Source organism: Amphibalanus amphitrite, unplaced genomic scaffold (genome assembly GCF_019059575.1).
Source record: "Amphibalanus amphitrite isolate SeventyFive unplaced genomic scaffold, NRLGWU_Aamphi_draft 000201F_arrow, whole genome shotgun sequence".
NCBI classification, from domain to species: domain Eukaryota; kingdom Metazoa; phylum Arthropoda; class Thecostraca; order Balanomorpha; family Balanidae; genus Amphibalanus; species Amphibalanus amphitrite.
This window is the reverse complement of record NW_024881696.1, coordinates 619,381-691,469: the sequence shown is the minus strand read 5'-3', so window position 1 is coordinate 691,469 and position 72,089 is coordinate 619,381. Positions and strand designations below refer to the sequence as shown.

General features: G+C 48.8%; 1 protein-coding gene and 1 long non-coding RNA gene across 10 annotated transcripts in view; both read right to left on the bottom strand.

Moving 5' to 3' along the window:
- Positions 1–5,514, bottom strand: part of LOC122384894 — a 12,649-nt gene extending 7,135 nt beyond the window's left edge. The window contains exons 1-2 of one of the 2 annotated variants that reach the window (XR_006257114.1): positions 5,483–5,514; positions 5,159–5,240 (exon numbers count right to left, since the gene is read on the bottom strand). This is a non-coding gene — a long non-coding RNA (uncharacterized LOC122384894). The remainder of the gene's footprint in view (positions 1–5,158; positions 5,241–5,482) is intronic. The other variant, XR_006257113.1, reaches the window with a different exon arrangement.
- Positions 5,515–38,099: 32,585 nt separating this feature from the next.
- LOC122384892 (calcium-transporting ATPase sarcoplasmic/endoplasmic reticulum type-like) lies at positions 38,100–70,573 on the bottom strand. 8 transcript variants are annotated; one of them, XM_043372702.1, is made up of 18 exons: positions 69,825–69,847; positions 67,497–67,728; positions 67,153–67,170; positions 66,733–66,815; positions 64,485–64,598; positions 50,818–50,956; positions 49,380–49,522; positions 48,415–48,480; positions 47,345–47,524; positions 46,566–46,959; positions 45,808–46,058; positions 44,835–45,155; positions 43,964–44,520; positions 43,386–43,689; positions 42,780–43,016; positions 42,241–42,358; positions 39,868–39,886; positions 38,100–39,485 (listed from the first exon to the last, which is right to left on the bottom strand). In XM_043372702.1, exons 2-17 carry the CDS (start codon positions 67,612–67,614, stop codon positions 39,873–39,875), a joined length of 3,057 nt encoding a protein of 1,018 aa, XP_043228637.1. In that variant the 5' UTR covers positions 67,615–67,728; positions 69,825–69,847; the 3' UTR covers positions 38,100–39,485; positions 39,868–39,872. The 8 variants fall into 8 exon arrangements, with proteins under 8 accessions (XP_043228637.1, XP_043228639.1, XP_043228635.1 ...); XM_043372704.1 differs by lacking the exons at positions 48,415–48,480; positions 69,825–69,847 and adding an exon at positions 70,515–70,571; XM_043372700.1 differs by lacking the exon at positions 39,868–39,886.
- Positions 70,574–72,089: the final 1,516 nt, after the last annotated feature.

Here is a 72,089-nt window from a genome sequence, read left to right as displayed (position 1 = left end):
AGGAGCCAATCGCGAGGAGGGGTCGCATCGACCTCCCCCCCCCCCTGCCAGGCCGTGTTATGAAAAATGCCCCGCCAGGGCGAGGGCTAACAAGCGTCATCGAAATCCCTGTATATCGTAATAGTCGATTTCAAGCGCATCTTCTTAGCATTGAGATGGGTACGTTCCATTGTTCGTGCGTACAATTGCACGTTCACAAACAGAACTCACCTTAACTCAATCCGTAAGCCGATGTCCAAAGCACTCTTACAACATGAGAGGTGAAGGGACTTTGATCTAAAATCTCGAGATTGTTCACGTTAAAGGCCACTAAAATGTGGATCAGGCACTATAGCAACCACACGTGATAGCAAAAAGTAAACCATTCTGCACGGTTTGTCTAATCCCAACCGCTCGAATCACTGAAACAATACATGTGACTGGTATCCATCTTAGAAGCTATCCCAGCAGTGTGGCAGGATTTGCATGTGAGAAACATGAGCAAATCTTTTTTAAGCTTCGCTTTTTTAATGAACATGGCCATAACATCGATCTGTTACATCACCCATACTGTAATGTCAGATGCCAACCCCTATAGGCATATTTGACTCACATGAAATATATGTTCACTTGTTATATTGATTGGTTTATATTTTAACAGCGCATTCGTTGCTTTGCTACTAGTTCAGTACGCTACTGTGTCTAGTACAATGTGTCTGGCTCAGTGTATCCCGTGTCTGTGTGTATGTTTTTGTCGTCAGTTGTGCTGAGAGTGACCTTAGCGAGACGTGCCAAATGTCATCGCAGTTGGCTGAGGCCCAGAGGTCCTTGTACACACATACCGAGCTGGTATCTTGTCAACATTCTTATCGTCCTCTGGCCCCCCTCTCTCTCAATGTCACACGCACTCGCCTAGCCGTCTCCTCGCTTACAGTATCTATCTGGGACAGGGAATTCCTAGGGACGATCGAGTGCCAAATGTTTCACAAAAACCTATTGGAAGTGTCAGCGGAAGATATGAATGTAAACATGTTCCGGAATACCTTTGCGACATTCCGACATACCATACGAGATGTGAGTGGATCACGACTCTGACACCTGCTATTTGAAGGATGATGACACAGGAAAAACGGCCGTGCTTAACGCCGGGAGCGGCCATTGTCGTAGAAATAACGGAAACAGATGACATCGACGCTGAATATTATATATTTTACGCAAATCCTCATCGTCGAAGCTTACAGGTGCAGGAAGTTCGTCATTTTTTCGGCTCGTTTTTTTACACTGAACATGAGGAGCGGCACCAGATGTGCTGGATCATCGCTGAGGATCATCCCACCTGCTTTCTTGTCCCGTTACTTATTGCAGTTGATAAAACGGATGAGGACGAACTCATGGAATAGCTTGAAAAAAAAACCAAACATAAACGGAACAAATTTTCGCATTTATCCATTTCCGAGTAGCTAATCCGAGATATGTGTGGGGGCTTCATGACCACGGAATTTGCATGACTTGCTGCTCAGAATGACTATACCGTGTTTCGAGCGACCGCATGGAGTTCACAACTTTTTGATGATACGGTTATAGTCCCGAAACTCTTATATTTTATGTCTGACATGCTTTGCCATTTTGACAATTGTGATGAAAATCACGGCACCGGTGCTTCTGAACTATGATCTCGAACTCAAGTTGATCTGATATTTGGTGCCTGTACGCGTGCAGAAATGTGCAGTGCAGTGCACAGTTAAGGCCTGGCTATACACTATGCGTTTTCTGCGTGCGTTTTTTGCGGGTTTGCGGGTTTTGCATAATATCGTTCAAGAGAAATAAGCGATATTACGTTTTTGTGTTGCTTTTTACATTGAGTTTTAGTTAATATAAGAGAAATATTAACTTTTATAGCTAACTAATGTAAAAATGATATTATTTATAACATTTTTCTATAACGATATTACGCAAAAAACGCAAATCTGAAAAAAACGCACGCAGAAAACGCATAGTGTAGCCAGCCAGGCCGTCACACGCTTCAGCTGTGGACGAAACGTAACAGCTGCTATGAAGTTCCTTAACCTTTGATGACGTTGAGGCAGTTGAAGTGTGGATGCAGCTTAAGCCCTGTTGACATGTCATTACTTAGCGCTCTGCTTATGAGTGATTATTTTACCTCTGTGAAGATTGACTTTTTTCTGTGGGAAAGTTCATGCTGTTTTCTATTGAAGACAGAAGGACAAAAATGCATCCTTTATGTTACCTATATTTTATTTAAAGTGTATTACGTCTATCCATCTTTCGGGTTATTGTCTAAATGAAGATATCATAACTTATTTCAAAGCCTCCCTCTCCTGTGAGTCAGTGGCGCATTTCTAAAAGTTCTGTGCAAGGTTCCGGGTAAAGTGTGCGCCAGACTGTTTACAGCTGACGCTCCAGAAAACCCAACATCCTTTACGTCAATGGCAATTACATTCAATGCCGTTGAGCAAATCGTAATGCATTGATTCTTTTAGCCTCTCACATTTTCCCATTAATGTCAATTTAGTTATACACTAGAGATGGTGAGTAAACCCAAAATTTCCTACCAAATATCGGTGTCCGTGGGGTGCAAACATGTCAAGGCCTCTGTTTTGAAGCCCAGGGTGTATTGTTCTGTATCAGAGGGATGTCTACGATTGGAAGGTAAGTACCAAAATTAAGCGTTCGACAACGCATTCTACACAATCGGGACATCCTTGATCAGTCATTGTCTAATTACATCTATACGCGGCGAGGCAAGCAGCAACTAGGCTGTGGGACGTGTGTGCCTTGAGCTTATTACGGCGACTAAAAACGCAATAATGTGACGAGGGATATAAGTGATATAACCTATGGTGTCTTTTGCTACTCGTTTTCCTCCGCAGTATTTGTTGAATAGAGAGATGAGCGGCTAAAACATCTTGCTGGGAGCAAATGCATATGTATATTCAATATAACATATTATCACTCAGTCATAATTTTGAGGAGTTTGAAAAGCTGGTTGAAATTTCACACAAGTCTCAAAAGGTAGGATTTAGATTGGCATGCGCGTATTTTCTCCAGAATTTCTGCAGTGATCTCTTAGTAACAGAAAGGAACAGCACAATACTGCTGGAAAATCCTATGTTTTTATAACGAAGTTCCACGGACGCATAAATAAAAAGAAATAATTTATATCTCGGGTTGGATGTTTCCCAAACAATAAGAAGCCCCCATATAACGATATATCACAATGATGCCAATTCGGGTCAAGACCACTTGGGGCGTAACATTTGTTAGCCTCGCTCCATAAAACCCATATTTTCTCAGAAAATACAGACCTCACTGCTCTCTCCCCCAGTCTCGTACATCCTAATGGTGGGCGCCGCGGCAGCGGCCGACTATCGCTCGATAGTCTACCCTTTGCTCTGCAGACCACCCTCTATGTCGGGCAGCAATTTACTGCCGTCTTTTATACGGCCGATGGCGGGCGCAACTCGGTCACGGCAGGGCAGACGATGAGAGCGGTGGGGCCAAAGAGCTCGCTGTTGTATCCCTGCCGGTCTGCAGAAAGGCGAGCGTGGGAGAGAGCCCAGCTGACTCCGAGGGAGGAGAGAGATGGAGATGGAGCGTGCAGATGGGGTGGGAGAGGGAGAGAGAGAGAGAGAGAGAGAGAGAGAGAGAGAGAGAGAGAGAGAGAGAGAGAGAGAGAGAAGAGAGAGAGAGAGAAGAGAGAGAGAGAGAGAGAGAGAGAAGAGAGAGAGAGAGAGAGAGAGAGAGAGAGAGAAAGAGAAAGAGAAAGAGAAAGAGAGAGAGAGAGAGAGAGAGAGAGAGAAGAGAGAGAGAGAAGAGAGAGAGAGAGAGAGAGAAGAGAGAGAGAGAGAGAGAGAGAGAGAGAGAGAGAGAGAGAAAGAGAAAGAGAAAGAGAGAGAGAGAGAGAGAGAGAGAGAGAGAGAGAGAGAGAGAGAGAGAGAGAGAGAGAGAGAGAGAGAGAGAGAGAGAGAGAGAAAGAGAGAGAGAGAGAGAGGCGAATGGAACATTGCGTTGCTAATGAGAGGAGAGGATAGAATTCAATGAATATTCTGGAATACGGACAGAGCGGATGTTTGTTACAAATGGATTAATTTTGATAACTAGTTTGATAAATAGCTGGAATACGTCTGCCACAAGTAAACACTATATGTAGACCTAGTGATGAGCTTAGTGTTACCACGTTTGCGCCTAGCAACAGATCTAGTCTGCCATAACTTGCTGCACTTGTGTGCCCTGTTTGATGATATTCATGCTTTTCTGGGTCACGTTTTGGTTTTATCAACTTATCCCTGTCAGCGCATATTAAGCCTTCCGATTGCTGAGCTTGTAATTCAAGCTAAGATACTCGCGTACTGAATCTGCTTTGAGATCTTCAAACCGCTACGTTTTTATATAGCATTTCACATCAACTCTTGCATAAACATTCTCGACTACCGAAACAATACGACGCCAATTTTCATTGTTTGCGGTTACCCGGACCGTTTTGCAGGTGTTCTTTTCAGGCTCAATCCACGCTAAGTACTTAATTTAGCACGTGAAACGGATGTGGCCAGCAGCTTGTGAACAGTGTGTCATGCAGGCTCGAAGCCGCTGAGCCGCGGCCCAGGCCGAGGGCCTTAGCGGCGCAGGCGGCCAACGGGGAGCTGGCAATGGGCGAGGTTTGTGGCCGGTCGAGCCGGTAACAGATGTTGATGGCGGTTATTAAACACTGCGGTGATGATAGCAGTAATCGAGCGAAAGAATGCTTTCTAGCCCCAGTCTCAATAAATCATGGAGTGGTGTTTACATAAACTGTATGCTGATTTGTTATGCCCAATGTTTCTGGTGCAGACATTGGTTTTGAGGTCACCTAGGATTTGACAAAAGGTCATAAGATTAGTGAACTGAGTAATGTTGAACAGTAGGTATAGCCGCGCCGATCAAACCCAGTTCGTGAAGTGAGGCTGTTACGGTCGTGTTTTGTGACTATTGGCAAATCGGCGTATAGTCATCATGGCCCTTTGGCACCGAAAAACACCAACATAGTTGTATAAATGGCATAATTTTGAAGGCTGCAGTGTCACAATATGCAAGAAACTGGGACGGATAACCGTGCTTACAGTGATTCGCAAATACGGCAGGTGGATATACAACCACGGGACAGGTTAGATATGCAACTTACCGGTAAGTTATTGCTCCTTGGTCCTTGTCACGCCATGGGCAGACACACAAAGCCAGCCTCACTTGAATCCATCCAGATCGCCCTGAGAACGACGGTCATATCACATACATAGCAGAAGGAAAAGTCGGGAACAGTTCAGACATCCGTCTAAATGCATAACATGAATGACACAAACAATGTGGAACTACGGTAGCAAACACACTACGGCACACTGCACAATGCACAATGCGGACTTCTGTTTGGAAAGATGCCACACAGTAGAGCTTATGCAAGATTAAAATGATTTCAATAGCCAGCTATCTAATTTCAGTCCCAACGACTCACACCACTATCGGACGGCAGAACACGAAACCACCACACTCCAGCCGGGGCGGGGAATAGCTACGCACTGCGCAGGGCACGGGGCAGCCGCTGACCCGACCTTTGGCCGCTGACATGACGCACAGTGTCCTTCTCCACAGTGTCCTCTGAGATCGCATCGAAACGCGGCAATCGTATGTTATAGTTTTATTCCATTGTTTTAGCTTCACTCATGTACAATTTTTACGACATTTCAGCACCATTTCACCATTAAATTGGCGTTTTACGCTCATACTATTTTCACGCCAGGCTGGATCAGGTCATAGAGCGGTCGCGACCCCACTGGCATCGAGCCAACTCGGTGGTGCACGGTGGAGCAGAAGGAATATTGAAGTAGATAAAATATTTAATTCATCTGAGATGACATCAGAGGAAACGCCTTGAACAAGGGTAATGGGTTTAGCGCTTACACTGCTGAAATTCGATATAAATAGTTCATATCGTTCTGCATGATGCCAGTATAAAAGATCGTCTGAATTTGCTCTTGAAGTTGAATGGAAAATTGTAACGAATCAAAAATGTATGCTGCATATATTTGCCATTTTAATGCGCACTTTAGGTACTAGCACTTGTGTGCGTGCATAGCCGATCTTTTAATGTGCATTCTGACCGAAGAAATCTGACAGGACGGGCGGTACGTAGTGTGTACCAGATCTTCACCAGACGAGTCATCCTTACTAGAACTTCCCTAAGCTCTCAATTGTGCGTGGTGCTTCTAAGAAATCAAGCTGATAAATCAGCTAGCGGTACTACACGCTCCTTTCCTGGAACCATTACCATAAGCTGAACACCAAGCCTTCTCATCCCATCCCGGCCAGATAAACGATAGACGGTGAGGAAACAATATATCCTGGGCAAATCTCACTCGCCCATCGCAGAAGCAGCATCCTGTTTGAAATGAGTCGGCGCTCACTGTGACTGTCCTACCAGACGGCGTAGTGAGCGGCGTGAGGGGACTCTCACTAAGGCGCCGCACGGTCGTAGTGACGCAGGCCCAGCGGGGAGCGGCATCCATCTGTGTTTGTTCGAGTCACTCGGCTGTAGCGGCTCTCGCAGATTCAAATCCATTCAGCTTAGCGGTGCGCAGCTACCGCGATTTACCGTCGCACCGCTTGCCAAATGACGTGATTGACCTGAGCATCCGGTCCCTTCGACCGCCGGTTTGGAGTGGCTGCTGAGTTTACTTAGTGAGCCGCGCCTCACTCGGGCTAGCCGGCAAACACAGCCATATGTAATGTGTGGTGTCAAATATTTGGAGTGGCTCACAACAGCCTGGGGTCTCCCCTCACCGGAAAGTTGCTCAAATTACGTCAATGGGTTCCAAAGTGAGAGATGTCCGTCGCTGTTTAACTGGCTGATTGTCCCAAACTGAGAATGATTCACATGCTACACACGCTGACTATGATGTATAGGTAGGTGGTTACTCCTTGATGCTGCCGTCTAGCCCAATGCATACAATTTGGCTGTGGTAAGAGTGATTGGTATGCCATAAAGCAGCCGCTGTATGCAAAGAGCTGTGAGATCACCGGCACTTGACGTCAAAACCTGTGGGTATGGTCACAGCAGCGGTCTGCTGTCTTCTCGCCATCCATCTATTTCTTTGCAGAAAAGGAGTGGAAGAGTTTTATGTACGAGTTTTATGTACGAGTTTTATGTACGAGTTTGTACGAGTTTTATGTACGAGTTTTATGTACGAGTTTCTCGTATTTGCGCATGACCTGAAATCAAAGTTGAATGGTCACAGATACTGTAAGTGAACAATCTTACTTATATAAGTGATGCATTACCATATGGAAACGCTGAACTTAAGAAAGGAGAGAAAACTCCGGAACTCTCTTTAAACAGAGGAGAAAACTCCGGAGAAAAGGGGTGACAATCAGAACTCATGGTTTTAAAACTGCCATTTCATACGACTCCACGCGGTAAATGTCACCAGACTATGCTTATGCACACATATCCTGGAGCAATTAATATGCAGATTAGCATGTAATTTTATTTGCCAATAGGCATACTGCTAAACTATTATTTTTTTAATTGACTCTTACGATTGTTTCAGGGGATGGTGGCGTCTCATGCAGTGACATTTATACCGACGCCACAATTGCGTCATCATCACAGGCTATTTGACAACAGATGTTGCGATATGCACATACTGGTGTAAGTTAAATGCTACGGTCTAAAAGGGGTGAGATGCCCTTTTGTTTAGCCGTGCTTTTAGGTGACATCGCAAGGATTAGTCGCTCGTAAGAAGGAAATACATTTTTATTTTCACCCTTTCCTGAATGGTTTCTAGCTACTGTTTGTTTAAGGATTTGGTGGGCACTCCACCCAACACATACCTACTTTCAAATCTGCTGCACGCTAGATGCACAAAAACAAAATGTCAAAGAGGCTTGCCGCCGTGCAACGTCATCCAACGACGTCACTGTATGACGTCAATGTTTGTTGGTTGCGTGTGACGGCATCACATGACGTCATAATGTGACGTCAGAGGAAAATATCGTTTTCACGGCGTGTGATATAGGGTGAAAGGTCTGCGGAGGGAACCGCCGCCCTCAATCCACCAGGGGATTCCGCTTAACACGTTCACCGACGCCTTTTTTACTAGATAATCAGCGTTTATCCATAAAAATATGACCAATCTTCATAGCAAATTTGGGAACTTTCGTTAGATACTATAGATTCTAAGCCAGGTCTCTACTCATCATTTCTTTTAACTGGGTTGTTTTCTATGCTTCCAAACTGGAATATTGTATTCATGGCGGCAAATGGTTCGGTAAAACCCACGTTTATTAGAACTGTCCATGACATGTGCTAAATCTGACAAAAATGTATTATGTTTTTTTTTTAATCCACATAATCCAGCTTGATCGACAGATGTCATCCACGTATGCTTACAGTTACTCACCGAGCCAACATCTATATGCGCTTATTGCAAGTTGTCGGCGACCATATTTCTGATTTCTGTGACCCCCCCCCCCCCCCTATTGGCAGGGCAATTCCAGGGCGTGGCAGTCATAGGAAGGGTGGTAACGGTGCTACTGTTCGTCAGGAACTGTTTTCGCGGACACAATAATGCCAAAAAAATGTAATTTTAGTTTTGAAGGGCTCATCGCTCACGAAGTGCGACAATCACCAGGAAAATCGGAAGGAGCCAGTGTCATGCAAACCCGAAGGATGCCATGGGAATTAGCGCGGACAAACCGAAGGCCGGCTAAATCCTTTGTATTGAAGGTAAACATTTTAATGAATTTATTGGTTTTGTCCATTTTATCACTTACATCATAATTCATATTACCTGAATGACGTTCCGATAAGCAGTATAGGTACTTGATGAGATGGAGACGATTGTGTTCTGCATCTTAACCCTCGCCCTGGCAGGACATTTTTCATAACACGGCCTGGCGGGGGGGGGGTCGATGCGACCTCCCCCCCTCGCCATTGGCTCCTATGGAACACCAAATTTGGTAGGTAGGTGGACCCCCTGGAGTTCTCACCCCTGTGCAAATTTGGTTGCTCTAGGTCAATATTTAGGGGGGTTTTGGGGGGTATAAATGTAAAAATTTCGCTAAAAACAGGTCAAAAGTTTTTCGCTTATACCTTTTGATCTAATTAAGATAGAGCAAAAGGAAAAGCACCAGTGAACTCAGCACGTCAAGGCGCGTCGAATGATATACTTTTTAGCTTGCTTAAGTGTACTTAAAGTTTTTCTACTTAAATTAATAAATTAAGTTCAAGTTAACCAAATTGCATCTAATTGCATATCATTCGATTTGGCTGATCACCAGGAACACAATGACACCATTTTTAAGCTCTAACGTCATTATGTGCCAAGTTATCAGCAAAAACGTCATTTGACCTCAGTTGACCTCATTTGACCTGACCCATGGATAAGTACACCAAACAAAGAAACATCAAGTGACCTGCTGTTAAGTACTGTGGTTTCAAAGCACAAAAGTGATAAAACGAAGGGGATATCTCCAGTATTTTCCGAATTTAGTATTTTCCCATAGGCTTAACATTACGACATAATGACCTCTAACCGACCTCAGGTCAGTGACCTAAAAAAAACTCGAACTATATGTTATACAACTCGGTGAACTTAGCACATCCTGAAAGATTGAAGGAAATCAGTCCAAAACTGTGAGTTGGACAGGTGCAAAAAGAAAGTTGAAATTTGACCATGACCTTGTACCGGTTTTTCTGACCTGGTGACCTGACCCAAGGTCACCCGGACCTGAAATTTTCAGGTCATATGTAAAAAGGTTGCCCCATAGGCTGTGCTAAATTTGGCGGCGCTGCGCGCCGCCGTTTTTATGCTATCTTCGAAAAACCTCAGGGGGGGGGGTCGCATCGACCCCCCTGCCAGGGTGAGGGTTAATTGAAAATGGAGAATCGCTCACAGTAATGCATACGCATACATAAAAAATAAAACTACCTAATTAAAAGAAAAAATAACAGTTGAGCATAAACGCAACGCCTTTCAAGGTTGACAGGGAAGTTTAGGCATTCGTGTTATCTGTTGTTATAAGGCAATGTTGTTGTCGCCTAGCGGCACATTACAAGCCGAAAATATTTCAGTGAAAAATATTTTCTATTACCTTTCTGTACATCCTATATTATCATATAAGTATAATGATATGATTAATCTGTAGGTCAAGCAATATTCATTATGTTTGATATGCAATATGACTGGCCAGGGGCAGCGCCCTCAGAACAGTTTCGTGTACCACTTAATTGGAACATGCTTTCTTTGACATTGAGGAAGAGCAATTTTCAAACAAGGCGAAAACTGATGTGTGATGAATATTTATGATCGTATAAGTTAAATGTTCAATATCTCACAAAGTTCTGCTAATTACAGGGGAAACAGCTGCGTTCCCAGGATCGCTTCGCTGTCATTTTAATACCCACTCGTGTATGCTATAAGCATGGATGAGATAATAATCCATGTGTTATATCATCCATGCTATAGGTAAGTATAGGGCGTCTGCCCCAGAATAGTACGAAACCATACATGCCAGTTTAGAGCATATAGGATCTTATAATATTATAAGATCTCTATGGTTTAGAGCACATGCTATTTATGTATCAATGCCTCTATCGCACATTTAACCCTAGAACGCCTAGGGGGGGGGGGGTTGTATCAACCCCCCCCCTGAGGTTTTTTCGAAGTGCACGCTAAACGGCTTGTCGTAGCGGGCTGAAATTTTCAATACCCTCTGGGGCAACCTTTGCGCATCTTTTGCCGAAAGAAAATTGATCGGGTCATGTCAGGTCACGGAGTTATGACGTCATAAGAGGTACAGCCTCCGGCCGACAGTTACCAAACGTGTGCGCCGAATCCCTAGGTTTTCTGCCGGTGATACCCACATTGTTTGATGGATCATGATGAAACTTCCCATGCATGTTGGGGCAAGCATTGGCTATCGTGTGGTGCAAGAAAATTGACCGGGTCAGGTCAGGTCACGGAGCTATGACGTCACAAGAGGAACAGCGTCCGGTACTATTTTTGAAAAGCGCCCGAACCACTATTTTGCTAATTCTTGTCACCTCAATGGGAATATGCAGCAATATTAGCTTCTATAGGGAGCAAATGGACCTCCCAAATCCAAAAATACAATCAGATTTCAAAAATTTAAATTTTGATTTTTCGAATTTCTGCCGCCGACTGTGACCTTGCCGACTTCCGGCGCTCCCAACGCGCCATTTTTAGAGCTAGGGAAACGAAATACATACCAAACGATAGAGAATTGATCAAGAAACACGATAGTGAAGGTTTCAAGTCGATATCTCCCACCGTTTTGCCGCAATCGCCGCGGAAAGTTGAAAAAGTTTGATTTTTTCGGAAAATTTGACCTTTGACCGGTCATAAGTAGGTCAAATGTTGACCTAGGACCAAAAAATATACCACCAATCGCGAGATCTCGTTGAGAGCAATCCGTTGGTTTTTTCCGCTAAGCTCTACGACCTTCCGTTTCGAAACGCCAGGGGGGGTCGTAACAACCCCCCCCCCCCCCCTGGTCGTTCGTGTTATGAGAAATGGCCTGGTCGTGCGAGGGTTAAGTGTGGAATCACATTTGGTAGGTCCGTACAAGCTACTTGTACTAGTGCCAATGACGTCAATAGGTTTTGTGCACGATTGCTAGGATAAGGTATCAGTTAAGAATGGTTGAGGCCTGAGGGTATGGACATGGACCACCTGTCCACACGTGATGAACCGGATCCAATTTTTGATGTTGGTAGACTACAGGCCCATGAACACTGCACAGACCTTCGCATTGCGATGGTCGACGGAGTTGGGTGAAATTAAATTTAACCTGTTTTAACATTAAAAAGAAAATGTCGCCAACGAAAAAATAAATGAAAGAATAAGTTTCGCATTGCATAATAGTTGCAGAGCTTGTGATACCACAGCACTGGGCCAACATGATCGTCTACAAATCTTTATGTAGTACATGTATAGATAATAGAAGGTACCTACCATGTTCAAATCATGACCTTACGTGTAATCTAACCATGACACTACTAAATCCGGTGTGAAAATTCGGTTCACTGACGGCTTCTCGCTGAGACAGCCGAAAGGAATTCGGCTGGGCATTTCTTGGAAACGCACACATCCTGCAAAGAGCACATCAGTAAAGTGATTGGTTGGGATCGGGCAGGCGTAGAACATGTGCTTTTAATGAGCAAGCATCGTGGGATAAAAGGAAACTGTGCGTGTTAACGACACGACAAAATACATGCAGTAGAAGCTTTGGATGTGTTTTCGAGTGAACGTGTACTCGTCTCCAGGCTTTGAAGGCGTAAAATCTTTATATCAATTGCCAGAACCGTGCTTTAAAGGAACTATCCCACCTTCTAAAATGTTGTTAAAACCAGTTAAATTGTGCCCGACTTTATAGATTGGATGACCAGGAACACGGTTCTGGCATTTATTTTTCATTAAACATCTTAGGCTTCCCATATTCCAAGCACAAACTTTCAAATATGTGACGTCACAGCCCAAAATTACCTCCTTCCCCAGGCCACATTACTGTCATAAAGCTGATTCTTTTTACTCTGTAGGCACCACTACAAAGTTCAGACCAAGTTTTAAGCGATTTTTCAACGAACAAACCCATTTAAATCAGAATGACTAAACGAGGTGACGTCACACTAACGGTCGCTCCATGTTGAAGATAGGGCCTTGCGCAAGGCCCATTTTCAAATGAAGGGAACGAATTTCTTCAACACCAAGAGGCCGCGGGGGTTGCAACCTAGATAGATAGTGGTTTCTGAACCTCGCCGCAAACTCGGGCTATCTCAACTCAAACCCCAAAAGGTGGGATAGTCCCTTTAAGCAATGATGTCTGATACATTTTGGCCGTTTATTTTTGTGCTCGGAAATGCATCATTCTGAGAACGATAGATGCTGATTCACATTTGTGACGGCGCTACCAATAGTAAATCTGTTAGCCCCAACTGAACCAGAATGGCGAAAATGTGATGCAATGCTATTTTATTTATTGTTTGGCTAACTTGCAAGTAGGTAGACACACATAACACAAATGTAGCAAGCAAACAAAGGGCCAGTGTTCGCCATGTGCGATGCTGATATAGGCGTATCATTTTAAATGGCATGCGCTCCGCAGCGCTACGCAGTTCCGTAACGATTTAACTGCTAGTTAGGATGAAATAATGTCAAATTAGGGGAGAGTGGGGTAAGATGCCCAGGGTGGGAAAGACGCCCCACCCCCTCTAGCGGCGAAACAAAGAATCGGACCTGGAAATTAATGTTCTTGGCATAAAGCGGAAGCCTGCCTTGTTAACTGCACAAAAAATTGCGAAGCTCAGTTGGGCAACGGCTGGCTGATGATTGCATGTTTTTTATTTGCTGCTTTCAAAAAATATTTTGGTGTCAGAACATTGTAAATATCAAAGAAGGTAAATAATTTTTGCGTCCCTTGCTATAGTCGTGATACATTAGCATGCGTGCACTGTGTCCCAAACAGTTTGTTTCAGGGTGTAGTTTTATGGCTAACAAATTGTACTGATTTAATGTTACTTCGGTACCTTGGGGTAAGATGCCCCCTGTCCTGATGGGGAAAGACGCCCCCCTAAATCCGTAGGCTGTGCTTCAAACAGCCCGTCAAATCATTTATTACATACTTGTGATGTAGTCAAAAGCCGATCTGGGACTATTGAGAGTCCAGTACGGTCGGGTGCTCCCCATGCCGGTCTCTCGGCCCACATAGCGACTTTTTGGGCGGCATCTGACTCTGAGAGCCCTCACGACGGCCTCTATGGGCCCCATTATTGGCTCCAGGGCCCCTCACGACATCCTTTGAGGGCTCCCACGTTGGCCCCACGGGCCGCGCTGGCATCGAAGGTCCCCACGATGGGCTCGAGGGCCCTCAAGCATCATGAAGACCTATAAGAGCCCCACAGTGGTCTCCGAACGCCACCACGGAGGCTTGTTTGGCCGCGCTGGACTATGATGGCCCTAACGATGACCTCTGAAGCCCCTTACGACTACTTTTGAGGGCCCTTATGATGACGTTTGGTGTCTACTGCAGGCTCGAAGGGACTACTGATTCGTTCAGGCGATTAACGTGCCCATTTATGTCACTTATAGTGCAGGGGGCATCTTTCCCAACGTCAGGGGGCGTCTTTCCCACCCTGTGGGGTAAGATGCCCCCTTTCACTTCTTCAGGAAAATGCTTAATAGCAAAAAAAGTTATAATATTTCAGGCACGAAAGTGTGATATTTTTGGAGAAAAATGATGTCGGCTTCCGTTGAAACTCCAAGTTTTTGCTTTTCCATCGTTATTTTCGAATAATATATGACATAGCAAAACCCTGGGCATCTTTCCCCACTCTCCCCTATCCTTTGATGTGTTGGTTTACAATATTTGTTCTAGCTGTTTCTGTGGTTTTAGCTCGACGACCAGACATTCAAAGCGGATTTTCACCAAAAATCGCGCCGCCTCCATTAGACCTTTCATCACGATGCTTTGCTGAGAGAATGCTGACTGCGTTACTTTGTCACGTTGTCGCATTACTTTATTTTGGCGTGCACTTTGATCTGTGAAAATATAAATGTTACTCATTCCGCGTAATTTTATGTCATGTTTTGAGCCTCACATGACCACCGACCAAAGCACTTAGCACTCATTTATTTGAGTGCTCTTTAGATCCGGCATTTGGCTTTGGAGGCTTGACCCCCTCCTCCCATAAGCGAAATAATAATCATTTGCCATTACAACTTCTAAATTCATCTCTGATTGCCTCAGTGTAATTCCATTCGCTGCGTCGCCCGCATCATCCGCTCTTCTTCTTTCTTTTGTCGATCATTATTGTGCACGTTTCAACAGAGGCAAACGATTAATCGATCAACGGCTTAATTGTCCACAACAAAGACAAACGGTCAACAAAGTAAAGCTGACCACGAAAAGCAAGCCCTCCGGCTATTTTTGTTTGCCCATTCTTGAAGTAAGGAAGACATAGGACAATATGGAAACTTAATCATTTAGCTGAACTAACTACTTTGTTATGGTATCTTCCTGGGCATATCTCATTTCGAGGGCCATCAAAGAAGCCATAAGAGGCATCGGCACGCGGACAGGTATGTAAGTACACCACTTGGGACGATGCTGGTCGGTGGTAGCGACTGTCAAGGGCACGGGTGTGGATCGAACCCTCCCTGAAGGTCGTCCAACGACAAGGATGGAATGCAGACGGTCAGTGGCTGATCGTAGGCACTGCCATACACTCCGAGGTGTGTTTCAGCGCGTGGTGTGAATTACGCACTCAGGTGTAACTTGTAGCAGTCGGTTTACTCACCTCGCCTGGGTGATTTTACGCAAGTGAGCTGGCAGCTGCAGCGCGCCCTTTGATGAGTGTTGTGGGCGAGCATGTGGGCCCGTCGGGTGGGTGAGATACGCGGAGAACAACATATGGTTATGAAGATCGCTTCGCGCTAGCTGATTCACATGTCGTTCCGGGTTAGAGGGCTCTCTGGAACCATCTGGTCCTGTTTATTATGGTGGTTAAATGGAGCGCGTCGGGGATAGACAGCGGTGGGTGCTGCTGTGAATGTATAGGGGTGGTGATCGACCACAAGCGTACTGTGCTGAGAGCTCCGTGACAAGCGTGGCTCGCTTCTAATCACAAAGGAGGGTACTTGTTGGTGCTCAAGACATCAAGTGAGTTCGGGTGCCCTGGTGCGATAAAAGATAAGAACGCTCCAAATGACAGATGGTTGTGTGTGTTGATTTGCTCCCTGCAGGGTGGCCTTTGGTTTGTATTTAGTTCCCTAAACATTGCAGGCAATTATAGCAATGAAATGCAATGAAATGAAATGAAATGAAATGAAATGAAATGAAATGAAATGTCAGCAATGAAAAAAAAGATGGCTACTCAGTGCTCAGCAATATGAAAATATGTGAATTGGAGTAAATGCATGTCTTTATTTAATGATGATATCCTTGCAGTAATAGACAGGGCTATACCAAAGATACTCTTGGGCACCTTACTAAGAGCTTATCACGCCATCGGCATTTGCATTTGCAGAGCGCTAGATACCATATAACTAGGTGCACAGACTTCTCTATATAGCTTTTAGCTTTTAGAGCTATAACAGCTTTATAACAGCTTCAGCTTTAGCTATAACAGCTTTTAGTTTAAAACATCTCGTTCATGCGCATATAGTCATATACTCGTGTATATGCACGTTCAAGTTTGAAACTCGCTCCTTTAATGGGAACAATGCATGCTCATAACGCAACAAATGGACATAATCAAACATGACCGCAGTACCTAGGTACCTACAATTTACGTGAGTCCATGTAACGAACGTTTGGATGTCAACGGTGCATTTTATCTGACGTCAACAAAACGAGTGAGCCCAGTGAACCTTTCTTAAATTCCAACATTCCGCAAGTAACGCGCAAGTACAAACTGTGCTGCGTAGTGACCCGTCCCGTGTGGCAGCGCCGACCTTCTTCTGACGGTTTTCGACTCCCCGCCCGTCGCAGAAACATCTGCCGATCTCGTCCCTGCCATAAAAGGAAATCATCCATTGGTGTTTGACTGTCAGTGACGTCAATGCGAGCCTTGACAGTGACTGGCCAAATATCGAAAATACAGGCACGTCTGTTGTTTTTTGGTTGGTAACAAAGCAGCTCTTGTGTCTTCTTCGGGAGTGTCTGTTCATGTCAGATTAATGCTCAATGTATTGACATATGATGTTGCTATAATGGTCATAAATTTGACAATGTTCCGTTTTAATGCCTTTTAATAATTAATTAATGTGTTGTTAAATTCATTCAGAAGTGTTTTCTACCTTCGACAAGATTTTCTATAACTACTCCGCTATGTTTCATTTGTCCAATAAAATTTGCATAGCCAATAGGCCGAAAATTGCATGGCATAGCCGATGTTCTACAAATATCAGAATATCAGAATCCTTGACACTTGCATTTGTTGTGTGGATGTCTATTAAATGAAAAAATAGGCATAGTTATTTACTCAGAAAAACACATATGCATTCATTAGCAACCGATAAAGCGAGGTCGGCCAAGTGTAAGCTGTAAATGTCTTCTGGTCCTCGGAAAGGCACCAATCCAGTCTCTCAGAGCCGTAAATATGTGCCTACACGGCGTACCAAGCCCGTGTGAACATCAGCTTACAACATTGCTGAGAATCATCCTTGTCACTTCCACCCCATGATGCTATTTACCAACAAATCCAAATATTTCTCACCTAGCGATGGGCGAGGATAATCGTAATCGCTCAATCTCAGCGACATCATAAGAGCTACATGGCTGTTTGTGTACGTACAAGTTTCTTGAAATAAAGCCCAGACTGGTGACAGCAAGACGACGTAGGTAACCATCCGTGTTGCTGAGAGGCCCGAGCATTGCCAGTCGCTCACCTGGCGCAGTTCACCTCAAGATGAACGGTAGTCAGATAGATACTGAAGCCATCGACACTTGTCACGGCAGCTTATCGGAGACGGCTGACGAAATCACTTGGCCCAACCCGGTCTGTATCTTTAATTGCAGAGGGAACTCTGGATGGATATAATCCACTTCGTCAGAATTCATTTAGACGTGTGTGTACCGGAATATGTCAATCAATGCTGGCCGCACAGTGCTTCCGTTAAGTGCACCAGCTCTCGAGTAAGGCACAAAATATGGCGCTGCACGTGCAGCGGGGTTAAGTGCAGATGAGTAGGTGCTCGGCACCACGTGTGGTCAGGTCAACAGCTGCCGCGGCTGTCCTCTGCGCTAGTTGTGCGTTCAAAACTGGTCAGACCGGTGAGAGCTACTTCCTATCCTACCACATTTTCTGTGGTCTCCGCCCTACGTCAACGGGGGCCTCTCAAGGACCCCATCCAAACAGAGACCCTCCAACCACTGAAATGACGGAGAAGGGAGCAGCACAAAGCGGTTTTGTCTGGTTCGGTTACATCGCGGCGTTACATCACAGCGAACTTGAGGTCAAGAAGTCGGAAGAATGATTGTTTTGATTATGCCACGTAGGTATGCCCTCGCACGACATTACAACTTCATGATTGATCAACTGAATTTGTATTCATATAAGCGATCGTGATTATGTAGATTCTAACGCAGTGTAGATATAAGAAATGTCAGCACAAACTCTTGCTCCCTAGAAACACAGCTATGAGCTAGCCTACCTGTTCGACCGCGGAAAACCGCTGAATAGGTTTTTATCTTTTTGTCTCACCATTTTATATTTACATAATTGTGCAATTTTATTGTGTAACGCAAATGTTCAGCGCTCATATCTCCCTCAAGATGAGGATGAGACTGCGCTTTCTCACACCAAACGTATTAATGCTTATCTCTTTGAGTTAATCCTGTTTGTTTTGGGTGTGTCACCGGAAAAAGATATTTGTTTTCTTGGCTAGCCTTGCACGAACACAGAAAATGATACTTTCACCAAACTTCTCACATAAGACCTTGAAAGGCTCTTGAACTCACGAGGAGAGTCGTCGGAAATGTCCATACACATCTCATCTCACTTTGGCGCCGACCTGGCATTCACCTTCCTGTCCGCGGGTCTTTCTCGACAGAGCCCACATGAGGAGCCGGGCGCACCTCAGGTCGCCGTCCTTACCGTGACTTTTCCTGACCTTTCGGCGGCGTCGCAGCGGGTGGATGCCGGGTGTTCCCTTATACTGGGAGTGTTACCTAGCCAGGAGTGTTCCTGGCGTGCACACTAACATGCTACTCAGCTACCGGTGTGCGATATTTTTGCTGCGTCAGCACGCCACCGTGCGAGCTGAGAAAAATTGCTGATGCAATTAAACTTTCACGTTTTGTGAACTACTATGGATGCTTTCACGCTAATCTGTTAAAAGCACGAGCAAAGTGCGTTATGTAAGGTCAGTGTGGAATCCGAAAACAGAACGATTAGTGGAGATTCGGCAGTGGCAACGCATATGCTCGAACTGCTTGTATATTATGCAAACGTCCGCGTCTAACTGCGTTGCAGGTAGGCACTCGTGTTTCGACAAAAGCGAGAGTATCTCGAAGACTTTGCGATCGGTCATCCCGCACCCGTAAACCCGTAACACGAAGACGCGTGATGCGGCCCACAATTTGATTGAGCCCAGGCTGACTCATTTAGTCTCCCAGTTTCGCAACAGGAAAAGATTATTTTGATCAGATTATAAATATTTGCATACTTGTTTGCTAAACAATTGGTCAAGGATTTCAATCAACGATGGGCTTGTCCATGCGTAAATGCAATATAGAGCACGTTTTTGTGATGTTTTTCGAACACTTGATAGCATGCCCTTCGAGTTACTTCCGATTTCTTCGAAATTATCATTTCTTCCGCATTCCCACGCAGTGAGACGAGAACTATGCATTCATCCTCAGCTCACACTGCATCAGACCTCATAATTCGTGTCCGGAACTGATAAATGTCAACATTTGAAAGAAAAAAAAAAGAAAATATAAAAAGTTTGAACACTCGTAAGAACATTGAACATTACGCATGCAGCACACGAGTGACCAGCTGACCCGATATCGGTCTGTGTGATGTCCAGGTCCGGGGCTGACGTTTGTTTGTATCCGGACTCAGTGCAGTGGTGAAACGTCCGTTTAGGAGGGGACCTGCAGCGGGCGGTGCCTGCCGCGGCTGGGGGGGGGGGACGGTGGGGAGGGTGTCATGTGTCATGGAGGGGAGAGCAGGGGACGTGTCGACTCCAGACGTGTCGTCGGGTGTCAGGAGGCGGTCGCTGAGTGTCAGCTGTCAGAGACACAGCTGCGCTGAGAGGAGGCGGCTGGACGTTTGAACTGCAAGGTAGAAGAGATGGGCCACGGCATGCCGACCGCTGAGCAGCATCCGTTTGCATACGCTTCACTAATAATCGGTTGACAGGATCGGTTCTTCACTCCGCTGGCTCATCAAATGCTCAAAGTTAAATCACCAGCAAAGAGCGATTGTTTAATCCGCTGCAACAAATAACGAAACATTCGTGCAATATTCTCAAAGATCAACTTACATAACGTGGCTCCCTAAAGTCCAAGTCCGAGTCGCATTGTTCGGTATGACGGGAATTAAACGGCCTCACTGCATTCGACAACTTTCATAACGGGAGCTGCTACGACAGACATTTAGGGCATAGCTACTTTTTTCTTCATAATGTCCGTCATGCACGTTGGAAGGTGAGCAGACCCAGAAATCCTGCCAATCCCTGGTGAAAGGAACACGAAACAAAACAAAGTCAAGCGTATCGGCCACTGTATTACGTGCGGCTAAATCAAGATACAGTCTATGTTCTTTTTCTCTCTCTTAGCAACTGGCGTGCCTGCCTAATACATGCTTATAGAACTATCGATGGATACCGCGGTTATATGCAGAAACATTCATGCAGTTAATTCCATGCTGTTTTCCCATCAGGAAACTGTGTAAAGCAAGGATACCCATTGAGATGCATAATTTATCCATAATTTTATAAAAGAAAAAGCTTCAGATGTTTCGATAAGTATTATTATCTTCGTCAGAATAAATGGCCTCATCGTTTCGCCGCACAACACAACACATACGTGGCGCACATATCAACATGAGCGTGATGAACATCTTCGTGCACGTTCAATGAAATATACGCATTAAAACAGAACAGGAAAATGCAGACAATATACGTACTACGCGGTCTCCTACGAAACGAAAACGACTCAAATTTACACACGATGACATACACGCCTGTTCCATAATCACCAGATCCCTCCAGCCGCGTTGCGGTTCCAAATTTTGTGAAGACGCGGTGGTAGGCTGTGCCGCCTGACGGCTGTGCCCTGCGGGTCGGTCTAACTCGTCGCCAGCCGACACCAGTTCATCCGTATTCCGTAGCGCTTGTTCATTCCCTCCTTTCCGCCTTGCGTTCCCAGCAGATTCATCCATAATTTTATATGTACTCACATAATTTAGATTACTTTTACATATTTTACATATTTTTATTACATATTACTTTTACATATTAATTCACATATTTATATTACTCACATGCCTAATTTTATATGTATATAATTCAGAAGTGAAATTTGAAGAGCTTAGAATGTTAAATTTACAATTACATGATATAAGCCATCGACAATGTTTGCTACATTTCCCATTTTTTATCGTTACTGAAACCCTTTGTTTTAGGTTCTCCTTTTCCAGTTATACCTAAAATGGCAGAAGTTTTTCCCCGTGTAGATGCCTGTTTCTATGGAGAGGTCTGTCTGAAGGTGTCTGACTTCGCTCAGTGCTCAAGCGATTTCACCATGAAATGAAAATTACCTTTCAAAAATACTACTGTTTCATAACCAGTCTCAGCTATCTGGACAGGTATAGCATTTCGCAGACGTTGTTTTGACTGTTCATCAAGCGTAGGAACACTGTCAATTAATAACAGCTGTACAAAACCCAATCAAGATAAACCAAATCCGTCTTTGAATGCTACGTCATGCCCTGGAGGGAGCTCAGCGTTTGTATTTGATTACGAGCTGATTGAATGTCATCCCCTAATGCCGTGCGTCAGCGCAGGTGGTGCGCAGTGGACAGACGCTGCTGTCACCAGCACCAGCAGCAGCACCAATCACCAGTCACCAGCGGGGAGTCATGGCAAGCCAGCGCCACGGTACGCTCCCGGTACTCCCGCTGCATGCACAGTGCACATTGCAGGGGCCTCCTGACTGGGCGCTAATCGGCGCAGGGTCCGCCAGAAAGCCGATTAGGCACGGCCGTGGTCACTGGTCACCGATGTTTGCACGGAGACCGAGGTTTGCGACCGAGGTTTCTCCTGCTGGCTGCTCACAGCTCTCAGGGGTCGCGAGGGGTCGTCTGGTGACCTTTTCGGGGACGATGCCCCCCGTCCGTCTGCCTAACACAAGTGGTCGCATGTCACGAGACCCGTGGGAAATTCACCGGTCCGCTCACCGCTCGGAAGTTGGGTCACTTTGTCATATCTCGTGACCTTTGTGTAGGAAAGGTGTAAATGTCGACAGCGACAAATGAGCGGTGGATTTCATGAAGACTCAAGCTCGGCTATAGACCATCGCCATAAATGCCAAGCCCTGAGATATTCTACCATAAAGGGACAGTCTGTTCAGCACGGCGCCGAATTTAAACAGCTCGGTATTACCTACAGTAGAAACTTTACGGCTCAAGTACGACTTGACGTTCCCACCTTCACCAATCCGGTAATTTGTGAGCCATATACGATTGTGCAATGAAAAGCTCAATGTTTGTTTATTAACAACCTCGACTTCATTTTACGAGGCACCTTGCCAAAGCACGGTCATATCGGCATAAACGAAGAGATGCATGCTTGAGTTAACGCCAAGGCTGCGAATGAAGAGTGCTCACTGCTCAGGTCTTGCTGTGAGGGCTACGGAGTATATGTCAACAATAGACGACACTGACGGTTTCCGCACCGTGACAAATGTCCTGCCATTATATTGATGCAAATAGTCGCGCAACAGATTCGAACACCGTGTATTTACCTCGTGTTGTATCCCAGTTTTGCATGCGATACAGCAACCAATAAGCGGTCAATCCATGAACTGCGCAAAAGCTCGCGCTGCATAGCAACTGTGCAAGGTTATTGCTTCTCGTGTCTCCCTCAGCATACCAACAGCTCATCAGTGGTGTAGTATACTGTCCTACGACCATTAGCTGTTCAATCGTGATGGCTGGCTCGAGATGGACTTGTTTCCTATCCAAAGACGTCGCATTTAGTGGCAGCGCCATGGGCCGCGGGCTCCGCTACTGCCGGCTGATTTGACCTTTCCGCGAACAGTCTGTAATTGGATTGCCGGGTGTCGTTTGATTGCTTCCCATGGCGTGATATCGAGACCTAACGAACCTCGGCGATGGCCGCAATCTCAGCCCAAAGGCTACCGAAATCACCGCCCCTGCGCGAGCCGCTCGCCACCAAAACCACCGCCTTAACCGGCCCCGAAACCAACATCAATTACAGCGCTATCTGCATCAAGTCCAGTTGCTCAGGATGGACTAGTTGGACACTGAAACCAAGGCTGGAAGAGTCAACTTACTCGTTGAGACTATTGGACGCTAAATATTGATCCTTTTGGTTCAAGAGTCTCTAGGAATAAAATGAAAACACCGCTCTCAGAAGGTGAGGCATGCAAAACTGCTGACGTCACTAGCGTAGGATAGATGAGGCGGATCCTTTTGATCCTGGTCTTTGGGACACGATCTCCGTCAGGTACCGGTGCTCGGACACCGGTATGAGACGACGTTCACACGTTTCCGACAGAGCCCGGTCGTCTCTTTCAGCTGCCGTCGCCGGCGGAAACCCCACACGCATCTCCTCTCTGCAGACTGCGGCTATACGCCAGATGAGTAATCATTTCATGGACGCCGTCAGACGACTGAGCAGGCCGCTCTGCAGGCACCAGACACTGGCCATTTCCGGGTCAGTAGGGGAGGGGGTGGGTCGTTCATCTTGTCACAGTGCGGGGGCGGAGCCGGTCACGTGTCCAGGAGCTACCACATGGACTGAAATCAGCGCCCATTCAGCAGTGCGGAGATCCCCAGACCCCAGGGTCATGAGCTAGGCTGGCATGGTGCCCATGCGGCCACCTGCCGCTGTCGGCACGTGCCCACGGGCTACAAGGGTTGTGACCTCGGGCGACTGGGGTCGTGACCCCGGCGAGTGCGGCCAAGGACCGTGATTTGAGACATCCCTTCGTCGCGGCCGGCGCCATTGTGAAAGTGTTATCCCCAGCTTCAGTAGTGGCTCGTTATGTGGGATGGGAGTCGCCTGAGGGGTGAGAAGAGTCACTGTCATACAGAATCGCACGTCCAGATCAGAGCGACATGCACGGTGCATTGTGCATACATTATCTACATGGCAAGATGACAAAAATAGTGCAATGTTGGTCTATGTTGTTGCCACTTACCAGCTCGATATGTCTTATATTTCAATTATTCGTTTTTAATAATATTTCGTAAATAATCATTTACGAGCCTCTTTTATGCACAATATAGCCACGCTTCAAATTCATCGATATTAGGGATATTGGAATTGGGACGGATAAATTTGAAGACAATAACGAGCGGCAGCGACTCAAACAGGTTCAGCCGTTCAGGCCTGTCTACTTTCGACACAGAAGTGACCAGCTGCTATTTCGATCCCAAATGTCGCGTACTTACATAGATGCTTACAGGCGACATATGTCAAACATACCTACAAACTGGAGATTGCCATGAAACAAGCCGCTCTGAGCGAGCGCCGACATCAGACAAACCGAAACGAAACGTACTCTAAGTTCGACAACATATCGACACGCGATAGTAAACAAATGAAACAAGGAGTGGCGAGGACGGAATCCGACATTGAGATCACTTCAGTCGCATGCGGCTGTTGTTCTACTTCGGTGTTGAAAGGGGAACGCTCTCATCACTCATACTCTTTCGCCGACAAAGGCTAGACGTCAAGCGAACGTCCTCACTTATTCTCAACTCTTTGACACTCTTACTGATGGATTGACATATGGTAAGTAACGTTCTAAAGTCCCGCCATCATACTTCCTAGTCTGTGTTACAAAGGTCAAACGGTATATTTCTGAGCCGGGGTGACTGAGAGCTGGCCGGGCAGAGAGCGGGTTTTTGTTTATTGGTGCAGACCGCACGGCGCCCGACCTTTCTGTTGGCAGTGATCCACCTCGTTATCAGGGTAAGGCGAAATCAATAATGAGACAGGCACCTGCCAATAAGCGGATTAAATGAGCGTGACGAAGGAATCTGCATGTTTTATTGCCGATGTAATCCCTGCCGCTATTTTTGATTGGATTAGTCAGGTAGCTGTAATGAGACTTCATGGAAATGTGTGTTGGGATAGTGTCTCGCGCCGGTGACGGATTGCTCCTGCTTCTTACTTTTTTCATAGCATCAGCCTACTTTATAAGACAAATAAAACATTTCTTCAATACTATAGGCTGGAGACTCTTTATAAGTGGTCTTTAAAGGATCGCCTTTGCATCAATTACAGTGACAAATTTGATCATCTGCCCATTGCGTCATCACGGCTTATTTTGAAATTTTTGGTGAAGCAGCAAACAACTTCATGAAATATAATTTTAAACAATAGAATAAAGGCATTTTTCATAAGGATATTTGTTGCTCAACCGAAACCTTCGAAGCACAACTGTGTCATTACATAATCAACATCACAGCTTGCCGTTCCGTTTCCTTAGTCATTCCTCTTCTATTTTGTCATTGTCATTTATCGCATACGATAAACTGAAAGTATCCAAATCTGAATGTAACTACAATGCGCTACAGCAATAAATATTTTGTTTATAAGCAAAGCTAGTTTTTTTTTTACAGTGCGAGAATTTACAGGGGACTTTGATTTAGGTTATGTTCTAGGTATACACCGTTTCATGGGTATGTTCAATAGATTGCATTTAATTTGGCAGTAAGCCAGTAAGAACATCGTAAAGTGAGTGTGGTCGCGGCACGCCAGACTTCTCGAACCTTACACAGAAAGTGACGGGTGCTATGACTTCTGGCTTCATTCATCGGAAAATATCAATAGCAGGCACCATTCAATAGAACATTTATGAGTACGTGGCTGAGTCATATCCATTGGCGTATATTGCTGAAGCGGGGGTATATACCGCAGTATTTTGTGCGTGCACGTAAGCAATGTATCAGTCTTCCGTTCCAGAACCTTACATTGCTTGGTGTGACGTGTATTACGCGTCCTTGCTCCAGTCCCTACACAATGAAGGCGTCACACACTTTTAAGCAACACATTTAAGAGTATATGACTGAGTCAGGTGTATCATTGTTTTCCATGACAAAAAGGCATGTACCGTATTCAAAGTGCGCGTTTGAGGGAAATGCCAGTGTTGTACCTGCCCGCCCCCGCGTGTCAAACAGTACATACATGACGCATTCTATAATTAGACAACAAAACATATTATATAACTTGTGTGTGTGGAGAAACAAGTAGGCCTTATATAACATGCTTGTGGCTGCGTCTGAGGTGCGCTGATCCCACCAGGTAAAAGGCTTATTTGCTGCTGTTTGGAGAATCCGGCATAACAGGAAGATTTGGCACGCCGCGCGGCGCTGCCGATCATTGTTCCATTCCAGAATAGCTCCGTCAACTCTGTCCGCGCTCTCTGAACACCCTGCGCTTGTTGTGCGCCTGTTCTCCCCCTGCATGCCGGACATTGAGTCCTGGAGGTCGGTCAACGTCTGCGGATGGCCGGTCTCTCTGAGTCAGACGCGCATATCCCAGACCAGGCGGACGCTGCGGCGGCTGGACTGGTGTAGTGTTACACACGACCTTACGCCCCGGTCCCATGTGACCTCCACGTCATCACCAAGACCAAGGGGGTGATGTGACCCAGCTGGGGGCTAGTTCACAACTGTCTCGGAGACCGGACACTCACCACAGCTCCCATGTGACCCATTGGTTCCCGGGTTACTACTCGTGGTAACAAGGTCTGGCCTCAATCGCCGTATAGGGCATTCACACCTAAGGGAGAAGATCGCCTCCGGCTGCTCCACTCGACTCGTTTGGTCACTATGTCAAGGCCACTGCAGGGTGAGGTCATTGGGTCATGGTCACGTGGCCGTGGGCACATGTGCTGGCCTCGCACGTGGAGTCAAGAGCGTGCCATATCGGAGTGATGCAGAAGCTTTGAAGACTAATTTAGGTTACATCTTGAAGAGAAAAAAATGCTGGAACTTATAATGTGTAATTGCTTGAAAGCGCATTTAGCATCCATTTTCAGTTGTGCTTGGTAAGACTCTTATTTGTAAAGGATGTGTGTGTGTTCATTTAAGTTTGTTAAAGTTTATGTTAAAGACATTTGTGTAAAAGTGAATGAAAGTGAATAAAAATATCGGTTAAACTTGGAAAACTACCTGTTTTAGGTTAAGCAGGATCGACCATAATTATTACAGCTTATGGCTTTATCAGCGAGCCTAATTTACTTGCCAAAAGATTATAGCTTGAAACTCAGCGCCTTTATAAATCCTTGTGCCTTTCGGCTCTGTACTACATTACATATGCTTCCTCAGTTGAATCTACAGAGGACAAATAGTTTTTCTGTTGCCGGTCAGCTCGGGACATAAACTGTTGGTGATGAAATTTTATCAGAAAAAAATGAAATCATACGTATGACTTTCATCGTCTCATAACAAAGGCATTCAATATGAACATTGTGTTGTCTATCGATGTTTGCTGCTATGTTTTTATAGGATTGCTGTTGTTTAAGGATAATGGGACATACAATTTGTCCATGAACTTGAACCCTATTCAATGGTGGTAGTTGACAGGAAATGCATTTGCATACTTTTATGTCTCGATCAGTTTTTACGATCGAACAATAGCTGTCAGCCTATTGATAAGGACACATTTTAGGTTGTCCACGCATTTCCTGCGAGGCATTTCCGTCGTCTTTACAACACTACACAAACTGAGCTACAGTGCTGAAGGTTGCTAAGCACGATGAATAGACGTCAAGTCACGCTGAAGACAGACCACAGCCGTCTGGTCTGGCCTTCAACAAAGAGGTTCCATCTCGGCCATCCCAGCACGGGCGCTGTCCACATATTGCACCAATGAATCAAGTTAACACCACCGCCTTAACATGCACATCCTGCGGCTGCTTCCGCCTGAGTCCGGCATCCCGATTAGGACAGATTTATGAGGGGACGCCACGTTTGGGGCGACACGTGAGGGTGCGGGTGTAACACGTGCCACGGGTATAACTCGTGGCACGAGATGAGAGTCCTCTTGACAAAGCGCCCCCTCTCCCCAACACCCACACCCCGCCAGGGCACCCGAGGGGCACCGCTTTCGGCGAGGCTGAGGACCGTCCAGGTCCTCAGGACTGCAGGGTGCTGACGGTCGCTGGTTGAGCAACTGTCAGCCCCACTGACACCCGGGGCGCGGACATTGTAATACCATGACATACAGCCCGTCGGATTAGTACCTACCAACACAGGATCCGGTACCGTGATGTGCTCAAGTGAAGCGGATGTATAATCGAAATGAGAGAGCCTTTGAGGTCGACATCGATCCCTTGAGGAAAAACAATAAAATGAAGCTGAGAAGCACATTGAGGGGAGCTGTGCGCTAACACTGAGTAGAAACGTCACGTAAAAACTTTACGCAGAATCGCCGCGGCATGTTAGGTCCTTCCAGTCTTTGCTGACTCCATGTGTCCACGATGCTTCCTGGAAGCGTCTATTGCCTGAAACGGTGTTCGCTAGGATAATACGTTGACGAACGTCAACCGTGTGTGATGTGCCGCCCGGCGTATACGCAGCGTGACGGTCACGTGAGAACTAACCTTCCGGCATGACGTCTATAGTGACGGACCTGGTAAGCCGTGTCTGTGTAGGACGATGAGCTAAGTGCTTGACATATTAAGAGCATTTGCCTTATTTCTAAAATAGAGTTGAGGTATTTGAGACTACCAAAGGTAGGAAAATAGGAAAAACTATGACCTTTCAAGCGCGCTTTAATTATCATTTTTGGGGTATTTTTTTGGAATTGTCTGAGTTCAACCATTATATATGGAAATTGGAAACATCAAATGAATCTTTACAGCAAACAGCTTACCACACTCGACATAGGTAGGTACCTACTTAGAATGCGGTATTTGAATTTCAAAACAAAATGAGTGTTCAATGTTCAACATTACAAAACGCCCGTGACTTGCTCAGACTCCAATGTCAAAGCCGACCGTTTAGTGCAGTACTTTAATGTCCTCTTCTTTACTGGCCTTGGCCCACATCTGACAATCGACGAGCTCGTCAAAACATTAATATTTTTTTCCCCATAAGACCCAGTCTGAAGTGGTCACCAACTGTCAGCACAGTTTCATTTATCCTTTTCAAAAATTGCTCGATATGTGTAGAGAGACTCTCTGTTTGCGTAGAAACAGTAACACCACTGACTTCACCGGCTCGGCAGTTTGTATCATTTTCTGATCTCAGCTCAGTCACTTGGACGCTTCAGATGGATTAGCACAGTCCGGTTTTTATCGTCCTGCATTGAAAGAAACGTCCTCTGAGCAGCGGCGAGCGGTGTGAAAATGCTGGCGCTGTTTCGGCGCTCTCATCCAGTTTTGATCTGATCCAGATCGTGTTTCCCATGCTCTCAAATCTGTTGTTACGTGAGAGACTGCTGACTTGCTGACCGATGTTGAAAAAATCTCCAGATTAGCACTTTGTGAGGCCAGGGTGCTGCAGGAAAGTGCATGGTTAACCTGAACGTTTATTCGTAGTAGTACGTATGCAGAACATTTCAATATGTCCGTTTAATAAAATCAGCTCCAATGCATGAATACCAATAGTCTCGAACATGTTTCCTTTATATTCTTTGAAAGTTCATGTAAGTATAGTTCATGGATGGATAGCAAATTGATTGATTTATGTCCCATTTTCATCACTATTCCGAATATCCCCTTATAGTAACCGTCAGCACTATACAATTTTATATCCCAGTCATAACGACGCTATAAATGGGTTCAAAAATTAAGTTACGTACGAGAGAATGAAAAAAAATGTAGGAAGCCCAGATATAACCATACGAGTTTCGCCTACTCCAAAACATAATGCGGATCTGCATTCGTGACGCGTGCCTCCGTAGGATAAGATGGGGCCTCTAACGTTCCTCTCCTTAAGGTGAGTTAAGTCGAGCATACACACTCTGCTTGCCGGCGCTCGAAATCGGCTTATATCCGGGCAGCATTTAGGGCCTTGCGGTCAGCCTTATATTCGCGGTCTCCAGGCACACGACCCAGCCAAATTTGGTTTTATGAGGCACGCAACCTATGCGGTGGAAGCCATGCTCGTTTTGCGAACGCATGCCTTTAGATCTTAAAGTGCGCTTACTTGTTAAACGCAATGATTGTAACAATTCGAAAATTGTAAGTAATTTAGGATTCCTTTTTAAATTAGACATGGTTCTCCGTCTCGTGCAGCGCGCAAGCGAGTACGGGCTAAAAATAGAATGGTGGCCCCTACAGCACATGCTTCAGCTGTCACCTAATTTTGAAGATAGATCTACGAAATGAAAAAAATGTCTTGTAAGCGATATAATATTTTATTCCTCATCAGCCCATGACATACGAATGCATAATAAGCATGTGCATGCTATTGATCTTATCGTATCATTAGCTCGTAATTACAACGAGCAAGACACTAAAAGTGACATTTTCAGCTGCCGATGTTCGTTGACGGATACTGACAGCCAAGCTGACGTTAGCTGCCGCCCCCCCCCCCCCCTCCCCCCAATATCCCCGCCTACCGAGCGTCGGAGCCGGTTCGATCAGCACCGGACCCGACATCGAGCTGCTCTCACGGCCACTGCGGGTCGCGTCCCGGCTGTCTGTTCACAGAGAACGACAGCCGAGCTGTCAGCGGACAGGTGAACCGTCATCCGCCCGCACCGCCCGTCGAGCGACCAAGCGCCGAGCGACCGGGCGCCGGACCGACTGCAACTCAAACAGAACGGCGGACTTACGACGGACACCCGCAGTCGGCGCGACGCGTCTTTAACGACTACAGGGAAACGGATCGGGACTAATCCGTATATTTATGCTGTTGACGAGCGTTTGGCATACCGGTAGTGACTGGTCGGTACTAGTTTGGGGGAGCTAGATCGACCCGGATTCGGCGATCGGTTGCCCGGTTCTCACTCGACAGGCAGCTGTGGAGGTAACCCGCATCCCGTAAGGTGCACCAAGCAACGGGTGGGTCGACTGTTGTTCATTGGCGATACGGTAATTTGATCTGTTCTTAGCTGAAGCTTATGTAAATGGTGTCACGCTCAAGGCAGAAGATTATCCGTCGTACGGTGGTAAGATAAGTGGGTGGAGGATGAGAGAAACATAGCTCGTTGAACGTTACCTACAGCAAGAATATCGTGTTGCAAAATGGTGATTGGAAGAAAGGGTAAGCCATCGGCATTGCATTGCAGTTTCATTCTCGATTATATAAGAGGGTGAGACTCCATGATGGAATTGGTGATCACGCAAGATATACGATGATCGTCGTTTATTGACCCTGAAATAGACATGGAATCTGAATGGATATTCTCAACGTGGCTTATATTGGACACCGGAGTAGTTATAAATTGGTATAGCTAATCCATTACAGGCATACAAACAGGATAGCAAATATATGTTACAGGCCGTATGAAAACCCAGTCCGTTTGCAAACGGCCTGGTCCGATTCAGGCCGTTTGCAAACGGCCTGGACAGTCCAGTCAGTATGCAAACGGACTGAAAAGTCAGGCCGTTTGAATACGGGCTGAAATCCCAGGCTGTATGCAAACCGCCTGAAATTTCAGGCCGTTTGCAAATCGTCTAGGCCGTATGACAACTTTCCAGACACCAGGCCGTTTGCAAACGGTCTAGGCATTTTGAAAACAATCTGGTCTGCATAAAGTTACAGCTGGACAATGTTGAGTTTTTTGAAGCACGACCGTTTCATGACATTACATGGCACCATGAAATCCTGAGGTGCATTCGGCATCCGGAAAAATATTGTCACTCGGATATTCTCCGTCATAAAATTATTGTTGAGCGCCTATCTTCAGCATGTCTCGTTATCGCGATACCGTTCGTGATCCCCGATGATACTCGCTAGTTCCGGAAAATTCTCCCTGATTTTTCCGATGACGAATGCAGGCCTGGTCAGGAAGAGAGTAGCAGAACTGAGACCCGGCCCGTATAGCGCCCGGTCGACCCGGGCTTCCCCCGGACTTCAAAGTTTCGCCTTCCACCGCAATGGTCAAGTATTGACGGCGTACATACGCAACCGCCAGCCGCCGGCGGTCGACCGGGCGCGGTGAGGACTTTAATGTGAACCAGTGGCGCGGGAACTTCTTCCAGACTGGGGGGGGGGGGAGGCTGAGCCATAATAGAGATCAACCTAGGGTACCCCCCAAATCTAGTTTTCTCACCAGTTTTAGGCCACTTATCTTTCAGACCTTGGCCTTTTCAACAAAAAAAAAAAAAAAACAAAAACAAAAATATTTGCAAAAAGTCAGGTAGGTATTCCGTCTCAGCTGAGTGAAGAAACTACCGTTTTGGCAACCTGGAATAAAGGTTTTAATCTGCCAAATGAGTTGCCGAGCCAGTGAAAGAGGTGGATTTTTCACTTACATGCTTTCTTCCTTTGTGACCCACAACCCCTAATTTGGGGAGGATAAGCTGCCCCAACGGTTCCTGACCTCATGAAAAGTTGTGGGGCACCGCCCCCACGGCCCCAGAGCTGTGGGAGCAAACTTCCCCCACTGCCCCCTCCCCCGGTTCCCGCGCCTATGTATGAATCTATGAAATTATGTTGGTAGATTTCCGATTTCGATTCCTCCAGCTGGGGGGGCTCAGCCTCCGATAGCCCCCCCCCCGTCCCGGTTCCCGCGCCACTGATGTGAACTGGACTGCACGCTCCGGCGTTTTATGCCGCAAAATAATCGGTGAGTCTTGTAGTGATACGTTTCACCAGACCTCACCAGTAGTGGCTTCACCAGGCTCCATCAACTGGATGGCCGTACACAGGCGGACCGTGGACTTATATAATTAGTAATATCGTCGAAAAACGGCCGGGCCGAGCATCAGCACAGTAAGAAAATGTTCGACGTATGTAGACGAGTCATTCGGCATGGAATGCGCAAGCATTCACATGGATGCAACCTGATCATCGACCAACCTGGATCCATTAAGTTCAATCTTCAGAGGCTGTTGTACTTCGCCAGACCGTTTGAAAACTGACTAGGCCGTTTTCAAACTGTCTAGACCGTTTCAAACTGCCTAGGCCGTTTTCATACGGCCTGATATTTCAGGCGGTTTGCAAACGGCCGGCTATTTCAGGCCGTTTTCAAACGGCCTGACTGGGTCAGGCCGTTTGCAAACGGACTGAGTTTTCATACGGCCTGTAACATATACATGTGAATTCCGTCGGGAGCGTTCACAGTCACAGTTGACTAGAACAGCTAGTGGAAAAACACGGACAGTAAAAGCTGACTAACTAGCTGGATTGCACGGCTGGCTCCCACGAGCCATCCTGACCCCTGATTTCCAGCGTATGACCGGTATGGCCGGCAGGCCGGTATAGACGGATCTTGCGAAGGGAGCCGGGGAGGGACAACTTGCAACTTTGTTCGGCTCCTTACATAACGACATTGACTACCTATCTTGCCGCCGATCATTGATCGCTGATCACTGGGGGCTGGCGCTGACCACCGACCACTGATCAGTGACCGCTAATCGCTGACTAAACCTATAAACCGTCAACCAACTCACTACTTTCTGACTGAAGACTGCTGAATAATGACAACTGACCTTCTGGTTACTTCTACCGTTCAGTTGATTGAAAAGTTGACTGTTGACCAACGACTCCTGACTGCTGACCTTTGGTCACTGACCGAGCTGAATGATGACCTCCGAATAGCTGTTTTCACGAAGGGCTATTTGGCGAATGCACCTAATTTGACCAAATTTGCACCAAATCTCTTTTATAACAAATATCTTCATATATCGTGAATCTATTTCAGTGTTTTATAGAAAATAATGTCTGGGAATTTAAAAATGAGGTAGGTATATGTATAAGCACATGTGCAACCCAAACGGACAACTTTCAAGAAACACAATGAACCTAATTTGACCAAATCTGCACCAAGTTCGCACCTAATCTGCACTAAATGTGTACCAGGTCCAGAAGGTCGTCGTGAAAACGGCTGTTATTGACCACAGACCACTGAACGTTGAGGATCACTGATCACTGATTTCCTATAACTACATAGTTGGCCGCCGATCATTGACCACTGGGAATCACCTATGAATCCTTAGCGCTGCTAATAACCAGTTATGGCCCCTGAATGTTGACCGGTGACTACTGACCGTCAGCCACTCCTCTCTTATATTTTATTGACCATGCAGTGACCATTGCTCATTAACAATAGAACTGACCGCTGACCGACTGATCACAATCGGGGTCGCCTGATGATGCAATGCTCGACTATGCCACCGTACGCCTACCAATGGAGGGTGACCCTGACCATCAGATGGGTCCCCGTACCCCGCCGACATGCAAACTCAGCAAGGAAACAGGCACTGCACAGCAGCTGGCTGGCTGATGACAGCTATCAGATTGTAATTTATGCGGGAGGATTGAACCGTGTTCGCTGGGGATTGGTAAGAACCAACTGCGCTTTGTTTTTGCCATTAGCCTCAGTTTGTTTTGTGCATATGAAGGAGGTAAGGGGATCTCTCGGCTCCGACTTCGTCTAATAGGTGACGTAAGTTGGGCCGACACCTTCTGAGTAGCGACTGTCAGCTACTGCTGAGTGCTGACAGGATTATTTCAACAGGTTTCCCAGGCTGAGCGGTTTGGAGATTATGTTGTGTAGCTGCACGGAAAATGTGACAAAGTGGATTTGTTCTATTAATTAGCGAGACAAGCTTCCAGACCCTCCGTATAACGGTGGGCTTGTTTCAACTGGGGCATTCCACGTCAAATCAAACACCGAAATCCGTCATCCCCTTCGATTTTTCTGAAAATTTGTAGGCAGACTGGGCATGGTTCAAAACTGAGTTACGTATAATATTTTCGAAATTTGATAACGTATCGCTGAGATATAGGTCATCGAATATAGCGAAAAATGCCACACATCAATTTTTTAAATGGCTATAACTCTGGTTCCTTTTCTGGTATCAAAATGATATTAACAGGGTCTTATAGGCAATTGATAAGGCTTTGATTTTTAATTATAAAATTAAATTGAAGTGACCTTGAAATGCATTTGACCTTGAATTAAAACAGAAAAATTTAAATAGCAAAAAACACGTCACCTTCGATTTGGGTAATTTTTACATATTATGTCCGTCACAATGTTCCCAACCATCTGTGAAAAAATTGGAGTGGGCCATTCATAACTTTCGCGGCAAACGCCGTTTTCATGCATCAACATCACGCAACCGCGCGTGACCTTGAAAGACAGAGTCAAGACATGCTTGCTTGTGTACACTTTCTGAAATGAATGATTGCTGATTAGTGATATCCCAAACTCTGCGAGAATGGAAATGCATAGTCATCGTAGTCAAGCATTCACGTTCCATAGTAAAAGTGTCTCAGGCAAACGGTATTTTGCGGTGAATTTTGAGCCGTGTGGAAATGCATCATGAAGTAAATTCAACGAAAACATTATCACGCAACGATATCTTCACGTCTTTTGATCTTCACTATCCGAAAGAACATACATTTGTTAGTATGTATGGGGAATTTCTAGTTAATCCAATAATAAATATGGCAGTTAGAGGCCTGCTAAGAGTAACATGTCGCCGGCTGAGGCGGGCTCGGCCGGTGCGGGAAACGCAGCAATCACAATTTTGTGTTTACACGTTCATATTTCAATTGTTTACCAACCGATTTTCAAAATTCTTTCATCATAAGATTGCCTGTACATTTCTTAGTCTTCTCACAAAATTTGACGCGAATCGAACGTAATCAGCGGTAGGGAGCGCGATGTAAAGACGGAACCGTTCCGTTCCGTCCCGGCACAGTCTACAATTCAGGCGGCGCGTAGCGGTCGGCGCCGGCTGCCGAGTCGCCGCGTCGCTGCGGCGACAGGATGTTCACTTTACACCGCTATTACTAGAACAGTTGTGAACCGATTTTCTTATTGCTTGCACGATGAGATGTCCAATTCAATTCTTGACAGGTAGCCATAATTAATTTCGCATTAATCTTATGAGATATTGGCGAAAAACAGGAGGGGTGAGCGAAATTCGCTCTTCCCCCTCCACTGCGCGTGCTAACATACGTTTGCATATGTGCAATTTTCTTCAAAACTTATGAATGGCCCACTCTAATTTTTTCACAGGTTGTTAAGAATATGGTAGGCAATAAAATATATGAAAATGAGCCAAATCGAAGGTGACGTGTTTTTTGCTATTTCAATATTTGTGCTTAAGAACAGAGTTAAGCAATTTTCAAGGTCATATATTTAAGTAGGTGCAATTCTAAACAAATGCTTAAGAAATTACCTAAACAGTAAGGTTTATTTCATTCAAATCAAACAAGTACAACCAAAGTTATGGTCGTTCAAAAATATAAAGATGCAACATTTTGTAAAAATTTGATGCCCTATATTTAGAAGACCTGTGGTCAGAATGTGCAAAAAACATCAATGTAATGTCCGGGGCCACACAGGAACTCGCTCACAAATTTATACTGAAATCGCTGATGGTAAGGTGCAAAACAGCCGATTTTTGTTCGATTTGACGTGGAATGCCCCAACTGGATGACGTCAGTCGTCGAGCTTCCGTGTTGTACGGCTTCCTTCACATCGATCAGTTGACACTCAACAGGTCTGCTACACCCGACAGATGCAACAGTATGTTGACAACTTGACTGCATCACACCACAATTGCTGTAGCCGGCCAGTCGCATGGGCCTCCTGGCCTTCGCCGCCTCGTCCTTCGGAAGCCACCGACGGCGCCACTTCCTTACCAAACTGGCAGATAAGACATAATCCCGAACGCTCGGTCAGACTTCACCGTGCGGCCTTCGTATTTCTGGTGGCTTCGGTCGGAAGCAACGGACGGACACCACCTCCAGGGTCGGAGTTCGATGCCCTCTGCATAATCCTCCGCCACAGTCCTCGCGTATTCTACGCAGGACGCGTGTCGGACCTAGAGGGCGCCACGCAGGCGGTCAGGACGGGGACCGGCAGAGGGCGCTGGCATTGCGCCGCTGACCCTGGCACATATTGGACGGACGGGCGACGGCAGAGGGTACGCCCCCCCCCCTCCCCCTCCTGCACGACTCCACCTCCACCCGGAGGCTGGAGACGGTATTGGGAGAGGGTTACAGCCTGTGAGGCCGTCCTCGGCAAGGTTTCGTTTCAATTTTCAGAGAATTCTGCGTAAATCTGTGGAGCAGGAATGATAAAGTCATCACAGCTACCGGCAGGCGGCGACGGCTAATCGGAATACAATGCGCACGTGCGGAGTGAGACTTTGATGATTTAATCAGCGCTGAATAGAACACCTAAGGTCACAGCGATCGGGATTTGAACTTAGCTCGAGGAATGCTCGGGTCGAGTTTTAGGGACAACTAAGGACCGTCTCGTTGCACCGTCCGTACTAAGTGTTACTAATAATGACCGTCTCGCCAATATATTTGTCCTTGTCGAGTAATAGAAAGCTAGTTGATGTCCCCCGAAATTGAATTTGAGAAGTAACGTACACATTGCATTTTCACGCCAACTTATTTCTCGACCAACAAATTAGTTGTGTGATTTTACAATAACGTCATGTTATGGCGAGCGCCAACTAATGTGCGGTTAAATGGTCATTAGAAGATTGCATCGCTCCGTGCGCTGCCAATCCCATGATCGCACCATGTCTGATCCGCCGCCGGTGCGGCAATCATTTTTAATCACGGATGTTGAAAAACTAACCAATTATCACCAGCTAATTGGCCGCACAAGTACAGATAACTTCGAAGTTAACAACCTTTTGTCCTTTATTAAGTCGGCGTAACCGAACAAAGTTCGTCTCAATCCTTATCTGGCCTGTACCGCGGCCGCTGTCACCGACCACAGGTCTGGGGTCCCACTGGAATAATGGGTACCTAGTACCTACCTATGTACATACTCACACTGAGGGATCTCAGTCTCAAACCGGAACAGTACCTACCTAACTCAGTGGCCGGCTAAGTAGCAGTAACCCATCAGAACAACAGAGAGCAATCTGACCACCTCACCTCCAACTCATTGATGATACGATAAATTTAGTAAATGACCCCTATAATTATCGATAACCTCTGCACCACCAGACCACACCATTAGCCCGTCTGTTCATAACAGTCGTAAGCCCACTCCGCTCAGAGCACTGCCCGATCCCCGCTGTGGCTTCAGAAGATACCGCGATACGGCGCTCGTCACCCACCACCGCAGGCCTGTCTCGTACTCGGTGCCCACTCATGGTTTTTGCAATTAAGATTACCGGAGTGACTTGTTTGTCGCGTCTTATCCCGGGCGACAACAGGTTGAGCCCAGCTCAGAGGCTTACCACAAAGATCGTACTTTATTTAGCCAGACATCCACGTGTCACTAGTGTGTGGGAACTGGGAAGTAGGCGTCTGGCGAGGAATTTTACCGTGGACTGGGCTATATTTTTCCCACAGCGCTACAATACCTGGGAAAGCGTGGACAAATTTCGACATGAGAATTTGCTGTAACGTTTGGGATTGCGGTTTCTGGAGCTTGTGGGTGAATTACGTCAACACAGATGCGTGTTTGCATGATGCAAGCCTGAACTTCAGCAAACAGCTTTACGAACAAAGAAAGACGACAAAGGTAGGTAAGTTTCAAACAGGTCACTAAGGTCGTTGACATTTGACAGGTCATGGTACTCCACTTCCAAGAAGGCAGCCCCAAACAGAGAAAGGGCGCAGAGTAGTAGTGTCCCGCCACGTGTTGTCACAGAGAAGTGTTCGTAGAAAGCAGAAACCACAGACGCCGAGTTTCACGGAACAGGCAATGTCAGGCCGCTACAACCTCTCTCGTACGAATTCCGCCACCGAACTAGCAACAAAATTACGCAATGTGTGTTACATGTTTGAAGACCAGCCATCAACACGGCTTACGAGTGATTCCTGAACACACATCAGCCACGATTCCGCTCTCACAAATGAAACTCACGATTCCCCATGTTTTTCGTTTCTATTTCCCAACAGCGCGACGCGTATAAAATCATAAATTCTATTAAAACTCCAAAGTCATAACGTGTTATGCATCTCCCCTGTCCGCCGCCCGCGCGCCTCTAGGGCGGCACGGGCGGCGGCCGGCGGAGGCGGGGGCGGGGGCGGTCGGATGGGGACGGTCGCCCCCTCGCCAGTCGGCGCGCCTGGCCCCGCCACCGGGGCCCGGCTGTCCGGCGGCGAGGGGCCCGGCGCGCGGGTTTGAGCATCTTTCCGAGACAACGAGTCGGGGTTGTACTCACATGACTAGACACGAAGACCCGATCTACAGGATAACAACCGTATGTACACGTGTGCAAGTGTCGCGCGTGTATTCAAGCGCACAGGCGGGGGCGGCGCGCGCGCGGCCGCGCCGGCGCTCGGGCCCCGCTGGACGAAGCTTGGCGCTCGGGGGCGCCACCTATCGCACAGTCTCCGGCTCCGTGCACCGCGCGGCGCGGCGTGCCGCGGAAGGGCCAATGTTGGTCGCCGGACCAGGCGGGTGGCTGGTCGGGCCGACGCAGTCTCACTCGCGCGCTCACTCTGACACGCTCTCTCGCACTCTCTTTCTCTCTGCGCGGGGCGGCCGCTGGGGCGCGCCTCTGGCTCTGGCTGCGCGGGCCCTCCGGCTGGTCGGGGGCGGCGCGGGGACCGGAGCGGCTGACCGGTGCAGGTCTCTCTCTCTCTCACCATCCTCGCAGGTCACCCCATGCGATGGCTGAAACACGACCGGGCGTCAGCCGAGAGCCACCAGAGTGCGCTCAGGGTCAGGGAACAACCGCGAGGGCGCGGAGGGTTAGAACGGTGAACGCGTTGCTCTAGGTCATCGAGCCGAAATGTCCAGTGCCAACGCACCGCTATCGGCAGCTCGTTTATTTTACACCACAAGGCGGTTAGGCAGTTAACTTTTTAGCTCTCGTGTGCTCTACTTCTTAGCTGCGTTGCTTGTTGCTTCTATTTAGCAAGCGATAGCATTATACAATATGCATTTTAAAGTCGCCACGAAGACGAAACGATCACGAAGACCTTTGAGATCGGCGGCTTCAATAGTAAGGCTCAAGAATGTGACGAATTGCCGGGAGAAACAGCGAATAACTTACCTCGTTTAGCATCCGAGCACTGCAGATTAGCCAGATATCAACGTCGGATAATGCGGAAAAGAAGGCAGCGTCAGCAACAGCGAACAGTGAGGGCGAGAGCCCCGAGGGCGGCACAACACAACACCGACACGACACAACACGAGACAGGCGCCACAAAACGGAATCGACCAAAATTACAGCTGGTTGCCGGGCTGGAATTGCACTTGACTGCACAGCTGATAGCATGACCCACTTCCTGACAGATTTACGAAAAACAATGCCGTTACCATTATTTACAAACGTCGGTCGATTCTGTTTTGGACCGCAGTGCCGGACGACTTGGTACGGAATGACAATGGGCTCAGAGCCAGCCTGTATGTAGGCCAGGGCCCTGCTGGGCGATTTGGGACACGACAAATTTATCTTGCTTCCCGTGAGAGCAATGGTCATCGCTGCCGGTATCCTCAGTCGTCTGACTGGTGAAATACCGCGCAAGGCAGCGCCCGGTCGCCTCGCAACCAAGTGTCCGCGAAGCCCAATAATTAACCGCGGTGACAGCGGGTGTACACGGCCGAGAAATTTCCAAAACTGAGGCTCAGACGTCCAAACCACAGCAGTAACGGCCGCGGCGACCGCAGCCTCATGTATCTGGTCGATTTGAACACGACTGTCCGATCCAGTAAAGTCCCTCGCAGTTCCCAGGGGCCAGGTGCGGCTCGGCTGAATCATCCGACCCTGCACGAGTTTTACAGGTAAATTTCACTACGTTTTCTGTCAAATTTCACCACAAACATGTCCGAATGCCGAGCCATCAGTGTGTCTGATGTAACCCGTCGCCGCAGAGCCCTGGCGTGCCGTACAGGTCGGGTGGCGACCCGTAACGACAAGATAACGCCCCACAGCCGTCATGCTGCGGTATGTACGACAGTGAGGAACAGTCTAACGAGCGCACAGTACGAGTGAGCGAGACTTGAGCTCAAAGTAAATACAGTGAGTGAGACTGCTGAGCGCACAATACGAAAGTGAGCGAGACGGCCTATTGAGCGCATAGTAATGAAGTAGGCGAGACACTATGCTGCGAATGATACAACAGTGAGCGAGACAGTGTACTGAGCGCAGAGACGCGATGAGAAAAGCGACCAACACAGCCACTCCGTCGGCTGCCCTGCTGGTTCATAATGCCTCAAATAGGTGACAATCTGAGGCATTTAGACCAGCAGGGCAGCGGGCGACAGCGGCAGACACCGACGCAGCACAGACTAGAGAAGCGTTATGATTTACGTTATAGTATGAGATCACGGCTTATTTAGACTGACAGCGCGTTGATGCTTACGCATTTAATAGCTCAGCGAGTGGCTTTAGCTTAGGTACTGTTTAGTTCGAAGTCTACAATACTCACCTCGCTGTAATCTCAGCATGGTTGGCTAATGAAACTACGACCATACTGAGTACTACGATCTCTGCTCTTCCCAACCAGCCCCGGCTCTCACCTTCGTTCGTTGCCGATGAAGCGAGGCCCCATCCTCCCACTCGTCTCTAGGTGAGGTTCACACGTTAGTTGGTTAGTCTCTTTACTGGCTACAGCTCCGCGTCTCGGCGGGCGTTTAGAACGTTAGTGGTCAGGCACACTAGGCAGGGCAGGGTAAACACTCGTCAGCCACGTACCACGGCCTTTATTACACCGCGAGTACCAAAACAGTAACGACACTGAGACAAGAGGCCACGCCTGAGAGAACGATGCGCGCGCGCGAGCGTCCGCCGCCCGGCGCGCGGCGCCTCCCACCAGCCGGCCGCCGTAACAACGCATAAAATAGCTGGGTGCGTGTCAGGTATAAAACTCGGCCACTCAGCGGAACACAGGGACGCACGGAGGAATGTGTCAATGTGTGTCGGTTCGGGCGCGGACGGCCCGGCGGCGTTAGTGGGAGCGGATTGGGGGGCGGCGGGGAGCGGCACTGGTCAGCAGCCGCCGCGCCGCGCCGCCGCACACGCACAAACGCACGCACACACCCACCCACTCATCCAGCTCAGGGGCGAGGGGAGCAGCTGCCCAGCCACCCGCGCCCACTGACGATGCACTGATTATCTGTACAGGACCTCGGGTATTTAAAAGACGGCACACATGATGATAGCATTCATAGCCGACGCTACACACACGACACGCGCGCACGTACCTCGGTCCCTCTCTCTCGCTCTCTTCCTCTCTCTTTCTCTCTGTCCGTCGGTCGCCCAGTCGTGTCCCTCCCACCCCGCCCCGCCCTCCCCAATGGTCACCTAGGCACACCGCATCACAGCGCCTGCTCCATCACACAACTGTAGAAACAAAAAAGTAATATCCGTACACTGCCCAGACTGCCACTAGCAGAGGTACGGTAAGTATAGATTCCTCATTACCGTCGGCGTATTTGCGGGCGACCATCTTCAGCGTTTCGTCCATGAAGAGCACGGGGAGCGAGATCTTCAGCACCGCGATCCACTCCTCCAAGCTCAGTGGACAGATCTGGAAAATGGTCTGCAAACACAGCCACGGACACGGGCCGGTCAGAGGGGCGGTCGATGCTGCGAGGGGAATCGGTAGAAGCGGTGCCGACAGGAGGTTAGTGGTTCTATGATATCTACGTAGAGCGATAAGATAAAATACAGCTGGTTTATGCTTCTTAGGTTGTATCTTCAGAAGCATCTCTGTGGAACAACGCAACGTGAGTCTTCACACTTTCTCAAAGTGTATATTGTGCAACGTGTAATGTTCTATGTGTAATGCACAAATAATATCGCACGTCGAGTTGATCACCAAGCACCAAAAACAAATCGCTGGTTTGTTGCGATCACTTCCGAAAGTAAAACTGCAAACACCGGTTCGTCGCTAGCCCACTCCCTGACGGTCCCAGTAGTTAAACCGAACCCTCCCCAGCTCCAGCTCCCCAGCTACTCACCGAGAGAATGTCCACATAGAGGATCATGAAGTGCAGCGACATAGAGAGCAGGATGGCGGCGATGAGCCAGAAGTTCTGCCAGGGAGGCATCACCAGCAGCGACTGGTTCTCCGACACAGAGTTGAGCGCGTTCAGCATCTCGATGGTGACCAGCACCGACAGCGCCATCGTCATCGGGTGCGGGTCGTTGAAGACGGCGCAGTCGATGCCGTGGAACTCGTCGCCGCCGCCCGCGCACTGAGTGGGAGGTAGATGGGGTAGGTAAGAGCGGGTAGGAGATGGGGAACGGTGGCGCCACCTAATCACTGAGTCGTACAGGGTCGGGGACGCACGGCGTGGGTCTCGGCCTACACCAGCACAGTAAGTCTGAACCTATGACGCTGATGAATTATCACATAAAAATAGGCGATCAGGAAAAACGTCATCAGACGAAAATAAAGCCCTGAATAGATCAGCTAAACACAGCAAAGTCATGTTCCAAGACAAAAATTAAGCTGTCTAGCTGTACCAGCCCACCACATCGCTTCACCGCGATTTCTTCCTGACCAATCAGCCCAACCTTCCCCATCCGCCCAGACCACATCACCACCTCTCCCCGTCTCTCACCTGCAGGTGGTGGGTGAGCTGGTAGTAGCTGAGGTGGGGTCCGGTCGGCGCCAGCATGTACCACCAGGCGGCCGCGCCGACCGTGGCGGCACCCACATAGGTACCCACGCACATGTAGCGGAAGAACAGCCAGCGGGTAATGAGGGTCTCCTTGGAGGAGCGCGGCGGCTTGTCCATGATGTCCAGGTCGGGCGGGTTGAAGCCGAGCGCGGTGGCCGGGAAGCCGTCAGTGACCAGGTTAACCCAGAGCAGCTGGACGGGAATCAGAGCCTCCGGGGCGCCCAGGGCGGCCGTCAGGAAGATGCTGTGGAGGGATGGAAACATAACGTCAGTTAACAGCACATGAACTGTTCCTCTCAACGGTAACTCGACGTCACGGCAACTAAGATCTCACAAATAAAAATCGTTTTGACTGAACTTAATCTTCTTGAGCTCGACCAGCTGCATAATCTTACACCGTTTCTATATCATCAAACACCAAAATAAACATTTACCGTTACCTTCACTCAAACTATGTAGCATTGAACACTCAGCCCCAGACATCCTACATGCATATCATCATTGCCCCAAGTTCTCACCTCACGACCTCGCCGATGTTGGAAGAGATGAGGTAGCGGATGAACTGCTTCATGTTGTTGTAGATGGCACGTCCCTCCTCCACGGCGGCCACAATCGACGAGAAGTTGTCGTCAGCCAGCACCATCTCCGAGGCCGACTTGGCCACGGCGGTACCCGAACCCATAGCAATACCGATCTCGGCCTTCTTCAGAGCGGGGGCGTCATTCACACCGTCACCAGTCATAGCGGAGATCTCGTCCATGCTCTGCAGGTACTCGACAATCTTGGACTTGTGGAACGGCTCCACGCGCGAGAAGAGGCGGGCGCGGGCGCAGGCGGCGCGCTGCTCCTCCACGGAAAGGTCGTCGAACTCGCGACCCGAGTAGGACATACCAGTCGTGTCCTCATCCTCCTCGAAGACGCCGATACGGCGGCAGATGGCCTCGGCTGTGCCCTTGTTGTCACCAGTGATGACGATGACGCGGATACCGGCCTTGCGGCAGCGCTTGATGGCGCCGGCCACCTCCTTACGCGGCGGGTCCAGCATACCCACCACACCGACGAATGTCATGTTGACCTGGCGGGGAGCGGGGGCCGTCAGGGATGACATGCGAGTCACTGAACAGTGAACATGAGATTGAACCGTTCTTCTAATTGCATAAAACAATGTCAACCGGCAAGGTTGCAAAATGAAAACCAATTTATATGGCTGGTCAGCCACTTACAGAAACTTTAACGTAAGGCGAAACAGGTTGACGTTAACTGAATTATCGAATAGAATCACTAGGTTGACTCTCGTCAATGCCAGTTTTTACTCACACTTATGAGCTACACTTACGAAACCACCCCCATATTACTCTCAAACCAGTCGCGTCATTCTCACATACGCACCTCATAGGAGGCGAACTTGGTAGCATCTTCCAGAGCCATGTCCTCAGGCTTCATCGGGGCATCAATGGTGGCCAGAGCCAGGCAACGGAGGGTGTCGCGGCCCACACCATACTCGCGGCAGCGCTCCAGAATCTTGTTCTTCATGGATGCAGACAGCGGCACCTTGGTGGTTCCGATACGGGCGTGCGTGCAGCGGTCAATCACACCCTCGGGAGCGCCCTTGCAGAACATGCGCGCGCCAGTGCCCAGCTTGGTCGGCTTCAGAGATGTGGCGTAGCAAGACATCGACTTGCGGTCGCGAGAGAACTCCAGGGTGAACTCCTGCGAACGGCGGAGGGGAGATCGGAGTTAGTGAGGGAGTTTGTGTGAGGGATGGTTTTGGGGATTGCTTGTTGGTAGAGGGATCCAGGGATCAGTTTTTACCCGCACCGAAGGATTCGAGAGATTAGTTTTTGCTACTGGCACATCGAACAAGTGAGAAGTTGATGCAGCACGGGAGGGTTATTGATGAGTTGGTTTGCTTTTAGACAACATTATCGGGACGGATTTCAGGACTGTGGTTTGGTAATTCCTTGTGATAGACAGGGAGGATTATGCTACGTCAGGGCAAATGCGGCCAGTCATCAGTCAGGGCGAGGTCGTGTTTCACATGAAACAAAGATGTTAGGGCAGACAAACCAAATTACGGCGAGCTTGGGGAGCCCCACGGAGCATAACGTTTACCATGTTCATGACATCACTCGATCAACAGTGAGGTTTGGCTCGCCATCAACATAGACCGAATACCAACAGGAGCCAGACGGGCATGACTTGCTATTGCGTCACTCCTCTCACCCTGACCTTCAAAGCTAAACGCCCCCACCAGGTCATTAACTCCTACCCACCCAGGCAACCTCGAGCCACAGCTACACCAATCAAACCAGCCTTTATCACCCGTAGCCCCATCCCACTCCGTTCCCCTCCCTTTCCGTACCTTCTTCCACTTGGTGTCCATATCGTGCTTGACGACGATGGCGGCCTCGCGGCGGCTCATGCCGGTCTTGGAGAGGCCGTACGGGTTGATCTTCTCCGCCAGCACCACCAGGGCGGTCTCAGTGGCCTCGCCCACCTTCTCGAAGCAGTGTTTGAACTCGTTGTAGTCGATGGAGGAGTCGTTGCACATGGCACAGATGGTGGCCAGCTCCTGCAGAATCTCGTAGTCGCTGATCTTGGCCTTCACACCGCCTGAAAACGGAGAGATACGATGTGACGAGAGGGACGTGGAAAGCACGGACCACGGGAACAAATAGAACATTGCCGCAGACTATACAAATGTAGATGACGTATTATTTCTGGCAAAACCAGATTGGCGTCCGAAATACGCAACTCTAACGTAAGCTAGTTTCGACTCACATATTTTGATTTTCTCTTCAAAGTCGCTCAATAACTGGAGGCCCAATCGTAATATGCACGCAACGTCTGCATGCTCAAGTCCCGATAGGTCGTGATCAGACTCGCATCATATTACCGAGCACACACATAATTAATCATCTAATGGATTTTGCACAGTGCTGGAGAGCCATGATTCCCGGAAACGCGGCTGTGACATGCATTTGCCCGTTGATATGATGAAAGCGTCTTACGGGTGTTCTACCGTCGTCGTATTGATCGTAATAGAGCCAATCGCACTCACATAAATATCAAACCCAACCAAGGAAGCCCGGATGATCCCCATCATTCCCATCCACTCACCGATGAAAATATCTCCGATGGGCTCGTAGGTCGATCCGGTGATGTCGAACTCGTGCATGCTGCTCTCGTCAGCGAACACGCACATGCGCGACACGGACATCTGGTTGGTGGTCAGCGTGCCGGTCTTGTCAGAGCAGATGACGGACGTGCAGCCGAGCGTCTCCACAGAGGGCAGCGAGCGCACGATGGCGTTCTTCTTGGCCATACGCCGGGTGCCCAGCGCCAAACAGGTGGTGATGACAGCCGGCAGACCCTCGGGGATGGCGGCCACGGCCAGCGCCACGGCGATCTTGAAGTAGTAGATGGCGCCCTTGATCCAGGAGCCGCCGTGGGCCGGGTCGTTAAAGTGGCCGATGTTGATGGCCCACACGGCAACGCAGATGATCGAGATGACCTGGGGAAGGCGGGACGGAAACGGTGTCATTAAGTGTGCGGATCACTCCGTAAGATACAAATAGTCGGTACTTCAGAAACTCGCGTCGCATCATTAGCGATAAAAATGGGAGAGAGAGGGCGACAATACGTGTAATCGATGCTTGATTACCAATGTTAGGAATGGAAATGAGCAGCCACAAGCTGTATGTACGACTCATGTTAGTTTTGCAATGATCCGAGGACATTGTACCGTAAACAAGACAGAAAACCACCAGAGAAACCAGCTCTGTGTATAATTTGCCCAGCCTACCTCAACAGCTACTCTGTTTGATCCCTGACACATTCATGTCAGGCACACCCCACGATTCCATCCCAAACTCCCACCTAGCCCTCTCCCTCCTAACCTTGGAGAGCTGCTCGCCGAACTCGTCCAGTTTCTGCTGCAGCGGAGTTTTCATCTCCTCAGTATCGGCCATCTGGGTACGGATCTGACCGATGGCGGTGTTCAGGCCAGTGCCAATGACGATACCGCGAGCCTTGCCGGCGGCCACGTTGGTGCCGGAGAACAGGATGTTCTTCTTGTCCTGCGGACGGCGGCGGAGGCGGACACATGTCAAACAGAGGTACCGGGGAGGGGACGGACACCGGCGGCAGAGCGCGTGTCGACAGCATGGCCACGGCATGTCAGATCACACTGTGGTTTCGTTGATCGCAAGGTGACACGCTCAAACAAGGAACTTTTGTGCCAACATGGCAAACGGTGCTCAAACGTAACAAGTTTACATTAAACATGGGCGAGACACAACATCGAGTGAGACAGCGTCATCCAACAGCAAACACCCAGCCAACAACTGCGCGCAGAACCGATCTAGCTACACAACCAAGCGTTCTACGCGAAGGGTCGCCTCATCACCGCACCGCCAGTGGCGGCAGAGGTGATGGCGGCGGCGTCTAGCCACGACAAGAAGCAACCGAAGCGGCGTCTGGCCAATTCTCTACACACAGCGCGCGGCCCGAGCAGTTTATGTACAACATGAAGCCACCACCAGACTTGGCAGCACTGTCGGCACCATGGGCACCAGCGTCACCAGCAGCACCACCGGCACCACTGTTAGCCAGCGGGCACCAGCGGCTTGCAGTTAGTGGCTCCTCGTCCGCTCCCCGCTGCAAGAGAAGGATCAGTGGCGTCCAGATACCTGTTCAGACAGCAGCGAGCCCAGCTGCAGACTCCTTCACCTGTTGGAATCTACAGAGTCCGATGGAATCTACAAGGGATCTACGTCGTTCTACAGGTCATCCCGACTGGAATCTAGCGTCCCGAGCAGCGGCGGCCGGCCCCAGCCGTTCGGAAGCGCTGTAAACCCCGACAGGAAGCGATGGCGACCCGGAGGCATCGTGTGTGTATGCGTGTGTGCGCGGCACACGAGTCAGTGTGCGCGACCGAAGCAGACAGAGCGGCGGGTGGCGTCTTTACCTGTATAATGGCCCTGGCCTTGGAGTGGCCCTCCTGGCCCTCCTCAGCAGGCTCGCCGGAGGCCGGCTGGCCGGTCCGAGCAAAGACAGAGACAGAGAGAAAGAGACGATAGTCAGCGGTGCCGCCCGCTCGAGGGGCGGCCGGGTGGGGACAGGGTAGGGGGCACTCCGTGCGGGTTCGGCCGCCAGTCGGGCCGTGGGGTTAGTGACACTCTGAGGTAGGGGAGAGGGGTGGGGCTGATACCAGCGGGGTCACACACGGCAATTCGTCACCACACGCCTCAGAACCCAATCAATCGACTATACCCAGGCCCAAGGGTATCTTATGTAAAAATGATCGCTCGTCAGTAGATCAAATAGGCATTGCATGAAAAGTACCAAACGGCCTTCACACATGCGCGCACATTTACACTGATGGCAGCCATTTCAGCTAAGCTAGCTACCTCTAGAAATTTACAGCTGAACAGATCATTCAAGACGGTCATTTCCCCCAAAGAAGGGTTGATGTCCGAATTGTAGTTCGCATGATAAAGTATTCCATACAATACCTAAATGATTCAGCCATAACTCATCTGTCCGTTTTTTATATATCTCGGAGTAAAATATAATCAAAATCAGTGCTGTCAGTCCTAAAAATGAGAAAACTTGATGTTTACTCAATGCATTTGAGCCATAAATCAACAACTCAGCATTAAAATTCAGAAGGCTCAATCAATCATTTCCAGCCACCAATTTTGAACCCTTCAAGATCCATGCACGAAGTACACATCAACTACAAATCACACTCATGCCGGTTAGAGACAACCAACCATCGCAGCTACTCGCAAACACGATCCAGCTTTACAAAACCCGCCTCTTTGTCTATCGCCTCCCGATGTTATCTATGCAGGGGTCACTCTCACGCGCATATCGCCGTTCCCTGTCAGGGGCGGGGAACAGGAGCACACCCACAACACACAAACATACCTGGTTGACGGCACGCGGGTCGGGCACGGGGTCAGTGTGCTTGATCACAGACACAGACTCTCCAGTGAGGATCGACTGGTCAATGCGCAGCGTGGTCGAGAAGATCTTCATCAGGCGCAGATCGGCGGGGATCTTGTCACCGACTGTGGGAGGGAAAGACACAGGTCAGAGGCGAATAGGTCACAGGGTGTCGCAGTTGGTTGGCAATGGTTGAGCGCGCGTCGGAGGCGGGTATTCAACTCCAGTTAGAGGTTGTGGTCCCACTACAGAGTAACACTAACGACTAGAATGCAGTCTTGGATGGGTCATGAAACTAAATCGCCCTAGAGGCTCCAAACCACGCCCATAAGACTGCTATAAGCTTGAAGAGCTCCAACGATATAAGAGACATAAAACGTCGATATGAAACCCAGCACTACTCGACAAGGATTTTCCTAACGTGTTTAAAGCGAAGTTAGACTTTCTTCCAAACAATTTCGGAAGTTATCGACTGACACGGCAAGAAAGCTCCACAAATACCGCTAGAGAGACAGTTCCAGAGCACAAACAGTCCTCATCAATCCCACAGACACGACGCAGAGCCCTGAACAAACACATCCACACGAACTAATTCACTAAAACAATATTCGGAGCTGGTGGGATGGTGGCATCAAAAACCCGGTGCCACCGACGCGCCAGGGGTAGAAGAGAAAAAGAAGAGCAGCGAACAGCCTGACTTTAGATCAATGAGTTCCGATTTTCACACCACTGGCTATATACGAGTAAATTTTCTTGCGAATCTTTTAGTGATTTGTTTTTAAATAGACAGTGCTTAGAAAAATTTAAAGTAAAGTACCAGAGTCAGTACGTGCAACGTGTGATCATTAGAGCTGCTCAATTATATTGTGCTGCAAATTTCTGATGGAGCGAACAGTGGCCTCGACATTTAGAGACAGTCATTTGAGGCAAAACCCTCATTGTACACTTAAAAGAAAACGCAATTTAGATCTAGCTACACCTGCAGCCATTTGCTGCTACTGAGCCAACTCCATCACGCCTTCCTAATTTTGTTCAGCCTTCTGAAGTGACTTTGTAGGTCACAGCCTTCATTGAGAGCAGTTTATGCTGGGTTTATATCCATAGTCTAGACCGAAAACAGCTACAGCAAAATGTCGCACCCAAACCGCCCGTTTTATGCGATAATTGACCCAATCATCGATGATAATTACCTACCCGTATTTACGACAATGGTTGGTCTGGGGCCAACACCGTCAACAGTTAACTGCATATGAGAACAGCGAATGGGAAAGAGATGGTAAAATAATGAAAAATAATAACTGGAAATGAAATAAACAAAAAGGTCAGGGAACAAGAGAACCATGAATCAGAGCAACTACCTTACCACACATAACACTATTCGCGTCTAGCGAGCACACCGCTGCGGCAGCCAATCACGTACCGGAGACCTCGACGACGTCACCGGGGACGATCTCGCGGGCGCGCACCATCTGCACACCGGCCTTGTTGGTGCGGATCACCTTGCCCATCTCGGGTTCGTACTCCTTCAGAGCCTCGATGGCGCTCTCGGCGTTCCGCTCCTGAGAAAGGAAGAAGCGAGAACGGGTTATGGATGGTCTAAAGGGAGAGTGGGGAAGACATGGAGAGAAGGAGGAAATATCGGAGATAAGGGAGCACGAAGAAGCTCACAGGGAGAAGGGGAAACATCAGAATGATGCAAGATTACCGTCATCAGGGGGAATTAGGAGGGGTGAGGAGAGATAGAAGTGGAAGGGGATCATGGACGTGGTAGAGTAACCATTGCACAGTGGGGATTTTTCCGATCTAGCGCCGATTAATTCAAAAAATATTTTTTGGATTTTTGTTTATTTTTTGTGTCAGTAGGGCTAAGAAACGTCTGAATTTTTCATATATGACATTGTTTTATCTGTATGTCCACAGCAAAACTAGGAAAAATGTGCCCAAAGTTCACACTCATGCGTGATTACTCAATGGGCTCAGCAAGGCCCGAAAGTATAGCTCAATTTCATTGTCCTGTCCTGTTGGTTTTAATCTTGCGAGGTCTTAGAGTTGCATATCGTCTGAAAGGCACCTTTATTAGGAATGGAATGGCAAACAGAAAGTATGCCACAACCTTACTAAGGTCACAAAAATGCCATTTACAAAAAACCCTTACAGACACCATATTGAAGGAATGGTATTCTAAATAAATGTAGGAAATCAACAATGTTCTCCACACTTTTCCACTCCGAAATATATCCTATCGAATTCGCCACTTTCTTCTGCACTAGACAACGCCTAGTTTGGCTGCCGAAACTTGCCTGAACACGGAATATTCACATTAGAGTATCTTAACACCCCACTCGAGGAGCGCTAGGGCAAACAGCACGATATAGGTATGTTCCGGACATAGGCGAATAATTTTACTTCGTGATTTATATGATGCATATTTTCTGAGACACATTCATTAGGAATAGGATGACAAGCGTAAATTATACATACCGTAACCTTATTAACCATCGCACTTGTGGGGAGGGGGAGGGGGAAGGGGTCGGATAAAACCCCATGGTTTTCCGCAAATTACTCGCGCAAAAAGCGGCCGATCGCGCCGAAACTTTCGGTACCCTCGAGATCATCAATTTTACATCTAACCTAAAAATTACATGACTCTGACCCAACTAACCTTTGACCTGTGGGATATTTCTCGAGACCATGTTTGGCCGGAATCGCGATTCGGCGTATGCCAGCTCACATTGTCCGCGGTTTCCAGTCTTTTTGTGGTTTTAAACGTTCAAATATGTGAAATGATGTTGGTGCCATGCATAATGGTGGGTGTCAAGGTCACGTGAAGGTCAAGTCAAGGTCATTGACCTTTTGATGACTTTGGTTCACTTTTTCGAGTTTTACTTGTTTCTAGGGTAGTTTTTGGTGCTGATTTCGATTTTAGCAGCCATTTGAATATTTACGAAGTAGTTCTAGTGCCTTCGTTCCATGTTACGAAGCTATCAGTAGTAGGTGACACTTCTATGGATGGCCGGCAGGACGCCTACTAATTGATCTAACCTGACCTGACCCGACCTGGCCTAAATGCATAAAGACATCGTCTGTGATCAAAACTAACATGAAATTCGTGATCAGCACCCCAAAATACCCGGTAACACCCTAACTTTGCGAAGTTTCAAGAGGTCTCGATTTCCCAACTTTAGTTGGGTCATTAAACTGACTTGGAAAGTCAGCTTATGACCTTGGACTTTGAAATTGGATATATTCGGCCTAATTTCGTCATAGGCAGCACGCTCGACTTTTCCGCGAAGCTCTAGCTTGATCAGGGGCCAAATGGCTGAGCGGGGGGTCCAATTGAACCCCCTATACTATGTTGATTATGCACATTTACAGGTAAAATTCTCACCAGGACACACCAGCCAACATCTGTGCACAATCTGGCTACAATTCTACCTATGGTTTGCCCTCTACGAATAAATACGTGCTAGATCGGAAAAATCCCCACTGTGCATTGGAGAGAGCGTGGGGAAAATGAGGGTCGCCAGTCGCCAATGTAGTGGTGGTAACATGGTGAAATTAATGACGAGTGAAGAGAGAAAAACTTGGCGACAAAACCGCAACATGACAGGTTATAGCGAGGTAACATTCGCCAAAAAAATATTGAGGTAAGCAGTCGTGAATTAAGTCGGTAGTTTCGCGGTAAGCATGTGACGACACAGAGGCAATAAAAAAAAACTTACAACTTCGTTAAGACGCGCCCATGGCAAAAACTTGACATTGTAAACAGTAAACGTTGTTCTAAAGGCGCAATTGCGGTGAAAGTTAACTTTGTTCAGGCAGTTTGTGAAAGGTACACAAGCAAAATGCTTATTTCAAGCCCCAGATTGCTCACCTCATGCATATTTCAACAACTCCAATGGAATGGAATACATTGCTTTATTTTGCGGCGTAAATGCAATCAATCGTAGCTTCTTCATTCTTAAGCCATACACCTGAGTCAGGTCTCCCTTTCATCCTGAGCCTGCGCCGAGTCCAGCACATCACAAATCCCCTATTAAACGACGACGATAATCCGCCTCGATTTGCAGACACGATGACGTCATAGGATCTCGTGTACGTCACGGCGATCTCGGTGGTAGATGGCCGTGGTTGTTTGGCTATATAATCCGGCCGGAGGGCTAGCGCCGGCGTGGTGCGGCCATGAGGGCCTCCCCTCACAGAGTCGGGGTATCGTCACCTGCTGCGAGGGGAGTGCTGCTACTCAGCTGGTCGGGCGGAGCCCCACGCGCCTCCCCGCAGTCGCCAGGCGCGTCCGGACATTGGCTTCATCGATCGCGGCACGCACAGGGGCGGGGGAACTAATGCCACGCGGCTGATACTCTCATTGCCGGCCGCCACACCCGACTAAGGCATTATTCCTGTTAATACCCACTACTCGCTCGTCCTTTCATTGGATCAATGTTTCTGGTTTCCGTATGTATCTGTAACACTAGCAGCCGTTGAGAACAGAATGCAACGACGCCGACCGGCAACGGACGCAACAGACATTTCCGTCATTCCGCATCAGCGAGCGGCGTCCGGCTGATGACGCACCGGCGCTGCCACCAGCGTCATCGCTGCTACCGTCATCACAGAGCCCGCCGCCGCCGCGTTTTTGGGCCGACACAAAACCAGTTTAACGGCTGGCCGCCGCGCCGGTGTGAGTGTACGGACGGCGAGCGGTGACCGGCGCGGGGCCCGGTGCCGCTACATCGATAAGGCAGGACGGTCGTGGCGAACGCCCGGCGGCCGTGCGCCCCGTCCGGCTATCCACACGCAGCCGCGATGCACAGTTCATGTTGAGCAACCGTCCCAGCTGCCGTACGGACGCGGAGAGGAGCGATTGATGGATCGTTTTCTGTCGGTCAGAGGACGGCCGGCGCCGGCCCGACTCCCGGAAGACGAGCTAATCGACACGAAACCAGCGCACGAGCGCGACTCGCTCCCAATCTTCACCGGCCGGCAGGAAAAACAAACACAGCCCGTCGGCCTGATGCACTACCCAGCGCGGCAGCCTGCCCCGCGGCGGCTCGCGCCGGCAGGCGGCACGTCCGCACTGATAGCGTCTGCTACTCCCGGGATGACATGCAAACCAGCCCGGTCCGGTCCGGTCCCGGCGGTTATTCCGCCGGTCACAACACGGGGACCGCCGGAGCCCCCGGGGCAGTGTTCTAAAATTGGATTTTGGTTGGGTGTGACGATGATGACCAAAAAATCTAGGATGAGAAAAAAAACAAGTGAAAACCTATATCACTTTCGCAATAAAGGCGTAACGCTACACTGGCTGATAATAAAAGAACATACCATTCCTGACCACCAAAACTAACCGAAAAAGACGATGCAAATAGGTAAGGATGATATACGGCAGAATTATAACTTTAGCATCTGATCGCCAAGTGTTTCGAAATCCGTCCCATTCTATCCCAACCTTTGTGTTTGATTGAGACTAATGAAGTTAAGAATCACCCTTGTCTCTTATACAGCTAAGAATGAATACCTACTTCAACCAGTGAGATTTCATTTTCCTCACAAGTCAAAATGCATTGTCACAATTGAATGACTGTCCAGTGGCCATCCTTCTCCTAGCCTTAAATCAATGCCTTCCTATCCGTTTCAGATGCAGACAGCAGATATTACCGTCAGCAACTGCTAAGTTCAAGTTCCTACTCATGCTTACTGGCACGGATCCAGGACGGTCCTTCTGCCTGCATATTTCTCCTAAAGATCATCCGCGGACCTCCATCCTCGCGACGCCAGTCGCCATCATGCGAGCGAACTAGGTCTTTAAGAAGCAGAAGATGCAATGATTCTGTTGAAATCTGTTGTCATATCTTAACCCACGAGCCGCTGGGGGGGGGGGGCATAAAGTTGCCCCCCCCCCTTTACGTTTTGTAAAATATCTCCGAAACCTGATGAGCTACGAACGTGAAACTTGGCATAGCTTCAAATGAATACCTAGGCAATGTTTGAGGAAAGTTTGGTGGTTGTAGCACCTAAGATGACGTCACAGTGACGTCATAAAGTTTTGTCGTTTTCCGATATGGACCGTTTCTGATGACGCTGAGCATGAAACTCGACTGTAAATGAACTAGACAGCACCAGCTGTCATCCTAAAACATCTTACTCCACTTCCATCTAGTTTCTGACCAATAATCGGCCCTTAATATTTGGTCCCATATATGTGATGTATCGTGAGGAATATGAGAGCCGCAAATCTATAATTTCACTTATGACGTCACTGTGACGTCATTTCAAATGGGATCGACACCAAATTTGGACACACCCTTGGCTAGGTATTCAGGAAGATGTGTGCAAAGTTTCGTTTCTCTATCTCTTCGCGTTGCGACGATATCGTCGCAGAAGTAAAGGGGGGGGGCAACTTTATGCCCCCCCCCCCCCAGCGACCGGCGGGTGGCGCGGAGGCCCAGCGGCCGCCGGGTTAAGGAGGGTGGGGGAGGGGCGGGTGAGGGAGCTCTCTCTATATGCAGGCTTTGGTACTAGTGCCATGTGGAGAAGTTTTCTTTCTTTTTTAAGCAAAGGAAGTGGGAAGGAACCTGTCGTTGTCGTTGCAAAGGGTATCATTCTGTCGTCCTGTATTATTGATTTAGTGCAGTTGACTCAGACTGTGTATTTGTATATAAGTGTGTAATGCGTGAGGCGTGGTCATCACTGTGACACTGTCAGACATAAAATCTTAGGTAATCATGATACCCTGATGGGCAGTTTGTTGACGTAACTGATCGCTATGAAACCAGAAACCGTATAACTCATGTGTTCTGGCCTCTGGGACGTTTTGCGCCTACAATATGGCAGCACCGCTTCCAAGATTACTGTATATTTGAGATAATATGCGGCAATATAATATGTAGTTTTCGTTCGCATCTGATCTGGTAATATTCGTACAGTGTACGCAGTATAGCTTTGAGCTTTCCATTTTCAACAGATATGACAATGGCCGGATGATACTGGAAATGGTGCCTTTGCTCTGGGCACACGGAACGGGACGCAGTATTGAGTATGCAATTGCAGTCGCACTATGCAGCATGACATACCTACGCCGGAAATCTCCCGGCCCGAACGCCGGAACGGCCAGCGATAGTCGGTACTCATTACGCATAGTGAAAATGGAAACGGTGTCAGCGCAACTCTTCGAAAGGAACGGTGCACTACATGAGACTAGACAAAGGGTCACTGATTAGGGCACCCCAAACGGAACGATATGCACTGCGCAGCATAGTTAATACGCAATATCGCAATAAAAAGCGTGCAACTAACCAGTAACCAGGGCATCCATATCGGAACGGAACGGGATGCAAAAAAAATGATAAAAGGACGCCACCGACCTCATGGCCGGCCACCGAAACGGAGCGGTAGCTTCGTATCATGTCACATGATAAGTGCTGAGTGAGAGCGTCAATGATCAGTGATCAGTGATCAGAGCACCCGCAACAGAACGGAGGGCATCAGTGATCACTGATCAGAGCAACTGCAACGGAACGGAGGGCATCGCTGATCAGGACACCCCAAGCGGAAGGGAAAGCGAGAGCACAACTGACCAGAACACCCGAAACGGAACGGGAGTGAACGGAACGCATTAGCGGCTCGCCGAATCGCGATTCCGGCCAAACATGGCCTCAAGAAATAGGTCACAGGTCAAAGGTCATTTTGGTCAGGAATATGAGATTTTCAGAGTAGGTGTCAAATTAATTGACTCGAGGGTCCTGAACGTTTCGTCGCGATCGGCCGCTTTTTACGCGAGTTATTCTCGAAAAAACGAGGGGGTGGTTCGTATACGGGCGAGGGATAATTTATTAAAAAGCTAGGGCCTTCTTAATCCCATCTACCAGCTTCAGAACATGTATTGGGCAGATCTGGGAATACCGTATCTTAAATTTATCCCTAGAGTTGTGCCAAGGTATCCTTTCATTCATCTTGGCTTTCCCTCGGCCGAACGCTTCGTGTTTCAAAACCTTTAGAAACTAATTGAAATGAATAATTGGCGGTAAGATTATTGCAAAGGCATGAAAAATTAACGTAAAATACATAATTACCGGTCTTATAACCTCATTTCGCGTATGAAACCTGCCAGAGTCCACAGAGTTTCATATTCATCCCTAGGGTGTGCCAGGGTGGCGTGTCAGTCATCTTGAACCCCTGCCCGACCCGACGCCTCGAGTTTTAAAGACATCTAAAAACTAATAACGTAAAAAATTTGTGATGAAATTGATATAATATGATCAGAAAAGAACGCAAAATAAATTAGTATCGGTCTCAAAACATTATTTTGCCTATGAAACCAGCCAGAGCCCGCGGAGTTTTAAATTCATCCCTAGGGTGTGCCCAGGGTGGCTTTTCTCATCTTGGACCTCTACCAGGCGCGACGCCTCGAGCTTTAAAGTCCTCTAGAAGCCATTGACGGACATAATTTGTGGCGAAATTAATGCGATAGGATCAGAAATAAGCGCAGAATAAATTGGCATCGGTCTCAAAACATTATTTTACCTATGAAACCAGCCAGAGCCTGCGGAGTTTTAAATTCATCCCTAGGGTGTGCGCAGGGTGGCTTTTCTCATCTTGGACCTCTGCCAGGCCCGACGCATCGAGCTTTAAAGTCCCCTAGAAGCCATTGACGGACATAATTTGTGGTGAAATTGATACAATAGGATCAGAAATGAATGTAGAATAAGTTGGTACCTGTCTCATACCCCTATTTTTTATATGAAAGAAGTTAGAGCCCACCAAGTTTTAAATTCATCCCTAGGGTGTGCCAGGGTGTGCCCAGCTGACTGCGGGTCCAAAGATGAAAATTTTGTAGGCGTATCCTGCGCAACTTAGTCAAAAGCGAATTGCAGAGGTAGTGTTTAATTTGCGCAAGCAGCGGCTCATCCGTTTTGCGTTGGCAGCAAACCACTAATCATAGTTGTTATGAATATCCAAAAGCATTTATTCAGAACACAAGCCTGGTTTTTACAAACAGTTGAGGTGATCAAGGTCATTCAACGCATATTTGTTATTAACAGCTGGAAGTGTGCAAGGTTATTTTCTTTCGTTGTCAGTCAGGGTGAGTTGTTGGGTTTGTGCCTTGATTTCGCTTTTTTCATGGAAATTATGCATTATGTAGCAAACCTTATATAAGTTCTAACTGTCTATATGGCGCTGCTAGGTATATCTGGTAATCTGGCTGTTAATTGTTGAGCATGAGTTGAGCATTTTTCAAAGATGAAAGAATTCCAATTTACCTGGTTTTGGGGATGAAAATATTTTACCCATTAGGTGTGATTTTCCACCCAAAATTTCCAAAAATGGAACACTGCCCCGGGGAGGGAGACAGGGAGGAGGGCAGGCAGCCAGGCGTATTGACCGGGCAGGACACGCCCGAGCGCCCCGGGCGGCAGAGCGTGCCCAGTGCACCGGGCGCTGTTTGTTTCCCCGCCGTTCGGCGGCCGTCGGCGGCGTATTTGCCCGCGGCGCCTCCGATCCGCGTCGGCGCGCTGTCCGTCGCTCGTCGCCCGGCGGCCGGGGGACACGGCGGTCCGTCGGCACCGTCCGCCGACGGCCGTCATCGCGCGTCGGCGGCGACGGCGGCGGCACTTCCCACGGTGACCGCGTCGGCGGCGGCGCACCTTATAAGGCGGCCGTAACAGAAGCCGGCGGCGGCTGTCGCCGACGTCGTCGCTCGGTTGGCCGGGCGCCCGGCGCCGCCGCTCGGAGAGCGGCCCGGGCGCCGCGTCTCTGTCAATCGGCCGACGGCGTCGGTAAAAATAGCGGCCGGCCGCCGACAGCGGGCCCGCGCCGGCCGGCCGGCCGACCGGCAGCATTCCCCGCCCGCCCGCCAGGTCACCGGGGCGGGGGCGGGGGCGGGGACGGGGTGGCGGCTAGGTCACCGCAGCCCGGCCCGTGGGGAAATAAGGGCGCCTCCGTGCTCTGCTGAACACGGCGCAAAGACCGTCCCTGTCCGGGGATGAATCCCACCGCGATCCCAACATCAGATCGGACACCGGGTCACGGCCACGACACTAACCCGACCCATCCCACCCCTACAGTGAACGTGCCATGGCGCCGGGTCGAGTCTCCCAGGCCCGCTCGGTCCATGATGATCGGCATGACCCCCTGACCCGGAGACGCTTCGGGGCCGGTCGGAGATCGCATCAGCACGCGCGCCTCCAGCCGCAGCCGGGAGAGCGTCAAGGCAAGCGACACTAGTCTGGCACTAATGCAACCGGCTGCACTGGTGAGGCAGGCTGTGCATTGTGCAAAGTCCACAGTTTTTCTTCCTCGGCAGCAGCCGAAATAAGGAGCGGGGTATATGGATCAAAGTAGTCTACCAAACACTCCTGCGCCAAACTGATATGTTTGTCGCATCTGCTGTAATGTTGTGCTGCAGCACCCAGCTTCCTGGCAGCGATCTCCCCTGCTTTGCAGGATCAATCAACAGGCCAAATAATCATCCGCTGTAAACGTCATAACAATTATTTCCGCTGCCGCTAAAATCCCCAGTTTTCGCGCTGGCGTCTGTTGAAAGCACGTCTCACATGGGTTCACGATGGCGCTGACAGAACCGTTCACCACTTGAAACGCCTACAGGACAAGCTGTCATCACCAGAACTCAATATCAGCGCTCCACCGTCGTCAAGGAAATTCATCAGAGTTCTTCAAGCATTCCCTTCGTGCCCAGAGCCAAGCAGCATTCGCAGTGGTCCTCCAAGGCCAGCGTGGTCCCCACAACCGGCCGCAAGTCAGCCATTCCTATCCGCCGCGGGCGGCTATCGCAATGCGTGGCGTGTCCGCAGCCTGCAAAGCCAACAAGATAACATGGGTGTAGAAAATTGACACGGACTCAAACTATTGCGCCAACGTGCCATATTCGTCAACAGTTGTCAATGGTTGTTCAATTCGCTGGAGTAGAACCCAGGACCACCAGCGACGAGCAAGAAATTATACCTGATACCAAAGTCACGCTGGCATAACTCGTCAGCACAGAGCGTCGCTAGTCCACCGTGCGTTAACCCACAGCCCGTCCCCGCTGCCCCAGTTCCAGTCGCACCCTTGACCCGCAGCTCGCACCCACGGCTCGCCGCGGCTGCAGCGCCGTTGCGGGCTCCACCAGCCGTGCTCGTTATGATAGCGATCACCGCGACCTGCAGAGATAGCGGGCCACCGTGTGTGGGACAGAGGGCGTCAGCGGTGACCCGACCGTGCCGCAGGTGCCGCCGCCACCGCCGCCGCCGTCACCGATGATTTGCAGCGGGAGCGTGTCTCTGCCACCCGCGTCTCAGCCACAAGGCCACGGCAAACCACGACACGGCATCTTCACCGCCCCCTCACAGACATTTCGCCCCAATCCGATCCTCAACAGAGCCGGACACCCAAACCCACCAAACTCCCCTCCCGGCGGCGACCAAATCCGATTCCCGGCATCCCATGCGGCACGGCCACGGCCACTGGCAATCGCCGTGCGATGAAGTCATCGATCGTGGCCCGGTGTCAGCCGGTCGGCTCTCCCAGACCTTCACACCGACCCGGCGGTATGGGCACACAGGCGGTAATTGCGGCCGCCGGGCGGTAGTTCGGACACCCGCCTACGTATTGGACACGACTGACCAGTGAAGGTCTGTTCATGGTATGATGAGCCGTGATGGATGGAGTCAGCGATAGTGGGCTGCCGAGTAGCCTGACGCTTGGCTGGACCGACGTAAATAGTTTCCAAAGCCGCGACGTATGACCCAATTACACAACCATTGAGCCAAGCATGGCTAATTGCAGTAATGGAAACCACAATTCCCGCGGACGAATCGTAATGCTAGGGGCATGCGAGGTTTCACACTACGAAATAAAAGCTACGACTTCATCCAGGCGCGGGCATAATACCTTGGTGCCGACGGAAGCCCTGTCAGCGAGGGAAGGGATCTAATTGATCGACCAACGCACATGGCAGTGGTGACTCAGAAACTTTACGTGACGTTATCCACGTCTGAAGACGTTATCCACGTCTGAAGAGGTTAGCCACGTCTACTATACGTCGCGGTGACGTGACAAACTCGTTCGTGAAGTCATCGGGTACAATCTCGCAATGCACTTGAACCCAAGATAAGAGTCGTTGGACATTCCCCATTGGCAGAAGGAAGTTTGAAGTTCGTACCAAGTTAGTGGCCATCTCAGTATCATGAATACCAATACCGTTGGCCGTAAAGCAGCTTGCACCGAGCATCATTCCCAGCTATGAACTGCACCAAACATCGAGGCTGATACCTAAATTCAAACAGCATCCATCCCGCCCTACAATTAAGTCCAGCTGAGCTCAGTCGCCGACGCCACCATCGCCCCTTAGCAGTATCCCCTCCACCCTTCCATCCGCAATGTTCCCTGCGACCTTTCACCGGCCGGCAGAGAGGACCCGATCCCCCGCACCGCCCCCGGCACTGAGCTCCGAGCCAGCACAGCGCCGCGGTGCCAAACATTCCACCGGCCAGCCAACTGGATGCAGCAGCCAGTGTTGGCAGCAGGTGCGAAGACGCCGGCCGGGCCGCCCTGGAAACCACCACCCACATCGACCATCGATACGGGGGATCATCAGAGCACAACCAAAACGTGGAACGGTAAAGAAGTACTGCGTTATAGCACAACGCAGTATGGCCCAGTAGAGTATAGCCACGTAGCGGAATATTCCAGCGCATGACGCACATGCTACGGTTGTATAAGCACTGCGCACACACCTGCCCTTCCAGACAGGCAGACGTGTCCCGCCCGAGGCGATTCATTTCGTCCGTTCCAGCCGGCCTTTCATTAGCTGAACCTCGTGGAATCCCCGCCCTCCTAGCGGAGGTAGAGTGACGATCTCAACCCGCCGGCCACAGACCTTCAAACGGCCGACACGTGTACAAAGTCCGACTCGGGCGATGACGTGTATCGCGGCTTTACTATACACGCCCCTATTTCACGGTCGCCTTCCTATTCTGCTGCAACCCCGACGTGTCCCGCCTGGGGGTTTCTATCGTCAGGACGATCCCTTGTTTTCAACGCACGTCATCGCAATACGTGCACCAATCAGCGCACCGCACGTAGTGCTCCAGGTCCGCAGCCGGCAGGCGATGACGTCACAATCGCCAGCTGTGACGTCACGGGCCGCGTGACCGGCGATAAGAGGCTCACGGGCGGCGGCGGCCACGGAGGGAGCTGTCGCACAGCCGCGGTCCGGGGATCGAACACAGGCGCAGCGGAAACCCACACCGGAACAACGGGGAGGGCTGGGGCGACGTCACCAGCGCAGCGGAGCGGGCGATAGGGATCGGGGTGAGCGGAACCGCAGACAAAGGCGCATCCAGCCGCAAAACACAGAAGGATGACCTGGAGCGGAAAGGGCAGAGTGGCTCAGTTATTGCGATGGCTGAGCCGTCTCTAGGGAAGCCGCGGTAAGTCCGGTGATATACCGAGCGGCCGCTCTGCACCATGTTTTAGTCTGGATTCATGTTCGGACCATTCCGCTACAGCTGAACAGGGTGAACAAGACCCGATCGGCATAGTAACAGCCCAGTGAGTACTCTGTCGTAAGCTCCGGCACGGCGCGGCTCACAGCGGCCGCCAGCGGCTCCCAAACGTGACCCGGCCACTCCTCTCTCTTCCTCTCCCTCTCTCCCGCGGTCACTCCTCTCTCCCAGTCTGCCAGCTCTCCCGGGTCTGTCAGCGCTGATGCGCCGGGACTGGCTCTGGTACCGGTCACCGGCCCGGACATCGTTAGCCAGGACAGATCCGGGGTGTGGCCCCACGCCGGCGCCGCGCGACACAACTGCGCGTTAGGCGGTCAACAGCCGCCCACGGCCTCTGTCCGTACACAGAGCAGGCAGGGCACGTGCTGCTGAATACCGCCCTCCCGCCCTCTCGGCCACCCTCCCCTCTCTCCGAGCTCGGTCGATACCACTCGGTCGCTGACAAAGACAACGCGCCGCGGTGGACGCATTTTCGCGAACTTTCCGCAGTGGTTCCTGCCAGCTGATGGTACCCGGGTTGGCCACCACATGTGGCGGTTGGTGGCAGCCACTCGACGACCGGCAGTGTAGAAGATACGCCGCGATTGAGGACAGCGGGAGTGCGATGTCGGTGTCGCGTGTCAAATCGATTGTTTCCGCCGCGTCACTCGCGATAGCCATTCTTGAGCGATATGCCACCGCCCGACGATCACACCATTTCGAACGTGACATCCATTTAAATCACACCTCCTAAATCATTCTAACAGAAACTTCACCTTAGATGAACTATCGTCCTCGAAGCCCGCAAAGCTCCCATCTCATTACCGAGGCGTCAGGCAGTGACGGAAGCCAGCCGCGGCATCCCCTCCCTCCTGCCGGTACCAGGACCGTTCTACAAACAGGTCCCTGGTTCCGGAGTGGCAAGGTCATCGGCCGGCGCCGTCAATACCACGAGTGCCCCCGCCCGAGCCGGTGCGACCCCAGCCGCCCGCCAGCCGCGTGTGCCGCCCGAGTCACTGGGTGCGCGCGTGTGTGTATATTCAGTGCACCGCTGTTCGGCCCAGCGAGTGGACCAGCGAGTAAAGCGCCAGTCTTTCCCTGTTTGTCCAGCCGAGTCGCCGCTGAATGGGTCTAGTTGCCACCCGCCACGTGGCTACGCGATCGACAACGCGGCGGTAGCGGAAAGACACTATCCGCTGTCCCAGGTTCCACGTCACGCCAACACACAATGGTTCGACACGGGGCCAGGCGCCGCCCGAACGTTTGTCGTGCCCACGAAAACAGTCATTCTAGATGACGAGTCTGGACAGAGGCGACCGCGGCGCGCCCCATTAACGATCACCGCCGCCAAATGCCGCGTCATGCTGGCTGTGCCGAGAGAACTCGAGACGCATCGCGTGCCACTGGTGGTAGGCCGGACCACGTAGCTCAACACTAGTGCATGTGGTACGTCACGATTACGATGTCACGACTACGACTGTTCGTGATCTCGCCTCCTAACACGCACGGCCTCGGCAACTCGCAGTGGTGGGAGAGGTTACATAACTAGCCCGCTTCTCGGCGGTGGAACGTGTTGCCGGACGACGCTCCCCGTGGAACTCACCTGCCATACTCCGACGATAGCGTTGGCGATGAGAATGAGCAGGATGACAAACGGCTCCACAAAGGCGGTGATGGCTTCGGTCGAATCTTCGTGCTCTTCAAAAATGGCTAACACCTGCGGAAAAGACACAAAAAAGTCAAATATCGCGAAAGGCTGGAAAGCACAGGCATACGGTTCGGCGTGCGTCAGCCAGAGAGAAAGACAGTTTCGCGCGCACCTGTGCAAACCAGGTGTTGAACATGAACGGTAGTGACGCCCCCAGTGACGGCCAGCTGCGGCTCTGAGATAGTGCGATCGGAAAATGGAACTGGGATAAATTTAGCAGCATTTGACGAGGGAACTGGGAATGATAAGAAAAGTCGCAATGGTGGATTTTGACAGTTGTTCCTTTCGTGTAATTAAGCAATAGCCTTTTACTGCAATTACTTTTGCTTGTAAACTTTTTATTGTTAAATTTACAGTTGCCCGAAATTTCGTGTTACCATGCTGCAGCATCAGTAGCAGCTACTTGGCACGAATCCGAAAAGCCTCTGAACACCAAAGAATTTTCCGTTGTTTGTGGTTGCGATCCGACGCCAAAAGCCCGCGCCTAGAGACCCGCATCCATGATGCAACGCTCGAACCGCGCCACTTATCCGTGAATCTGTTTGATAAGGCAGCGAACAAGACAAACGATCCCTGATCATCAGTCAACATAAACAGTGCAACCAAATCACCGAACCCCCATTTCGAGATGTCTAATCGGCCGCAGGCGACTCGGGTAACATTTACACCTTCCTCCCATACACAGACAGGCGCGCACACCTGGTTTGGCGCTGGTTAGGAGGCTGAACAGAGGGAGTCTGTATCTGAGGGAGGCACCCAGCGGCGAGCCAGGACCCGCCGCAAAGAGCCGGCCCGACACTGTTGGCCAACTCCCAGCGCCAGCTCGACAGAAATAAAACCATAAATAAATAGATAACGAGCCGCCATGGTCTGTCAGGAGTAGGACGGACTGGCACAGGACAGGGAAGAACAGAGCAGGGCACCGGTGACTTGCAGAACGAGGACATCTAAATTTCAGAGATTTCAGGAATCTCTACCGGGGACTAAATGCTTAAGGCTGCCAGGATGGGAGAGCACTTCTTCTGGTTCTGGAAAAGAGGTGAACCGATGCCAAGCAGCTCACAATGACAAGGTTATAGTACCCTAGCAACTCATCAAACAGCTCAGAACAAGTCTACACCGCCCAAGAGGACAGGTAATGACAGGGCAGGGCAGGGCAGGGCAGGGCAGGGCAGGGCAGGGCAGGACAGGACAGGACAGGGTGTGACAGACCGGGCCAGACAGCCGACCTGCGGGTCTGGGTCTGCGCCAGACCAGACCAAACTGGCCCGACCGCAGGTGAGGGCCGCCGCCTGTCATCGCCCCCGACAGACGGCGGCCGCGGCTGGCAGCCCGGGCGAGGGTCACTGCAGGCAGCGAGCAGCGCTGCCAACTCCAGTTATGAGGCCAGCCACTGCACCGCCAACCGCTTCCAGGAAGGCTAAATGTAGGATGCGCCAGCAACGGCGAAAATACACACATCAACATAATCATGACTTCGTGCCAGTCAAACATCATAATTCTTGCAGACTCTATTTACGTTTCGTGAAGACTGATTCTCTAAGAGTTACGAGATACTAATTACAGTGAACAGAACCCAGTCTAATATAAAAGGCACTGCCATTGCAAAAATACCCGCCTTAGTCATGGAATATGAAAATTTGTAGAGGCATCCAGTATCCCTCCCATCAGCAGGGAGGTGCATCAGCAACCCCCACCTCCCGAACAACCGTTGACTAGGGATCCCGTCTAATGCAGATCTCTTACTAGATAGATGGTCCCCACTACTCAGAGACGTGCTAGGCGGCGAGCGTTTGATGCAGCATTAGTGTCCCATGAAGCTAGGCGAATGGCATAACGTTAGGTAAGGAAGGTAACCGGAGAGCACTGTTAATGACCCACCGTGGCATTGTCCGACAATCACGCATTCAGCGCAATCATCCATGCATCTTAGAAGAGGAAGCACCTATTACGTCCCGCATTCAAGGGCACAGCGAGCGTGTTAAGGCCACGTAACGTCTGCAGATGACGACATCGCCCTATTTTTAGCTTCAAAGGAGTTTACCAAACTCTCAGAGAGCACACACCGAAGGCTTACTACAACAACAAACGGCGGGAGAGCCGGGCACTCCCAACCCGCCCCCACGTTCACGGGAATACTCACAAAAGAGATGATGGCGGCTAACAAGAGGATCTTCACGAGCAGGTCGTCGAACTGCTCGAGGATCAGCTCCATGAGAGACTTGCCTGCGGGCGAGGGGAAGCGGACGTTAGCAGGAGCGCCGTCTCGGCAGTCGCTCCGGTGTGGCGGGAATGACGAGAGCTATTCCGCCCGCGAAAATGTCAAGGTCGTGGTCGTAAAATGATTTGAAAAGCGAATGATGACTGTTAAGCTGACTGCCAGCGACCAACACATGCCAATGAATGGGAGCATTGAAACTTCATTTGATTCATAGAGCTTTGCAGAGATGAATTAATAAGTTTGTACAAGACTAGAATATAACATACAGATATTCTATTGAACAATGAGTGCTCTTTTACCACTAGACACCACAAGACGAACGAAAATGAGTGGAAAACTTACCCTCTTCAGCTGGGAGCTCTGAAAAAAAGAGAAAGAAAACATGTCAGTACAGCACAAAAAATGAGCAAAAAAAAAAACAAGTTGATGTTCTGCAAACTTTCAAATACCTTTTTGAATAACAGAAATATTTAGCACTTGAGATGCAAAGGCAGAATTCCCTTTCATACAAATGACTATAAATATAGCAAATAGCAAATCACAGAACTGTAACTACAAAATATATCATGTATAGGTAAACCGAAAGTACAGTGCAAGATGCAACACTTACTACTTTAACCCGATGTCCCTCTATTGTGGCCCACCACCCTTCAACCATTCCACCCCTTCTTCCCTGTGCCACATACCGTTGGGGCCATATTTCTCCTGGTGCCGCTTGACCTGGTCCTCGCTGAGGCCGCGCTCGGAGTCTACGTTGAAGTAGCGCTCGACCTCGGCCACCGTTCTGGTATGGCCGTCCTCCATGGCGGCAGTCGGCTCGGAGGCCGCTCAGCCCGCTCCGCCCAGTCGCTCGCTCGCACACACAAGCACCGCCGACCACGCGCGCGCCGAGCCGATTCGTACAATCAGCTGCACCCGCTGTTGGCCAAAGAGGGGAGAAGGGGCGGTCAGCGGGGGCAGCCGACTGGGGGCGGCGCCCGACGCCCGGCTGGCACACGCCGACACTTGGCGACCAACTGTGGATTCCGTCCCGATCGGGCAGCTGACGACACCGGGCGACGCCCAAAAAGGAAGACAGGGAACCCGAGTCGACACACAAAAAGCGGTCGCGGTGGGGTAGTCAATGATAAGAGGTTTCATAAGTTGGGCGACGAAAATGACGAGCTCACCAAAGTTGTCTTCTGACCAATACATATGCGAACTAATGGTTCAAGTTACGTCGTTAGCAACTACAACGGTCGTAGGTTTAAATCCCATATGGACAAAACTTATCTTCATAATAATTCACAGTTGAGTCTGATCCACACACCCAGATAAGGACGTAGGTCAAATAATTTCTAAGGCAGCCGAGTAGGTACCCACAGAGGCAGCCAAGCCTCGAGAACTCTCGCTATCTTTTACACACGCCTTGAGGCGACCACGACGGCGAGCGCGTGGAGGCAAGGCCACGCGATAACCACCCGCCTGACCCGGTAACCTCCGACGGTCGAGAGCACACGGCTGAGCCCCGTGCCCGACCCTTCGCGGGAGAGCAGCCCGTCTCAACTCATCAGCCCCAGGTTGAGTTGAGACCTGGGGTCCAAAGCTTTAATTATCTTTTACTTAAAAAAAACTTGTGCTCCATGGATCTACAGAGTGGAAAATTAGGTGCAAATCACCCAACCACCATGAATGTTGACTCCTAATTGTTCATCTTAGACAACTTTCTCACTTCTATGAAACAAAACTAACATTGTCACCCTTATAATCTGACAATTTAGCTCCTGTACTTGAGGCTTCAGAGGATGCTCCTAATTTGCTGCTTGCCCTTCTAGCAGATAGGCATACGTTGATAATTATTAAAGCTCAGTCTCGTGGTGAAAAAATACATTTTCATGCTTAATTTTCCACTTCTTCTCCTTGAATAGTCTGAACTTTACACCTAACATCCTAGCATCAAAAGTATTTACAACAATGACTACAAGCCCATGTACATATATGAAATGCCAGGTCTCAGCCAGTTACTTGATTTTGTTGTGTGTCCCATAACTCAAATGTGCTGTCAAATGATGAATATGTCATTCCATGCAACAGTCTGAAGGGATTATTGGCCTTGAGAGGAATGCTCCTTATCCATTACTTTACCTACTTTGTGTGGCTCCTAATAATAGCACGCAGACCAGTATAGATAAGGGATGATAAAGAGGATGCAGTGAAAAACAGAAAAAAAAACTAAGAAAATAGACAGATTTGAACTGAGTTTCAAAAATATCAAGTTCATAGGTAGTGGTACTTCATGGCTATTTGAACATAGTAACTTTGACTTGAATATAAAACCCATAAAACCTTCCCCTCAATAAAAAAAAAAAATACTGGCAATGAAACACTGTAACATGGAAAAGCAAATTTTGAGATTCACCTGCAGGAGGATTACAGCTACTCGGTTTCCTCAAGTAGCATCATTAATACACCCAAATGAAAGGTAGGAAATAAGCTTTTAATACAATAAAATACATGTATAACTAGTAGCATACTATTAAACTAATTATTTACCTTCATAGATCACTTACATATCCTTTGACATTGGGACACCAATAACAATAAAGTGCAATGTAGACATACAGAAACTACTACAAAAACTTAATATTTTTATCTCCTTTCTAAATAAATCACATTACAACTGGAAAAGGAAGAAACATGCTGGCTTTAGAAAAAAAAATCATTGACAAAGAAAAAATGGCCAATTAAATGAGCAATCAAATACTAGCAGAAGTGTTACAAAATAAGTGTGCAAAACAGGGTAGCATTTAAGTAGTAATGTGAATTGTGAAATACAACCAAGGAGGGGTGCTGTAGGTGAGGCTGTAGGTTGTAGGCTTTAGGTTTTAGGTGGTAGGTTTTAGGTTGTAGGTTGTAGGTAGGGTTAGGTCAGGTTTGGTTAGGTTTGCTTTGGTTTCATTAGAAAGCATCTCTGAGTATAGCACCTCTCCTTAGTTGCAAAAAACAAGTGTGACACCTGCTTTATAACTACCTACCCAAAACAGAGCAGCTGTCTTTCATTCATTTTTCAATGTCAATCACATCAATGTTACTTCTCATCTGCTTGAGATAGAAGAGAACACTACTCCTGAAAATTAAAAACTGTACTTATTGAAGTTTTTACAATTTGATTTGCATTGAGTTCAGCCCATCCTGAACTAACAAGATACGAGATATGATGGCAATGAAGCAAAAGTTTAGCCCCTATCCTATCGTTACCAAGTGTTTCGATCAAGCCAAACTAAGTGTCAAACTAGAAAGGTGAAGGAGTGAGAAAAGTCCAGTCGAAAAATATTGCTGATGTTGATGCAGCACAACAGGAGTTCCAGTTGCATGTTGACATGGAGGTTTCCGACTTGTCAATAAGTACAAAGCTCCATCAAGCATTGGGTGCCACCAATATTTAATGTTGATATGTGGGCTTGTTTGAAATACATAAAAGTCACTTATTATACTCGCATATTCTGTCCTCAGTACTTATGTATAGTAGGGTGCCACACCGGGCGATGTAACGGACCGAAGATCCTGTAACGGCGCCACAATTGTCTCAGAATGCAGAGTTCAGCTTTCACTTCACGAACTTACGATATTTTACAACAAACACATCACCTACACGCGACTTGACATAAGGGTCAACTGTCCCACACGAAACTCCAGGCGCGAGACGCGAGAGGACAACCACTTGCCTCAGCCGATCGTCGAATGTCGCCCCCCTCGCTCGCCACGAGATGCAGACGAGGCCAATGTGGAGAGCTGTGATTGGCTGATGCGGCTGACGTCACCATTGGTGAATACGGTCAACTTAGAACTTGGAACCGACGACTCCGCGAGCGTGCCAAAAACCAGGGGTTCTCAAACGTGATGGTTTGGAGAGTGGCCCGGGGTGTCACTTGCCTAAAGTAGCGATTTGAAAGTAAAAATACTTTCGTAATAATGTTCAACATGATAAGATATCTGTTGAAACCACCTTTCCATAATATAGGGGCAATTCCAATGCCTACCTATGTAGGTAGGGGAAGTGGGGTGGCCGGTTGGAAACATCATAGGAACGGGAAACTGAGTGAAAACCTTTTTTAGACATTTTACTTCCATTTGCCAGAAGATGAGACTTAGATCTGATTCAACAAATAAACTGCAGCTATTTTTGCAAAACCTTGCAAAAACCAGTCTTACCCCCACCCCATGGGGTAAGACGGTCACATAGGTAGGGCAAGACGACCAGCTTCTTTCACCGACCAGCACAGCTTGCAACAAATGCCCGAGCTTGGCCGCATTGATACAGTCGCTCGTTGGTCTCAACTTTCGGAAATGGCAGCCAGTGGGTATGTGAGATTCGTGGCTCGTGCAGAAGGCGTATGCTCGTATATAGGCCCTAGTTCAGAAGCCATGTACGAGTACAACCGTTTTTCACATTCATTATTCGAGAATAAAATGTGCCGAAGGAATATTGCTAACATGTCTTTGAGTATCGGAATCGAACATAATCTTATTAGAAATGCTTCTTTTTTTCCTACAGCAACAAAAATATTTTTACCATTACAGACCCATTGGATTCATAGTTGCCCGTCTTACCCCAAACTCAATGTCAAAAGTTCAGCACGATTTTTCTCTGTGGACAATTTGATGCAGACAAAGCAAATCCGCGGTAAATGAACACTGTGGCATATGAGTGTACCACAAGTGATTGCGAGTTTTTAACTCAACTCTATAGTGCTGCACACAAAAGCTTACACAATACATTATGGATGTTTTTAACCGGCGCCTGTCCTTTTCGGTCGATATCTCTATCTCCTAAACGGCTGGAGATATCGCCACCAAACTTTCAGGACCCCTCCGGGCATCAATTTTACACATTGTGACCAAAAATTTTCCAGAGGCTATGATAGGTTGGCCACAAATGACGTCAGAGTGACGTCATGTTCTGTCATTTTCGACCGAAAAAAGACCTTCGCGAGAAGACCTGTCAGGACTACAGCTTTGAAGATACAGAAAAATGATCAAGACATAAAAGGTGTAGAATTGACAGGGCTACAAAACTGCTATCTCGAATTTTTGAAATTTTTGAGTTTTGACCCCCAAAAATCAAAAAAGCTTTTTTTTATATATTCGCCAAAAAACCAAAAAGTTTTTTGAGTTTCGAAAAAAAACGGAATATATGTGATAGTGCCTACCGTCTTCTATCTACATACCAAATTTCAGATCGATACCTCGTTTTTTGGCCAAGTTATAGCGAAAAAAAATGTTCAAAAATGATGACGTCA

Excerpts from the sequence above, each read along its gene's own strand:
- LOC122384892 (XM_043372697.1), bottom strand. The coding sequence starts at position 67,614 with ATGGAGGACGGCCATACCAGAACGGTGGCCGAGGTCGAGCGCTACTTC. Across the intron at positions 45,156-45,807 it reads TGGACACCAAGTGGAAGAAG|GAGTTCACCCTGGAGTTCTC; the intron begins GTACGGAAAGGG and ends CGCCGTTCGCAG. Across the intron at positions 43,017-43,385 it reads AGCTCACCCACCACCTGCAG|TGCGCGGGCGGCGGCGACGA; the intron begins GTGAGAGACGGG and ends CCTCCCACTCAG.